Source organism: Psittacula echo, assembly GCF_963264785.1.
Source record: "Psittacula echo genome assembly, chromosome: 1".
Taxonomy (NCBI): Eukaryota; Metazoa; Chordata; class Aves; order Psittaciformes; family Psittacidae; genus Psittacula; species Psittacula echo.
In genome coordinates this window covers 48507159-48573440 of record NC_137735.1, presented here as the reverse complement: position 1 = coordinate 48573440, position 66282 = coordinate 48507159, and the positions used below count along the sequence as shown (strand labels likewise).

General features: G+C 40.7%; 1 protein-coding gene across 2 annotated transcripts; it reads right to left on the bottom strand.

Moving 5' to 3' along the window:
• Positions 1-7747: 7747 nt before the first annotated feature.
• Positions 7748-52124, bottom strand: GATB (glutamyl-tRNA amidotransferase subunit B; the record flags this gene model as incomplete). 2 transcript variants are annotated; one of them, XR_013958508.1, is made up of 14 exons in its annotated part: positions 7748-7877; positions 8254-8708; positions 11136-11270; positions 16735-16813; positions 17169-17302; positions 23758-23947; positions 25952-25996; positions 26342-26426; positions 27504-27617; positions 30815-30937; positions 31891-32089; positions 35228-35341; positions 49914-50064; positions 51988-52124. XR_013958508.1 is itself a non-coding variant. In XM_080634371.1 (13 exons), the coding sequence occupies 13 exons, from the start codon at positions 52122-52124 to the stop codon at positions 8580-8582; spliced, it is 1635 nt and encodes a 544-aa protein (XP_080490497.1). In that variant the 3' UTR covers positions 8221-8579. The 2 variants fall into 2 exon arrangements, 1 of the variants encoding a protein (XP_080490497.1); XM_080634371.1 differs by lacking the exon at positions 7748-7877 and having other exon boundaries at positions 8221-8708.
• Positions 52125-66282: the final 14158 nt, after the last annotated feature.

Below are 66282 nucleotides of genomic sequence, written 5' to 3'. Positions count from 1 at the left end.
CCAGGAGTGAGGAAATGCGTGTGTGTGACTAGAGCAGTCCCTCTTCAACACGTTGTCTCAGCATCAGTCAGAAGTGAGGTGTCTTGGCGTTGGCAGATCTATTCCAAAACCCGCAGGTGGTGGCTCAGTGATACCAAAGTTAATTTCCAATCTCCTGCTCGATGTTTCATACTGTGAATGCCACATTTCCAGTGATGTAGCCTTCAAGTGTGTTTTTAAGCTATTCTGGTGCAGCAACAAATCCTTCCAGCAATCTCAACCTGCTATTTTGGATTGTTTTGTTTTTCAGCCTGCCTAGAAAGGCAGCACTTTGTTTTCTAACAGTTGTAGCTGTTCGCTTTTACCTTTGACCATATTTGGATGACTTCTGGGTTAGTCTCAGCACACAGACACACATGGGTTTTGTTAATTGCGCTAACACACTAGGCAACTGTCATTCAAAACACCTTCTCCTTTGCATGTGCTGATCTTTGGACAGGTTCAGTCAGCTGCAATTCATGTGCTGGGTTCTTGGCCTTGCTTACTGCCTGTTTATGGTTGTATTCTGGGCATTTTCCTTACAGTTGATCTTTTCCATGTGTGCCCTGGAGAAAACTCTGGTATTTCAAATGAGATCAAGTTGTTGGTGTTGCAGTTTTGGATGTCCTGGTTTGGATGTCCTTTTCTGTCCTGGGAACCCCTCTGACCTTGGTTTGGAAGAGCATATAAGAGCTTCTCTTCTCAGCTGTATTCTGTGGAGATGAGAAAATTCCCAGCGGCAGGCACGGGCTGTCCCTCCACCAGTGCACCCAGGTACATACTTCAGAGCATCCAGTTCATAAATGATTTAATTCCTCTTTCATGGGGTATGTCACCTTTGTGAGAAGTCTGATGACTTCAGTGGTGGTGTGGTGCCATACGTACCGAGTGTGTTTGGTTTTCAGATGTGATTTGATCTTTTTAGGAAGGTGGGAGAAGACACAGTGTGATGGGAGTGGACCTTGCTATCATCAAGGGCTATGCTTTGCAGTGAGAACAGATTGCCTGAACAGCATTTCTGCCACCAGTGCCTCTCTAATTGCTCTTTGGCCTGGGCACAATGCCGAAGGGTCTGCTTACTCCTTCAGAGACAAACATTTGCAAACAAATGTACTGCATCCCGCAGAGCCCAAGGGTTTTGGTTCAAGAGGTTAAGTTCTATTTACCAAGAGAAGTGTACCATCTAGCACGGCGTGTACGCATTCACTACCCTTTTGTGCTGTCTGCTTAGGCCTCGCAGAAGGTTTCATGCTTCAGGAAGGGTTTTTAGCTCCTCTGAGCAGCTCTAAATCCTCAGGGTTGGGAAGAAATGGATGAGGGTCGTGCGATTTGGTGCAGTTAGATTATGTCCCTGTATCATTTGAATTTGTAGCCACAGCTCCTGTTTGAGGGCAGCTTGATTTAATAAGCAATTTACTGTGCTGTATTTACTGAAACGGCTCTGTCATGCCTCCAGTTTTTATGTTGGCTCCTATTATATTTGTATCATTTAAACTGCAGCTGTGGTTATGAGTAGGATACTGGGATTTTCTTCTTTCTCGTCTTTAAGCTCTGACTGTTGCTGCTGTGTCCAGACCCGATTTAGATAATTACAGTGTGTTCTTCCTTGCACCTTTTGAGCATTATCAGCAGGAACAGTGGGTACATGACATGGGCTGTGTATGGTAATGAGCAAACCAAAGGTAAAACACGGCAAATGAGCAGGGGGCACTTGCCTCTGTGTGAAACACAGTGAGAACTTAACACTGGTGGTGCTCTCATTTATTGGGGACCAGAAAGAATAAGCTCACAGGAATCTTGAAAAATGAGTATGGCAGTGCCCTGTGGTAGCTGTCCTGCTGGGCAGCACTGCTACGTCATGGCTCAGGCCAGACCTGTGCAAAGGAGGGTAAAAATTGCTCCTTGTCAGACTTGTATAAATAGGTGTTTGGCCAAAGGAAGGTGGTGCCAGCCGACTGGTCACAGGCAGCCTCATAGAGTGCAGTGCTGTATCAGTGATTTTGCTGGCGGTGAAAGCCCAGCTCTGACTAAATACACTTCATTTTTTTAAGGCCCCCCAGCTTTTCTAAACATGTTGTGGCCCAGCATCACTGTGCTCATTTGTTATGTGCTCAGTTGGAAGCCTCTTATTTATGAATAGGAACATTACTTGGATTCTCAAATATGTAGGTACTTAAAGTGGCACTTTGTTGCTGACTCTGCAAATCTGCTTTTTGTTCATTGATTATAATGGCTCTTGTGTGGCAGCTGGATTAAATTAAGACTGAAGTCTCTGGGCTAAAAGCCCTGAAGGAACTTTTGTGCAAAGGCTGCATTTCTCAACCAAATAACTTTCTCTGGTGCTTCGACAGACTGCCCGCATACTATTATGTATTGTGGACTAAATACCTGCAAACTTACTTACATTTCTGATGAAGCTAGTTCCACAGCAGCTGTATCTTATTGTAGCCTACTTCAAAAATAACTAGCTTGGATTGAGACCAAAAAATGATGTGGATGAGTCAAATCTGAGACAACTGAACCATGTCCAGCTCAGTGCTGCTGTGTCAGTTTGGCTAGAGCTCAGACGAAATGCCATCTTGTCCTCCAACGAGAGGGAGTGGCTCTGGGTCTCAGTATCCCTTGCTGCAGCTTGAGCCAACACCTCACTTCTATTGAGATGTCTCTCGGTGTCCAGCTGCAGCTTGGGGTTGGAAAATCTGACCAGTGCCTGCCACAAAACTTGAGTCGTAACATCGGGCTTTGAGCTTCAGTTTGAAAAACCTAGTGACCAGTCTGAAAAGGTGGCCATTCGAGCTTTCCAAGTGAGAAGGTGAAACATAACTCTGATGGTTATGCCTGCTTAGTGGGTGTAAATGTTTTACATAATTAAAGCTGTGGCTGACATGACTGTATGTCAGGAGAGCTTTTCCTTTGTGCTTACACGAAGTGCCCATGCTTGGAGGGAATGTTCCCTGCAGGGAAACGGTTGGCCTACAAGTGCTCCTGTTAGGATTAGCTCATGGTAGTACAACCTCTGCAGCTCTAAGTACTGAACCCACCCCTAGGCCTTTCTCCAAAGCTGCGACGACAAGGCAATGGATGTGGCATGGAATAATTGGTTGTTTGTGTATGTGCTGGGGTGAGCTTCGATCTGGCACAGCTGTCACCAGTCTTTTTTGGGGGCAGAGCCACTTGCAGAGTGAGAGTGAGCCATTTGCAGGGTCATGAGCTGGACCTGACACACAGATAAAGGGTTGGAACTGCAACGGTTGGGGTCCCTCCGTCCATGCGTGTCTGCAGTGCTGCTGCAAGTGCTGCAGACAATTGTGAAGCGCCTGTACACCCTATGGGAGGCCTTAAGGGTCCAGGACTAGGGTTGTCCTAGAGGGAACACTGCGTCCCAGTGCACTCTGGGACCACACACTTGGGTCACTTATGAAACTCCACCTTTTCCATCTCTGTTGCCTCATGGCAGCACCTGAGCATTTCTATAGGCTGGCTTTACTGCAGGTAAATTTAGGCTGTATGGCTTGACACGATGTGGATGCTGGAGCCCAGTCATACGAGAAGGAGCACTCCCAGTGGCTTTGTGCTCCCACTGCAGGTATCCCTAATTATGGATAGGCTTAGCCCAGGGGCTTTTCTAGTTGGAAGTTAACTTTGCCATTGCAATGGGCAGAAAAGAACTGGCAAATTACAGGTCATGGCAACAGGATTCTGTATTTCATTGCCTTCCTCAAACTGTTTAGCAACAGAATTCTGTCTGTGTGTACATTACCTGGAAGTTCACAGCTTCTGAAGGGACAGGGATGACTTGCATTCAACAACCAGCCCCGTGCAGATACACTTCTGAGCATCTGGGTCGATATATTTTGACATCCTGTCTGCTGTAACTTGGTTTTATATAGCTGTTATGGGAAGTAGCATCCAATGAACTTTGGAGCATTTGTAAACGGCGTTGCAAGGAAGATACAGGCAACAATGGCAAAAAGACCAGGAGCATGCTGTTGTGTCTTCTACCTTGCACAGCTGGAGTTGAGTGAAACCCAGTTTGCTTTTCTTTACATGAACAACCCAAACACTCTACATGGTGAGCATACACCCAAGGCCATAAATCACTTGGAAGATGCTGCTGAGGTCAGTGGCTGTGACAATGTGTAGGTAGGAGGGTGCTCGGAGCAGGCAGAACACGACAGTAGAGTGAGACCGTGTCACTGAGTGGAGTGGAAAGGGGCGGCAGTGAAATTGCAGCGTGAAGCTGTAAATTTTTTAGTTAAGGTTCCTATCATAGGCTTCTATTTTTAACACAGTTAAAATTTAACTCTGCAGCCAAGGCTGAGTGCTAGAAATTCTTTCTTCACGACTTGAGCATTGCCAGCATCTTTATAGACAACTTTCTTCTCCTCTTCTGCAACCTCGGATATAGGATACTTCAGCTACACAGGACACTATCATCTCTCCACCCTCAGGAGTGATCTAAGTGACTCCCAGCCACAAGTAGAGTAGAGGAGATAGATTGTCGTGACAGTGTCTGGTGTCAGCTTTGAATTTGTGAGCGTATTCCTTGGTTCGTGGATGGTTGCTGCTGAAAATGTGCACGAAACTGTCCTCACTTCACCCTGCCTACCGCTGGTGCACAGATGGCATCGGCAGTCAGCAGCTCAGGGAGCACTGCTGTAGCTAAATACAACTTGCAAGTTGGGGTCAAAGCCTCAGTCTTAATTCCTGGGTTCCCAGCCACGATAGCACCACACTTAAAGCAGCCTCCTGGTCTGCAAAATATTCTGACATTAAATGCTTCATGGTCAAGCGTTGCCTTTTGTCTTGCAGACCCACCTGTCCTGTGGGTGTGTTTTAATTTGTCTTTACAATAGCAGATAGATACTAAATTCCTTGTGGCTGCTGCTTCTGTCTTTTAACATGCTCTATCGACTGCTACAGAAATAGAAACAAAAGTGGTTTTTGCACAGTACTCCACAAGCAAACTCTGTATTTAGCATTTGCCTTTAGCTCCATTTAGGACATAGAGGAAGATGGTGGTTGTATTTTAGCTTCTTTATCAGGCTCTTGGCAGGCAAAAAAAGATCCGGTGTTCTGGCTGTAGGGGTTTGATCAAACTGGTATGAAGTGAGTGATGAGCCCCTTGATGCTGCTGCCATAGTGGGAGCTATGTTTGCTGGCCCTGCTGAGCCTTCCCAGCACTAGGCCCTACGCTGCCAGCTACCGCTGCTCTGGTAGCTCCACACATTAAGAAGATTCATTGTCTTGATCTCATTTGACTCCAACCACTTTTGTTTTTTTCTCTCAGAAAGAAATTTACATTTTGTGTGCATCTGCAAAAGATTTCTGTAAAAATTTCAGAAGTGTTTCATGACATAGTACAACACTGATAGACTACAGCTGCTCTTTCCCTTCCCTGGAACGGGAAGGATATTACAATTATCCCTTTTTAATGTTTCTTGTTATCCATTTTGTCTGACAGGTGGGGGGCAAAAATAAATTGAGATTTATAGTGAATCAGAGACACACAAAATGGTTTGGGTTGGAAGGGACCTTAAAGCTCATGCAGTTCCAAGCCCCTGCCATGGGCAGGGGCACCTTCCACTAGACAAAGTTGCTCTAAGCCCCATCCAGCCTGGCTTTGAACACTGCCACGGATGGGGCAGCTGCAGCTTCTCTGGGCAACCTGCGCCAGTGCCTCAGCACCCTCACAGTGAAGAATTTCTCTGAATATCTAATGTAAATCTCCCCTCTGTCAGTTTAAAGCCATTCCCCCTTGTCCTGTCACTTCATGCCCTTGTAAAAAGTTCCTCTCCAGATTTCTTGTACCAGTAACCTTTAGGTACTGGAAGCTGCTCTAAGGTCTCCCCAGAGCCTTCTCTTCTCCAGGCTGCACAACCTCTCAGCCTGTCGTCATAGGAAGACATCACACAGCTTGGTGTCATCGGCAAACTTGCTGGGGGCGCACTCAATCCCACTGTCCATGTCGCCGACAAAGATGTTAAACACGATCAGTCCCAATACTGACCCCTGAGGAACACCACTTGTCACTGGTCTCCAATTGGATATTGAGCTGTTGACCACAATTCTTCGAGTGTGACCACCCAGCAAATTCCTTATCCACTGAGTGGCTCATCTTTCAAATCCATGTCTCTCCAGTTTAGAGACAAGGATGTCATGTGGGACAGTGTCAAATGCTTTGCACAAGTCCAGGTGCGTGATATCGGTTGCTCTTCCTTTATCCATTCAGAGATCTAACATGCTCATATAGACTCTACTCGTAACATAGAACCTGGCTCATGATTTTTAACAGATTTTGTACCATAGTAGCAAAGTGTAATTACATAGGAAACAAGGCCTAAGAAGAGGGAGCCATTAAAAAAACCTTTACCAGCAGCAGCCATGCTACAGGAGTGGAGATCCCTCCTTGTTTTAAATTCAGCTTTGTTTACTACTCTTCCAAATCCATTATTGTTTTGCTTTCTCTTCTTTAAGAGGCAGCCACTACAGCAGAGGGGCAACAGCCCATCAGCAGCAAGGTGTGCAACACAAAGCATTAATCCTGGAGTACCACGTTTTGGAAACAGCTCCTGTTTTTCTCAGCTTGAGGGTGTACCTTGAGATTAAGAAAGCCCTAGTGCCTTTAGTTTTGTGGTTGCCATGGCAAGAGTTGAACACAATTCCACCATTTAAAAGTTTGCTGTATAATCTAAAGCTTTATTGATGGAACACTTAACTGAAAGCTCACACCACTGTAAGTAAAAAATGGTACTTTTTGCTCATGACATGAAAAGTGATAGTAAAAACCTTTGTGTGAAGGTCGGGTCAAATGAAAATCCTGGGGGAGGCTTGGTTTGGGGTTTTTTTAGGGAGTTTTGGATGTTTACGGGTTTCTTTTTGTTGTTGTTGAAGGGTCACAATTTTTGACTGAACCCATGTTACTGCTTTTTGTCACTTGTATGACATTTGAATTGTAAAGTTATTTTTATGTGAATCATGGGTATACATTTTAATTCATTAAATGTATCTGAAAACCACAGGGGCTTATTCCCTATAACAGGAGTCCACACTTGAACAGTGAGTCAGTTTACACAGAACTGTCCTCCTCAAGCCATACACTGGCACTACTACTCATGAGGATAAGCTGCTCATGAGGATGAGCAACCTAGTTACACCTAGTGTTGCAGGCACTGCATTTGCAAAAGGTGACTGTAGCCCAGGGCTGTATGTGCTGCACTCCTGTGACAATGTCTGCCCTGCAGGCAGAACCTGAAGGACTGTTCTGAGGGAGCACCTCTGAGGTCTGAGACAGATGTGATCTTTAAAATGTGCAGCTTAGCAGCCTCCAGAAGGGATTTAAGAACTTCAGACCCCTGGTACTAAATGGGATTTCTTTCCCTAACCACTGTAATTGTGATAGGCTGCCTCTAGTTGTGTTTCCTGTTAATAGCTTGAGCGCCTGAAGTGAGTTGGGGCTGGGAAGTTAACACTAGGACCCTGCCTTTCTGTGGCTGCATAAAGCTAGAGCTGAAAACTGGAAGGTATTAAAAAACCAGCATGAAACACTCCTCAAGATCAAATAGTGGAACAGACCCTGGACCCCAGCTGAACCCTGCTCGGTTTTGGTACACCAGCTGCATGTTCAATTCCCTCCACAAAGTGCTGCAGTTCCAGGTGAGAGCAGAAAGCCACGTGCCAGAGAAGGGAGCAGCTCCGGGCTTGGTGTGTTTATAGCACAGGGTCAAGTCTCACCAGCAGAGGGAAAATCAGACTGGCAGAAGCACATCTGCTGTGCTGAACCTCACAGGCCAAAATGGAACGGGAACCTCAGAAGGTCTCAGGCACACATCATTGGGCCCTCTTCAGAACTGAAAGAGCTGTGAGAAGGCAAAGCAGATGTTTGAGTACATCACAAGGTGAAGGTGAGCAAACGAACTGACACTGAGTCTTAGATGTAAGCACTTGCATCTGTTTGTGGCATAAGTCTTGAGCACTGAAGCACCAAGTGACTTCATTCTTCCCTCATCCCTCAGAAACCAGGAAGAATGACAGCAGTAGACATATTTACCCCTTCTGCTATGCACAGAGACACACATGATCTTAATACTGCTGTGGTTTTTAATCATTGTCACATCTGTGCTCACACTAACAGTGTGCACCACTGGATTTTGCATTCAAGATGGGTGAATGTCCCTCCTCTGAAAAAGGCAGCTAGGAAAGCCAAGTTGACACTTGATTTATTACGAAACTAACCAATACAGCTTCAGCTCCCTGCATACTCCCGGGCACTCTGGAAACTTGTTTCCATTAGCTGTGAGGAAATCACATCTCTGAAGGCCACACTGATGCTAGGGAGATGAAAATGACCGTATCGCCTCCTGCTGTTCTCTTTCTCATCTGCCTTTGGCTGTTGCACCCAGGGAAGACTGGGCCAGGCCAGGCCTTGCCACAGTGCTACTTGAAGTATAAGCAGCCATTCTGATGCTACAAGAGGAGGCACCGAAGTTCATTTGCAGGGAACCAGACAGAATGAAGTGCATGTCTTGTGTAGACACTGGCATGGGTTTTCCCTCTTGTGGCTACCCTAACAGCTTCTTCTCTAACAGTTGCTTCACCAGAACAGGATTGGATCGTCCTTGGGTTTTCCTTTGTACCAGGCCGATTAACTTGTTCAGAACTTTGTGATTTCCTGCCTTGATTGCCATAACCTTTAAAGAAAAAAAAAAACAAAGACAGACACCACTGTTACAGGAAAAGCAGCCAAGGTATGACTGTTCTTGTCCCTTGGACCATGGTGGTAAGTACTGTATTTTGGGCTAAGGTGTTATTTATAAAAACTGCCTTCAGCTTTGCAATCAGCTCCTGCTCTGCTCCCACGAGACAGCAGCAAGTCCCTGCGGAGCAGCAGGGCCTTATGACTAATAGAAAGATCTCCTCTTATTGAAAAAGTCAGAAAACACTTTTGGATTTTAACAGTGCCTGCAACTTGAACAGCGATTTCCTGGAAGAGAGCCAGAAAAACGAGATGGGCTTCTCTTGCTAATAGGATCTACCTTTTCACTCAATATCATGCTCAGTTGTAACAAGTAATTTGCATCAAATCTTACTCTGTTTGATAATATGTGAGGTCCTTCAAGCACACACGTAGGTGTTTCTGTAACTGCAAGTTATTTCCTTTAAGCAAGGAATCCTTTGCAACACAGCAATTAATTAACCGATCAGAAATATGACCTCCTAGCAGACAGCTAGTGTTTGATGCACAATCACCTACAAAATAGCAATGGCCATGTTTAAAAGCTAAGTAAAGACAGTGAAAAAAGCACTGGAAATTTCAGCTTTCTGGGCATTCTTAAAGGAGATGCTACTGCTGAAAGACAAGCACCTGGCCTTGTGGCAGGGAAAACATTCTCTGCATTGTCAATTACTGGGCAAAACGTGATAGCTTCAGTCCAACAGGAGGTCATATTTACAGATACTAAGGGAAGGATTGTGAACATATGAACCACCAACTGTGCCAGCCCCAAGCACAAATGCAAATATTGCTACTAGTCATGGTATACAAATTATTGGCAGACTAAAATCTTCTCTGAGCGAGAAGGACTCGTCACTCCCGAGCTATGAGAGATTACCTATATGGGGCAAAGGGCAGCACAATCCAGGCGCTGCATTTTCATGAGGTGCTCAGTGGTGGCTTGAGCAACTCTTTGTAAGTTAGCACATTTTAAAGGAAGTTACTATGAAAAACACAGTGCAGTTCCCTTCCTCCCCTCATCCCCTCCAAGTATGGAGCTAATGCTATTTTGTAAGGCAAGCTTTTGCAGCAATTTGAAGCAGTGTAGTACAGGCCTTCAAGGCAGCTTTTGCCTTGGTGGAAGAATCGCCTGGAAAAAGTTAGGGAAGCAAGGTCATTCTACTGCATTCAGCTTGACTAAAACAGTGGAAAACAGAGAGGAATTACGTTCTTGGAGAAAGCATTATTATTGAAATGGGAGTGCAGTTATGGACCTTCAGCTTCTGTACTTCCCAATCCATTCCAATGCTCTTTCTATCCAGGCTGAGAACACAGCAGCACTTTTATCAGGCTCTGCAAATGAGTCAGCCTGATGGAGGTCATGCCGACCTACTGCAGGCTCATTTTCTTTATCAAAAGCTCTTGCAGAGCTGTTAGCATCCCCTAGTGAGATCTGGGGTGGGTGGTATTGTTCTCAAAAGATGCTAATGGTTTTTTTTCCAAATGGCAAATGTAGCCAGACAATGTTTATATTACAAGGAAGCTATTCACTTCTGCTTTTACATTTTCAGTCCAGAGAACATACAAGTACTCATTTTCATTTTGCTTTTTATAAGGCGGATTTTAGACTCTGTCAGGATCCCTTCCTGCTCCTCCCCTTCACGATAAACAAGTTTGTTTTCCCTTTTTCCCAGCTCAGACTTTGTTAGACTGATAAGCGAAGCAGGCTGCTGCGTGTCCTTGCAAGGAGATGGGGAAGAGCCAAACCCTCATCTTCCCGTTTGCAGAGCAGAAGGGAAGCAGCTCTGGAGCCACCGCTGCCACAGGGTCCGGCTCTTTGCCACCCCACACTGTGAGAGCCAGCTGGACTCCTCTCTTTGGCAGTGAAGGGAGACAGGGACATGGGGAAGAGACAGATGCAAGAAAAATTTTTGCCTTGCCAGCCTCTAATTCCATAACTAATATATTCCTTGCTGGCAGGTAGTTTCAATCTCCAGCTTTGGAACAGTTTAACAGTGTTGTCCTAATATCACAAAGGATGACGTAAAAATCAGAGTGAGGTGGCCGGGTAGCAGGTCAGGTTAATGGTGGTACAGGGCCCTGCAGTTTTCCTTCCTGCATTAAGTTTTTATGGTGTCTCAGAATGACTTAGCGCATTAGCCAGACTGGTAATTTCTTCTGCTGATCATTTTGTGCAAGCTTCAATTTTTAAAAAAACACTTGGTAAAATAAGAAAGGAGAAGAAAAGGCTGATAATCGCTCAGCGGCAGCTTTACTGCTCCTATACTGGCTCTACAGCTCAAATGCCAATCAACAGGGGAAAAAAAAGAGAGACCATTTTACCCCCCTTTTTAGTGCCACATACTGCTGTAGAGCACAAGCTTCCCTCCACCATCATAATCACCTCATTTTCTTGTCCATCAATCACCGCCTGGCAGATCTGTTCAAGTGCTTCTTGATCCTGTATCAGTTCAAGTTTCTTTTCTTTAACAATTTCAAGAGGCGTCTTCCCTTCTCCTTTCCACAATTCCACAAGCACCTGAAGGCCACAGTGTGTAGCAGAGGTCAATGTGTGAGCAAGGTTGTTTACATGCAGTATTTCAATTACTGATCCAAGAAGCCAGGTTTTATTTAAAGCAACAGCAGATTGTCTAAATGTGAACAAACCCAAGATTTAGTTCTTGCTGAAAGGACTCTTGCATTCTCCCTCCCTTCCTGCTCCCTGAAATAAGACAAAGCTTTTTCACTTACTGCATGATCACAGCTTAATGGTTTGCAGCTGGTGCTCTGCAGCCTACCACAGCACCGGGGGCTGCCTGCTACCACCCAGTGCTGGTACCCTATCTCCTCACAGGTGTTTCCTGAGCACACCTCGCTGGGAGAGGGGGTCACCAGGGATGGGAGGACTGTCACCAACTGCAGGGCTGCTCCTCTGGCAGTACTCATGCTCATCTCACATGGTTCACAAGAACTGCCTGAGAGCACTTAGCAAATGCATTTTCATGAGCAATGTCTCTGCCCGGGAACTGGCCATTAGCTAACTGTTGTACCAAGTCCAATCCCAGGTAACTCACCCCATTACCAGTCCTCATCAGCAAGCTGTAATGAGGGTATGTATGACAAAACAGAAGAAAAATAGCACTGAGCAGAATGAATGCAGCAGCTCCAGCCCACCTATGCATCACCTCCAAGTACTGGCTGGCTGGGCGAACCCACGCCTCTGGAATAATCACCTGTGAATGCTAGTTGTTTGCCTATGCTGCAGCAGGGCTATCTCCCTGGAATAAACTGGAAAGAACAGAACATTCATAAAAAAACAATTTCCTTGGGCAGTCATTCTCTGTATTCACTTTGCTGTTATTTCAGAGCTGTGGGAGGAGAGAAAGAAAACCCTTATTAAAGCAGCTGCTTGTGCTCCATCCTGAGCTGAAGATGTAATTTTATGTTTGGGCCACTTCTTGGATACCAATATGGAAATGGATGTCATGGCAAAACTCAGCATTAAATACTCACTGTAGGACGAAGAGAAGCCTGGGATAGGAGACAAGAAGGGGCATTCAAACTGCATGTTAAACCATTAGCAGGGCAGCAAGACAAGAGAAAATGAAGCATGTGGGATGGTAGGGCAGGGGGGTTGGAACTAGACGATCTTAAGGTCCTTTCCAACCTTAACTATTCTACGATTCTATGGTATCTTAGCTTATCTTAGCTATCTCAGCAATTTTCTTCAGCACAGCAAATTTTCTGGTACAAAAGACCTTCAGTTAAAGAATTTCATAGCCACAACAGGTATTCAAGAACCATGCATTGACATAATTCCTCCAAGAGGAGATCTGTCTGCCAGCGGCACCCCAAAGCTTTTAATGGGATCTTATCATTCTGCTGGAGCCCTTGAGAGCAGGCATTGAAACGCAGCTGTACTGTGGCAGCTACATCTTGTTTTTTCCCTAGGAGGGTTAAAGGAACATCACAATATTAAATTTACTGATAAGCAGCCAGATTACATCTGCTATAAGTAAAGCTTTCAGATGTTTCTGTCTAAATAAATCAGTGCAGTATATGATGTCTTTTCCACTGGATCTTCCTTCTAATGCAGTACTTAAAAGCCGTCATGCCAGTGCTACCTGGAATACCTGTAGAAAGAAATACATCCAACAGAGATTCAGCCTTTCTGCAGGCTGGTTATTTTCATTACATTTCATTGCTGCCCCAGGCAGCCCCCTCTTGCTCCTTCCCTGAGGGACCTAGCAGGAAGTATTCTGTCCTCAAGGCCTCCCAGGGCATGGGGACTGCACATCACCCCTCAGAAAGAGCCCTGTCCTCTTTGCACAGCACAGCCCGTAGCAAAATGCCCTGGAGAACCTGAAGTGTTGCACAAATCATGGGCTGGACAATGAATAAGCCATAGCGCTCTCCTGGAAAAAGGCAGATGGGATTTTTAGGATGGGTATGTATTCAAGCAGGATGCCATGGGTTGCAGGAGGGGAAAATCAGCAACAAAATCTACACAGCCGACCATGGCAGAGTTACCCTGGAGCAACTCGTACATCAGGCTGGCTTAGATCAGGGGCAGGACGGCTTGACAGCCAGAGATCCAGCTCTGATTCCTTGCTATTCCTATGCCAAACACCTCTTGGCATGGAGAAAAGCTTGCCCATTAGAAACCTTGAAGGGACCAGATTTGCCCTGTGACATCTGCATTGTGTGTACTTTTCAATTTGGTTACAAGCATCTCCACTTGCTAGTAGAACAACAATGTTATCAAGGCCCTTGCTTGTTTACAGGTATATAGGAAAGCAGAAAGAGATGTGGCCAAGACCTGTCAAAGATGCACTTTTAAAAATGTGTTTCTCCACTTGGCAAGGAGTATGAATCTAAAGAAAGCAGTTTAAAAAATGATTTCAAGTCATTTACACAAACTGCCTGCACCAGAACAGGAGGAGCAAATGATGAAGTCTCCAGAGCCAAAATGAGAATCTCAGGCCTCATTTCCATTACTGAAATCTCAGTAGTTTCTACTATTGATTCCTACCTGAGTGTGATTAGAGTTTAATGATGTTCTGTGGTCTCTACATACACAGGCATAGCAAGCAAACCACTGGTCAAGATGAATTAATCAGGACTTATACGTCTGGCTGCCACGGGCATCATATCAAACATTTTGCAACCAGTGAATGTGCCAGCTGACTGCTGTTCCTGAGAATGCTCCAACTGGAAACCCTATCTGCAGTGATTTGCTGCCAAGGGTGGGAGGGAAGCAGCAGGCAGTACCACTTGAGTCAGTCCTGGGGGCATCTCTCTTTTCCAGGATGGAAATCTCAATGTCTGGCAGTTGTCCCTCAGCCTCTGACAAAAGTGAGGGGCAGGCTGGGTTCGGTCCTCCAGATGGTGGAGCCGTAATTGTCAAAGCAGATGGTTCTGTTTAGGTTTGTGTACTGTACTCATTTCCCTATTCTCTACTTTAAAGTAGGCGGTCCAAGGGTCTGTTGAAGTTACTCCTATGTGTGTGACCTATGCAACTGCAGACGTAAAGAAGACCTGTGGTCTACTCCGCTCCATACCTTGCTACAGATCCCCAGAGAACACACAAGGGTGTCCAAATGGAGTTGTTTCATCATATCTCTCAGCAGCAGGGGCAAGTTTCTGCTTCCCTGCTGCAGGACCCAGCCTCCTCCCACAGTGCCATAACTCAAAGGCAGGCCCCTTATACCAGTAACATACCCATTGCCAGCCCTGCAAACCAGGACTAGGGCCCTATATTGGGCATGGTCCCCACCACATCAGGCTGGTTTCAGCCCTGGTGAGCAGCATGGGCACCTCCCACTGTGAACTTCAGAACGCCTATACAAGTCTCCAAACCCAGGACACAATCACTCCATCACCCTACACACTGGCAGAGCTGAAGCTGTTCCCCTCTGCACAGGCATGCGAGTCTGGAGCTGCTTCAGAGACCTCTGGAGCAGGATGCTATATTTGATGGCAAGTTGGGCGTGAGCTCTGTAATTACCTAAGTGGTAATTATCTAAGCACACAGTGCCCTTTCCTTGACATATGCATCCTACCATACAGTGTTCTGTGTCTATAATCAGTGTTCACAGCTTTCATCTGCCTGTGTTTTAGTGCCTTATACAACAGAGGCAGAACACAAAACCTCTTAAAAAATTTAAACTGTTAATAGCTTCCTGCAGCGAGCATGTATGTGTCTGCATGTCTGTGCACTCACCCCATGGAACCCTTCCATCCTTTCTCGTTGGATCTGTCTCTACCGCTGCAGTTTGTTCCCCACCCCAAGTGCTGCAATTCATCTGCCAGTGTGTATATATAGCCCTCTCTGCCCTCAGGCCATCCCCTATCTCTGCCTACTGCTGAGAATTGTTATAAACATTTGTTATTCTTCTGATATCCAGGCAACCAAAATACTTTTCTAAATGTGGCAAGGTTTCTGCAGTTTGATGGGATCACTCAGTGATGGCTAACAGTATTGTTATTTCTATGTCCGACTTCAGAACACTGAGCACAATGTGCTCATTGCAAGGATTTGGTAATTAAACAAGAAAAGCATCTCTGAAATTCCTGACATTTCATAATCTGTCAGAAGCGCTGGCACACAAATATATCACAAGGCAAAAAACTCCCGTAGAAGAGCATCAGTCCCTGTCTCTACCTTCACAAGGAAGCCCAGAGTTAAGGCTGGAGTTCTGAAGCTTCTCTTCCAAATGCAGACACCAAACTGATGGGTGTGCCATAACCCCGCAGGCACAGAACTGCTCTGCATGCCAATGCTTTTCCTATTAATACTTTATCTCCTTTTTGAAGCTTTTACTTTTCCAAAATTTCCAAATGCACATGCCTGAAGTCAGGCACTTAAATCCTTATTTATGACACCTGTCATATGCAGCTGGCTATTCACAGAAGCAGACCAACAAGACCAACCTCAGTAAGAACCACAAGCATCTCCAAAAAAGAAAACAACAAACCAGGGAGTTCAGATGTCTCCAACTAGGGCAAAGAGCTACATTTGCAACAGTTACACTCGGTTATAATCATACTAAAAGCCTGAACCGACTTCAATGCTATCAAGTTGTACTTTGATTAAATCAGTATGTGCTAAAAAGATGGAAACCTGCCCTGTGTATTCCAGTGCTAAATGTTTGAAAGCAGACAAGGCAAGTTAAGTATCTTCATTAAAATTTTCACTGATAAAACACCTGAGAAGAAACACTCACCTAATGTATTCATCTACAGGATACTAATTCATTTGAAAAGACAATGCATTCCACATAAATGAGCTGGCAACAACTGAAGGTGAACAACAGATTACTCCCTATCACAAAAACCCTTCAGATTTTGTTTGTAGGCACACCATACCCATCATAAGCAGTTCACAATTTTAGATACAAATCATCAAGCTGCTTTTTCAGACCGTCCTAAGCAAGATGACATTTTAAAGGATGGAGAAACTAGCTTTCCCATTCGCACTTGCTTGAGAGGTCCATGACAGCCCTTGCTCAAAGAAGCAGGAATAAAAGAAAGGCCAGACCTCTTCACTTCTGACTCAATGGTACACCAATAGCAGAACTCTTTCTGTGACTATACTCTAGCCTTTTCCACATGCTAATGCTTAGGAACATAGACCTTACTCTCCCCTTAGTACCTAGTAACTGACAAGTCTTAGCTTAACTGACTCTAACTGTGAAACTGAGATCTAGTGTCCAGTCTGTTCAGGAACAAGATTACTTAACTGACTTCAGTTTACATTGCTTAGATCTACTATTTGGTTTGTACCTCCTTCTAACACTGGATATGCAGATGTATCTGTAAGATTATATACACGAGGCATTTCCATCTATATAGTATACATACAAAATTTACCGTTTATCAACACTCAGAAGATTTCCTTTAAAAGCAACTGATGCACTGTCACACACTGATCACAAGATTGCTACATGAATGGAGTAAGCAGCCACAGATTCAAGGTACAGTAAAATCAGGAAGGTACTTACCTGCTTGGCTGCTGTAGAAGATATGTCCTTTTTTTCTAGAAGGTTCAGAAGGTCAGCCAGGGTAGAAGAACTGACTGGGCTAGGGAAAAAGGGGACAGAAGTTACTTCACAGAGTAAGGCTAAAGATCACACAGTTTAGTAGACACACTCTACCCAGCTTTAGGATTGATAGCCTGACTATTTCTTACCATTGCCATATTCCAAAGAAGGAAGACTGATTACTGCTCTTAACTACATGGTCCTCTTCTCTGCAAGATAGTTGGTTAACTTCATTCAGCATGACAGTGTCAAGACCTACACAGTACTGCACCTAGCACAATGAACTTTATAGGTAACTAAAGCACAAGTGAGCAACGGAGTGACACTATACTATCCATGACACATGAGGAAAGGATCACTTTTGTTTCACAGCTGTAGTAATCAAGAAGCCTGACCTTTCCTTTACTGTAAGGGAATGTTGGTTCAAATAACTGAGCAGGTCATTTAGAATCCAGCCGACCACTTTCTTTGGCTTCATCTGGGTATGTTTTACCACATTTTCAAAGAATTCTGTTAATCCATCTTCATTCTGTTTAAGGAAAGTTAAATGCAGCAAAAAGTTACCAAGTGCAAACATCATTAACTATACAATTACATTTGAAGAATAAATACTCAATCCTATAGTAAACTTGGTTTTGTGAATCCACTGCAAAGTCAAAAGACTTTGGAGGAATTTTATTAGTGTAACAGCAAACAAACTATGTTATGCCTAGAACAGGTACACACAGCTTACCTGCCCGCCTGCCTGTTTCAATGGTGCTACCAACAAATGAGTGTGATCTTCCTCTTAACTCCTCCCTGAAATTAGCATCTCGGGATAAGCTTTCTCATCTTCTCATGTGTTTTCAGTAAGTATAATGCTAGCAAATATAATGCTGCCAATCTAACAGGCTGCCACGCTACCTTTTACCAAGAAGAGACTTTTCCTGAAACTGTCTACAGATATTTCACTCAGTCTTGCAATCACTTCTATTTATTTTGGATTGAAGGAATAAGTTTAGCTTGCGTTCACCCTTCAATGATATGGAAAGGTGATAATGTAAGAAGCAGAGTTCGATTTTTTTTTTTTTCCTTCAGAGAAGCTATGTAGGCTTTCCCACAGCACCCTAAATGCTCAGAAGATATGACAGTAGGGGATTCAATTTATAGCCCAAGTGAAATCTGAGATTGTTTTTAGAAGAACAGATACTGCACAGTCTGTTGAATGCTGTGGTGTTTGTCATCAAGGCAGTGATGGATCTCTAACTGTAGCACAGAACTCATTAGGTCTACAGAAGGTTGAAGAGATAGTAAGTGGCACCTCCTACCTTTTCAAGGAGGAATCCAAATCCAGCATGCCACTGAACTTCTGCAGTGCGTGGCATAAAAACACAGGGGGACAAGCCAGCTCTCAGAAGTTGAGAGGTAACAGTTCAGAGACAGCCAAGGAGCTATTCTAAGTATACTGTCATCGCAAGAAAAACGTTTCCCAACCACATACTGACTGCAGGCAGATCTCTGAACAATTCTGAGCAAAAAGAGTTTAGGTACACACTATACCAAAGCCTGACCTTTCCCCTCAAACACCTCACTACCAAAACAGTCTAATTTGCCTTGGGTTTCAAAGGCAATTTATCACCATTGCAATACAGAGTTCTAGACTTTCCTCCTCAAAACTTTTACAACACAAACTTCCAACAGCTCTAGACAGCACATTGTGATGACATACAGCTTTTGAGAAGACTGCAGACTACTGTCCTCTGTTCTGTGAAACAGAACAAAATGTACTTAGAGTAATGGCTGACATGCTGTAAAGCTGGTGTGTCAAAAATCAGACCCCTCCCCTTTACCTTGAGACCATCAGCAAAGAAATCGAGTTCTCATCCTAGGAAAGCCACTGAGGTCTTCTGTGAACCAAGGTAAACCTTGTAAATCATGTATCTCCTCCTCGTTATCCATCTAATACGCACAGACACAATTCCCTTCTTTTTCCAGTGTTCTTATAAATTTAACTAGCAGTTACTTTGTAATCAAATTATGTGAAATTTGATTGTGAAATTAAGGCTAAACAGACTAGAGCAACAAACCTGGCTAAAAAAAAAGCCAGGCACTGTACCAAAGTACAGTAAACTCGATTAAAAACTCTGTGTGTGTCTGTGTGTTAAGTGGTATAGCTAAAATGATGCATTCCTAAGTACTGTACTCTAAGTCACCTCAGGATTCAATAGCGCAAACACACAATGATTATTTAAACAGTGGGTTCCCTTCCACAAAACCACCTGTCTAATTTATGTAGGAAAATGAGCAAATATAAATGCTGGTTTCTTTGCACGTGCTGCAGAAGGTTTTACAAACACTCCACACAGAGTAGGTCTAGCTACAACATTGAAATGCACACAAAAACAATATCTGCAGCTGCCACGTGGCTGAACACAGGCTATGCAACTCTGACACAGCATGTCCACACTTCCATCATGTGTAGGCTAAAGAGCCTATCTCTAGCAGTGGGCACATGAAGATCTCTGCATATCAACAGCCTGGCTGGAGCTATGGCTCTGACCCTGCTGCAAGACCTTTCCAAGTCAAGGACAACATACTCAGCATTAACATTTTAATCACATGATTTCCAGGCAGCAAGAGCAAAAAAGCCCATAAATACTCAGACTTACACATGCTGCCAGGTTCCGAACCCCATACTCGCTACTTGGGCACATAAAAACATACTCCTCAAGATTCCTTTGCATTTTAGGTTTTTAAAGGGACTGTCATTTTCTGTAGCCAAAGAGTAGGAAAACCCAGTGCTTGACTGAAATGAGTGAGGCAGAATATCAAAACACCAAAATGACTGACAGGAATGAAACATTTTTCTTATTTTCTTGTCATAGTAGGAAAAAACATAGGCATAACTTCATTATCTTCCATTTCTACACACTGCACTAAAACTTGATTTTAGTTTGTTCTGCGTTTTGGTCAACTTCCTTCATGCCAAGTTGACTTCAACCACCAACACACACCCTCCTATCCCTTGTGACAGACCTGAACTGTAAACCACTGCACGCTCCAACATGCTGGTTTAAAGGAATACTAAACTTGACTGTTCTTCCTAGTTCTGAATAATGTATTTTAATCTTCAGAGCAGGAAAACCAGAAATCTGGATCGCAGCTCTGTGTTTGTGATCCAGACCCACTTGGTGCTCCCATTACACACCAAATAGGCTGCAACTTTCTCACTGGCATGAAACCTGACATACCAATATTTCAACCAGATGCAAATTTCTTTTTTAGACGTGGTTTAAAATTATCATTTAATAGTCCTGAAATGTCAAAAAACTGCTGGAGGAGTGATTTCAGATGTTTTTTTAAACAAGTTTAAAGCAATACATAATCTTACAGAATACCCCAGGTACAATCTTTAGGGGCTCTGTATCTGCAATGCAAGCTTATGCTTTTAAACACCAATAATGTTTCCCAAAGAACTGAAGGAGAAAACTACATCAATGTTCACAAATAAAATGTCATTTTCTGCTTTCTTATTCCCATTTGCACCATCACGGTTCCCACAATAACCAACTGTGAGATAACAACTGCTGCAAAAATGTGAGAGATTGTTGGGGAAAAGAGCCCAGAAAATCTAGCCTAATAAAGCAGAGAAGCGGAGAAATTAAAGTTCAAACGTTTTCCTACAGGTTCTTGTAAGTTCTTTAAATTCTAAAAATAAGCTTAACTTCACCTGCACGCCAACATGTACAAGGACAGCATGTCATAAACAAAATGGTCAAAATCATCTTTTACAGCATCCCACTTTTGCCTGTTCAAAGGATCCACCAACATAACTGTTCCACCACAGCAGGAAGCCAAAGCCCAAGTGGAATGGCCACTTTCTAAGTAAGCAGAGGAACAGTAAATGCATTGGAAGGCCTGGAATTCAAATGAGAAAGGAATTCAGATTCAAATCAGACTGTTTTTTTCCCAATGCTTTACTGTAACAATTGATCTACTTTTTGGTTGGACCTCCTCAGATCTCAGCATGCTTTTTGAAAACAAACCATAGACATTCATGTTTATGCCAATGCATCTCACTTTTTGACTCAATAGGAAGCAAGACAAAAATATAGTAATATCATCACTGGCAAAGTTGTCCAAGATCCTTCTTGACTGAAGTATTTGCCAGCCTACCAGTTTACACAGCAAAGTAGGAATTGCATGCAGAAATCGAGTACTCAAATACTCTGTAGACTGCACAGCTCAAAGAATTGTTTATTTACAAATAAGAAATCAGACTCAGAAGCTTCATTTATTTTCACAATTTATATAAAACTGTCAAAAAATAGCAGTTTACACTTAAGAAATTTCAGCCATAAAGATATGAATAGGTAATGCTCCCCTCCCATTTCAGTACTTTCTGTACTGCAAAGCAGGAGGTCTCAGATTCTCAGTACTGCAGTACCAATAGGCAGCTACTGTATGAGAATAAATCTCATGAAGCAAGCTCAGAAACTAACCTGCATGCTGAAGTATGGTATTGTTTCATTACAACTTTGAAGTGTAATCCTTTCTCTAACAAGTTGGCACAGCACAGAGATTTTATATTTTAAGAGTTGTCCCTCTATCACTGCCATTTATTTAATGAGCACTCCTGGGCGCTCTAACCTGAAAGAAAACTCATTAGATTTGTGCATCTGGCCCTATCAGCAATCTCCTGCAACTTCTGATGTAAGCTTAACACAGCAACAGACATACCGTTTTCAGATGAATTAAGGTTAAGTAGTCTCCCAGTGAACAAGCAAGCAACTTTTATGGAAAATATACATGCTGACATTCTAATGCACAATAAAAGAAGACCCACAATAAAGAATGTGTTCACTTCATGCATTCAAATGGATGCATTATCCTACTACAAGCTGAATCCTACATTTCAGTTTGGAGCTCATTAGTTGTCTTATGTGTTTCAAAAAGGGAAAAAAGGAAGCTAAAAGGAAAAAGCAAAGGCAATAGTGGATTTCAGACATCTGGAAAGAAAGGGCAGTTGATGAGGCAAATATATAGGTGTAGGTGATAACTTCTTCTGACTCAGCAGAAGTCATCAATACTAGCAAAATTGAAATGGGCCAAGAAGTGTGTTTGATGCCAAGTGAAAGGAGTAGGTGTACTGGGTCTGGCTGGGATGGAGTTTATTTTCTGAAGAGGGTGCTGTGTTTTGGATTTGTGACTAAAGCAGTGCTGACAACACACTGGTGCTTTGGCTGCTGCTGAGCAGTACTTGCTCTTTCTCCCCCTCTGCACACCACAGTGAGAAGGCTGCAGGTGGGCACAAAGCAGGGTGGTGACACAACCTCGACAGCTAACTCAAACTGACCAAGGGTATATTCCATGCCATATAATGCCCTGCTCAACCAGGAAAACTAAAGGAAGGGGATTTTTGGGGAAGTAGTCACTATCACGGGTAGGAGACTGGTTGTGCATCACTCTACTTGTGGAAGGCGGTGAGCGATGGCATTCACATCACTTTCAGGTTCTTCCCTTCTTCTTTCCTTCATTTATTTATTTGTCTTCATCTCAAACTACAAGTCTTCTTGCTTTTGCTCTTCCTATTCTCTTCCCCATCCCACCAGCAGGGAGATGAGCAAGCAACTGTGGTGCTTAGCAGCTGGCCAGGGTCAACCCACCACAGAGGGGGAGAAGAAGGAAAAAAAGTCAGAAAAACAGGTTCAGGACTCATCTACCCTTCAGAGCTCTGTTTATTTTTATACGTGAGAAATATGTTGATGTGAAAAAAACCCACATGCATGGACAGGAGTACTGGCTGCAAAATCACATTTTGAAATAGAATGGTAAGAACTACTGACACCTCTCAATGCTATCTCCGCAGCCTCACAACTTTAAGAGACTTCTGACTCACCTGCCCACCTAACACTGAAATATCTGCAACTCACTAAAATAGCACACAACCACAGAAGCAGTTTTCCTAACAGCTTTCTTCAGAAGAAAGAATCATTTTTTTTCTGTAGAATCAGCTTCTGTACAAGTGTATTAAATAACAGACACACAAAGGAGGGATATTATGTAGTTATGTGCACTGCTGTCCCCACATTTCTAGTCAAAGGAAAGGAACTCCTCCAGAGGGCAATTTAAAAGTACTTACAGTTCCACTCTGAATCTTACTCTAAAGAAGTCCTTCTCCTGCATCCACTCATTAAAGAGGTAACCAAAGCAGTACACTGTTCTAGCTTAGCTGGCTATATGAAATGTCTAATCTTGGGTGAGTATGCTAAACTCCCCACAAGAATTACCACTGGCAAACAGAGGTGACCCAGTTTGTATTTAAGAAGTTGAAAGTCCTTCAGAATAATTTTGGAAGTTATGACATTTTGCTGTCACCTCCTTATTTACCTGTATTTGCCACATCCTTTGCTTTCTTCATCCCCTCTTCTGAACCTATCCCCAGTAAACTGCATTGTGAGGTTGAAGATGTACAGCCACTCAGTGTATTTACCTAAGGATAAGTCTGTGTTTTTTCAAAACAATGTGTAAGCCAGATCAACAGGCACATGAAGCTGAAAGACTGAAACATTGGGGTTTGCTCCTGTAGTCAGGAAAACACATCTACCAGTCTGTTAAATACTGACAAGGTGCCCAGCTTTGCTCCACACCCAAAGGCAAGAGAAGCAGGCACCTGCAGACGAGGGTTTTTCAGCAGGAAGTTGTATGTTTGCTGTAGTCAGTCACGGGTGCATCCATGTGTAGACAGAGAAGATCAATATTAAATAATAGTTATTTGACTGCACCTTGCATGAGAAACACTTCTAGGTGCACCGTGTATGGTTTCTTTTCCTCACCATTCATGTATATAGCTTCAAGATACATTCAGTGTGTGATTTGTATCTCCCAAATAAAAGCATCCATAAGAGCTGACAGCTGGTTTATATGACAGTTGTTAATCTTTTCAAAAACCATGCAACTTTTGAAGTTTCTAGGCTTCTTTTAGCACTTGATCAATAGACCTACCAATAAGGTGAAGCTGTGTTCAGGAAGAATCCCATACTGTTCAACAAGCTTTGCTCTCTTCACACTGGGGAGGTCAGGAAGTTTCTCATGAATCCAGTCAATATTTACCACTTGCTGATGGTTCATATTAGCTGGCAAAGATTTTGTATCGTACAGAATCAATGGAGGAAGGTTTGGCTCTGGCATGAAGCTAGTAAAAATGAAAACATCCGTTATAGTTATTTTCAGTCAGAAGCTAAACAACAAGGAATAAAATGTATGTCACAAGTTCAGATTTACCTGGAAGTTGTATTACTTCTTCAACTAAACAAAATATTAAAAATTCATGACTTGCTATATCGCTGTTAAGTAGTGAGAGAACAGCCTCTGCAAAAGCCTCTGTTTTCTTTGATTACTGAAGAGCTGATGATGGAAAAGGGGTAATTAAAACACTTCTGCACCCAAAATAATAATAAAAAATGCCAATAAACCCCGGAAGAATAGATATGGGAACAACTCACTCCTACTGCCAGCAACCATGAATTGTGGATCTGAACAAAACCAGGAGTGGACTGGCAGGGAAAAACCCAGATTGACAGCCAGTGGCCAGGATTGATCTGGGCAGGTTGTAACCTTTTTCAAGACTAACTTCAAAAGTCTTTCTGAAATCCCATGATGTGCTAAAAGCAAAGTCACTGTGCTCAGTAGGGTGCTGCCACAGAACAAAAGGCTCCCTTAAAAAGAAGGGCCAATTCAAACCACTCAAATAACTGCGATTGAAGCAGAAACCTCACTCTTACACGATCAAATGAGGGGTTCAAAAGTATCAGAATAAAGCACATGGGGCACCCTCTACATTAACTATAATAATTTCTATTTCAAATCTGCCTAAACATAGATCTTAAGTTCAAAATACCATGTGCAGCACTAAGTCAGGAAAAAAAAAAATTAAATCTCAACCCCCCCCACAGTTTAATACTGATAATAATCTTAGTACTAGTAATAACCTTTCTGATCTTTATTTGAAATATCTCAAACTCCCCAGTTTTGCCTAGGTGTTAATGAATCTTCTTTTGTATTTGTTTGAGTAAGTCTTGTCAAATAAGCCTCATGCCAGCGCTTACCATAATAAGGGATTCACAGAATTATCACTGACTTTTCTGATGCATTTCTACAATCAGTAATTTAAAAAGTAGATTTTAAGTTTGTGGGATGTTTTCAAATCCTTGCTCTGCTCTAGTAAGATCAGTGGTAGAATATACGTAGATTTAACAGGAACACAGATACAGCAAAGCTGAGAGGCTCTGAAAGTTCTCCTACAGAACTATAATTCTCCAGCTGGGAAGTGAACTCAGGGACGGGAAGACTGTCTCTGGGATGAACAGCTAGGGAACTACTGGGAGGAACAGCACTAAAATGATTCTAAGCATGGGAGGGGGCAGGCATGCACAGAGCAGGAGAAAGAGTGCCCAGAGAGGTGAACTATGTCACTCTTCCCCTCCAGACACCACTGTGACTGCCTCCCATGCTAGGGCACCAAGCAGCTGTGCTGCTACTTTGCAATACTTCGCCAGCAGCTTGTTCCCAGCGAACCTTGTCTCCTCACCCTCTGGCTAAATCCTTCTTGGGTGGCTGTTTATGATTTGATAGCTATCACCTCACACTGGTGAAAGGCAAGAAGTACTTAGCAAGGTTAACATCTTCATTAGGTCTACAAAGACCTTAAGGCAGAAACCTGCCTATGAATGCTGACACACTTCAATAGTAGTTAGGATTTTCAAAGAGCGACTGTGATCTATGATCACAGAATTTAAGCACAGAGAGGCAGGGCCTGCTATCTGAAAACCATTTCCCTTGGTATTTACTTAAAGAGGGAGCAATGCTTAACTCCAAATATTCTTATGTTTTATGTCAGGCTTTCTTAAGAATACTCTTGTACTGGCCACAAAGTAAACCTTCAACTTACCCACTCTGAGCTACACACTTAGGTTGGGAAAGGTCTATGGGTTTAGCAGACATGAGACACAGTTCTAGATCTGAACTGCTCCAACTAGCACTAATTTTGATGGGTCTCTTCCCCTTCCAGTGGAAGGTAAATTTCCAATATATACTCACTGTGCTATCTTTACATGCTCATTAAACTGACTACACTTAAAGAATGATCCCCTAAATTATCAGTTCTTGAAATGTTAACTTTATTTGACAAAAAAATTACCGGTAATCCTGTTTTCCTTCTTTGTCTCTCATTGGTACAGTGCACCTAAAATAAAGCCAAAACAAGTAAGATGTGGTAAGAGGTACACCACAGAATTAGTTTTATGGCAAAAACTTGCCTCATGAAGATCAGAAAAACTTCTCAAAGCCACTTCAAAGAATGTGCATAAGTAAGAGGACAGTTATTTTCCTGCTTGACGTTAACAGTCTGCTGTGAAAACATCTTAACTTTAAGAAGAGATTACTATCTGTGAGAAGACTATGCTTGTGAACATTAGCTTTAGAAGAGAGAAGTTGAGCAATACCACATTACCTCTCCTGATCATGTCACTAGGTATCCATGGCACTCTAAAGCTGCTATTTCTGATGTTCCTTCAAAATAAAAACTCACCCAAGCTTGGAATCAAAGGCTCTTGTTTCATTCAGAATTGTTCCTCCATTTTCAAGTTCTTCAATTTGCCTTTGTATTTCATAGTCTGACAGAAACAAAAGAAAAAGGAGTAAGCTTATTATACTGCATTATTAGCTTTTGCACACTCCAGTATTTCATTTTTCACTGCTATGCAGTAACAGAATAAGTTTGTTGTTTTAACCTTAATGAAATCAACCACAGTAGTTACAGGCAGAATTATCAGTCCCTGTCTCTCTCTCCAGAACTGTTTTCTTCTTTGCAAGTTTTCCTCATCGTCTTTCATTCCCTTTAAATAGAAAACATTTTCTTCCAGGCACTGCAGCCAAGCCATACATTCCTAGTGACCTTCCAAATCACCCAGATGAGTTTTCTTTTGGAGATGCAATAATCATCTCATCTTGCTCATACCCAACCTCCATCTGAACTTCATACACACCACCTACCATACTCAGTGGAAAGCAATCCTCTACACTGGAGGATACAAAGCTACTGCTAACATATTTCAATAATAAACATGCTAGGTATGAATCATCTGCTTTATTCTTTTTGCAGGCAGAGGGTTACCTCTGTAACAAAACTGCAAACTAATATGGCTGCTATCCCCAGAGTACCCCATACTAAGATTTATTCTGTCAGGAAGCAGCAAGAGCAGGGCTGCTCCACAAGGAGGGATAAGCCAGGAGCCGAGGGTGACCACAGCACAGGCAGAGCCGTTGATATCTGGGTGCAGTCCCACTAATCTGAACAGCATGGGCAGGGGCATGTGCTACTAACAGGGTTCACTGACAGTCTCAGTCAAGGTGAAGGAATGAGCTGGGTCTCGGCTCCATCCACAGAGTGCAGTCAGAAGCAGAAGGAGGTAAATCCAGAGACAGCATTGCGAACAAGACTACAGAAAGTTCTACCTGGAGACAGGGCTGAAACCTGGCACATATGTGACGTAGCTTAGACCAAGTCTGAAGGCCCCAGCCTGAGCTTAAATGGAACTCCTGGACTCACAGTCAAGGTGCATAGAAGTGAGACCCAGGTAAAGCGGGTCAGGGCATGTGAGACCAATTTCTGTGCTCTAAGGCTGACATATTTCATGTCAGACCACATAAAGTGTCTACAATACTCTTTTAATGAAGCAACCATCATTTACCTACTGCTTTTGCCAGGAATCGTATGCTATTGATATTCTTCACTTCAGTCCTCACTCCATAAGGCTCTCCAGGGTGATGCACAGAAACATTGGCATCCACTCTCAGCTGACCCTCTGTAAAAGGAAATTTGATCAACAGAATAGCCTGTCCTGTAAACTAGAGTAAAAACTTTGGCATGCATTAATAAACTGCATGTTATGTGCAGAGCATTAATAGCTTCTGTATGTGCAGAAAGGAGTACCAACCACCTCATCAGAGCTTTCTCTTTGTGATTCCACCTCAAGCCACTGCCTCTAAGAATTCAACATTTTCCTAGAATAATGTTTTGGTTTTAATTACTGCTTATAATTCCTCTCGGAGAAAACTGGTGCAGTTGCAGTGGTGCAGTGCAGCACAGATCCTCTAAGCCTTACAGTGAAAAGAAGCTTCTGATTCACATCTCTTGAATAAAGGGAAGAATTAGACAAGCAAGTGGTGGATTGTGAGCTTCCATTCCTCTAAAACCAGCAAACCCCCACACTTTTGGAATTACCATTTGATGGGTACATATTGCCCTAGCACGGAACACAAGAACTTACAGTTATGTTGAACAGATTTACTAAGGTGTTCTTGGAAATTTACAGCTCAGGGACAAACAGTAGTAGCAGATTTTTTTGTAATTTTCTCCCTCTCCTCCAAGAAACTGCAGTTCCACCCCCACCCCCAATTCCCCTGGTTGCCAAAACCTGAAACTGAATACAAAGTTTTACATAAAAGCATCCTGCACTTTTAGTCCAAAATGGACTAATGTGAAATCTCTAAACTTGGAGATCTTTAATGACTCAACCAGAAGTAACTCATAATTGTATCTTTCCCAGTTTTGTCCCTCTAAAGACATCCCTTCTGAAAAGAAAAAGCTTGCCACAGTATATCAACTAGCAGGAATAAACAAACAGGAGAGGTTGTATTAAAAAGAATCATTATTTTTCCCATACTGCACAGTGAACATGTGTAGCCTTCCTCTTTTCTAACTTTATTTCAAATACAGATAAAAAGAAACAAAACACTTCCTGTTTAGATGCAGCAGCACTATTAAAGAGAGGGTGAAATAGCTCAGAGCTAAACCTGTGAAGATGGCTACAGCTTCAGAATCCTTTCCAGTCAATAGATGTAAATTGACTAGAGGGGTCTTGGTACACTTTGCAAAAGCAGGCTGGATGATAGCACACTAATTTCCTCTCATAGAGTCTTGCCAAACATGCAAATGAAGGACAAAGGTGCTGGAATAACCCAACATCTCTTTCAAGAGAAGTGTTTTGCATGTGCTCCCTTTTTGGGGTGAAATGAGTACTTGTTCCAAAAAAGGAATAGACTTGTCCTGCCCTTGCTTCATTTTGAGACATGACCTCCTTCTACTTGGATGTAGGTGTCAGTGTGACAAGACAATAAAGTTAATCAGGCATAAGAAAGGAAAGCCAGGCCCCAAATATTCTTAAAAAAGCTTTTTTTCCTTTAAGCCCACTTTAAGCCCAGCTTCTTTCACTTTGCAATGAAATAATCTTTTCATCTGTTAGTTGTAATGAAATAACACCTGATAAAACTGGGCACTGAACACACAAGCAAAATTAAGGTAAAAATATAAAACCTTTATCTGAAATAAAGTAATTATGATGAGGTAAGACTACAGTAGAAAGCCCCTAAAAACACCACCTTAAAACCAAAACCAATCAAAACCAAACCAAACAAAATTCCAATTAGTTTTAAAAGCCAGCTATACTGGAGGAAAAATATTTCCTGAACTGGAATTGTCCCCTGAAGTCAGAAATCTCACTGTGATAAAAGATATGATAGTGCAATTCCAATGGCAATCTTAGGGCCAAATTCAATAGCAATAAAGGAGAGTATGCATCTCCATGAAGGCCTTTGAAGCAGCATGCAAACTGGCTGCTTAATATTAACAGCTGTGCCCCATTAGACATGTGTAACACTAGTATTAGAAAAGATGCAGACACATAATGTCTAGCAATTATTATTTCCCCCCATATTAAATTAGATTTGCATCGCTAGCAACATTTATTGGATCCCATTTATTAGGTGATACATAGACCACTCTGACTCGTTTCTCACTGTGGACTGAATTTGTTGCCAGAACAGTGAGGCCAACTGTCACAGGCAAAAATACAGTTTACATTGTAAACACTAATAGGCAGCTGATAATTGGGTGTATGTGTGAAGGGGATGAATACCCAAAGCTGTTCTTTTAAACTCTCAAGCAGAAGCCTACTATTTGCTAGCTGTAATCATGGGCTGGTTGCAAATTTTGGTAACATTAGGACTGAGCAGAAGTGGTATGACCTGAATCCTCCAATTAATAGAAGAGGAATATGAGACAGAGTTACCAGTTAGGAGGCTGATCACATTCTGTGCCTCTGCACATCACTTATTGCAAAAATTGGGGCCTTAAGGTTCCAAAAAGAAGAGCTGATGGCAAAAGCAGGGGTTCCCACAAGAGGAAGTGGCTCAGAAAGATAGTAGCAATCTTGGCTAAAGCAATCCTGAAGGTGGGGAAGGATCTCAAAGATCTGAGAGATGTGTGGAGACAAATGCCTGTGGATGCCGAGTGACACTGGCCTCTTAACACCTGATGCTGGTATCTGCAAACCTGCTGCACAGCATGAACACAATTTTCTGGCCTATCTCCCCAGACCAGCAGTGATCTCCCTAGTAGTAGTACAAGTTGAGACCTAGTGAACATAATGTTGGAGGGGAGGAAAAGATAGTGTGAAATGATCAAGTAGGGTAAAAGCTGCAGTCTTGTTGGTTCTTAAATTAACCCCAGCACCCATGTTCACTATGTACTGTCATTTACTCCCTCTCACCCATGACACCAGCACAAGTTTATTGCCTACATCACCCTATGACTAGCTGAGACCTGCCACAACTTACAAGATGATCGATGCTCCCACTATATTGTCCCATCCTGTAACTTCAATATTCTACAACTAATCCTTAATACAGATCTTCTGTGCAACAGTGCTACAGCAAGCAAGTTGAGGACAGACAGGGAAAAACACAATCCTTACTGCTTAGGCTTATCCTGTAAAAATATTGTGTGAGGCAATATAAAATCTAGCACTGCAAAGCTCTGCAGACAAAAGCAGGCCCATACGGACACCTGAAGCATGGCAGACATTAGGACAGGCCCTAAGGATTGTAAAAACAACAGACAGAATAGCAAAAGATAGAAAGCAAAATAACCAGAAGCTGCAAAACTCCTGGAAATGCAGAGAATTATTGGTGACAAGGGAAGATGCCCTTCCCCCTTCAGTACCTGCCATGACTGCATGGCTGCTCCCAAGCGTTTGAAGAATGAGCTGAAGCTCTCTGACTGCTGCAGCTGCTTCTTCCCCACAGCACATATCAGGCTCCATGACAACCTCCATGAGGCCGACTCCTAACAGGGAAAGAGACAGGAGAGTTTCAACAACAGCTTTTGATCTTGGCATATTAGAGTGCAACTGGCTAAACACATGAAAGCACTTGGGCTTTTTCTGAGCTAAAAAAGCAAAAAAATAAAAAAAAAAGCCCCAATGCATTATTCAGTAACTCTCACTATGGGCCTAGCTGCAGATTGCTATAAAACTTTTCCTTCTATTTTTTAAAGGAAACCACAAACAACCTTCCACCCTTTGATGACATGTAGATCAGAAGGACACAATCCTCTCCTGCCTTTCTCTAGAAGAACTCTCATTTAAGGCCAATCCAATTCCAGATTCAAATTCATTTATCTTGAACTAATTCTGGAACAGACAGAACTGTAAACAGATGTAGTCTAGCTTTTAGCTTCAGTATCCAGCTTTCAAAGAACATGAGCAGCCACAGCCCTTAACTTCAATGGACACTGGAGCCAGTTAGGCTAGGCCATCTAGGCTGCGACCCACGTTGTGTGCTAATTTAGTTCATTTTGTTTAGAATTTCAAAGTTTAAAGAGAAAATCTACATTTCTTCAAAGCTAATCATTACAAGAAATGCCTGACTCATGCACTGACAAACTCTAACAGCTGCTCCTTCCAGACACAAGCTTGATTCATTACATCTTTGATTTATTTATTTATTAATAACTGCATACAAAGAGCTAAAATAGCTGAGTGTCTTTATGTGACTGATGCACAGTTTTCAGCAAGCTGCAGCCAACTGATTTCTAACTTGCTACTGGCAATTGACATCAACCAATAGCAATGAGAAGGCCAAGTATTCCCCTGCTTCGAGTGTAATGGTCATTTTGATGAATTTTTATTGTCAAGGACATCAGAGTTATTATTTTTCACCTGTTCCCTGCCACCCATTCACCTTTCATGACTCATCTTACACAGAAAGGAGAAAACCAGAAAAATAATGCAAGCCTACCAGCCCTATTCAAGTCAACAAGAGTCTGGCTCCTTGTGTCATCATGAAGACTCTTCCCACTGTCTTGCTCCAACTGAATTTGTTTAATCCTCACAGTTTTGGTTACCATCTGGCTCATTTTGTTGTCTGTGCAGAGACTGTATGACAAAGTTCCATTCACCGCAATAGGAACTCTTTGCTGAGTGATCTGATAGCCAGCCTGTCAACAAAATTAGATTTATAATCATATAAAACACTTTCTGGAAAGCAGCAGCATAGCCAACTGCAAATATTATAGACTAAGAACAAAACTGAAAATGCAACAACTTCCACAGTGACCTATGTAAAAGAATAGAACATGAGCACATGCAAATTCAGGAGTTAATTTGCTTAGCTGGAAAGGAAGCAAGGTAGAAGATAGGTATAGAATTCAACATAAGTGTGAGAATTTAGAAGTCTAGAAAAAAATAAAAGCACTTCTCCATACAGGCAATGCAGAAATAATCAATAATCAACTGCACAACTACTTGCCAAGCATTACATAAATTTCACTGACGCTGCCTGGGGACAGGAAATGGACTGGAAGAGGTTCTTCCATGCCTGTGGTTCTGTGATCATGTTAAATCTTGTCTGAAGCCAGTTACTGTACCTTCATCCCCAAACTGGGACTATCACTTATGCTCCCACCAGAATGAACATCCCTCTCTACCTGTCCAGAGCTATATTCATCAGAGGGGAGCAGAGGGAAGCGTGGGGGGTGGCTAATGTGTGTGGAATCAAGAAAATGAGAAAAACCAATTTCATTAATGTAGCAGTTTAAAAGATAGAGACCACAATCCCACATAAGGCACAGGCTGATAAATGCCACCTCATGCCTGGCACTCCAAAGGGGGAACTACTATCCAGAAAAGGGGTTGCCAGTGGCAAGGTATTGGAATGCTTGCAATGATGTGAAAATATAGAAGTGAAATCAATTACTCCGCTGAGATAGGGACCCCATTCCTTCCTCCTTCCTAGCCTGCTCATGCCCTCACTGGTGAGAATTAAACAAAAAGCCTGCCAGATTTTAATGAATTGGAACGAACTTTTGCATGTTTTGCAGGGACGATGAGCTTACTCTAAAATGTAGATAGCGACAATACATTAGGATGGAGAACAATGGTCTGCTCCTGTGAACAGCTCTATTTATATATGCAATGAAGTGCATGACCTTCTAGCCATTATCACTATAAAGAAAACTACAAGAAAAATACAGTAACTGATTCTCTGCAACCTATGCTAATTGCACAGCTCTTCCCTTCTCCTAAAATATCTCATTAAAATTATATTTTTTAAGAACCTTAAATTGTGAGTGACAATAAATAACAAGAATCCCATTTTCCATCCAGAGCCCCATTTTCAGGAGTAACAATAATCCCATTGTCAAATGACTCTAAGAGCCAGATTTATTTTATTTGTTCTATATAGCTCATTAGCCTAAACTCTGCATCTTATTATAGGGTTCCTGACTCGACTGTTTCACAATGAAATTCAGGTTGGGCAGTTAATTGTCAGTGCTTAAACTGCAGAAGTCAGCCAGTAGAAAGCCAGAATTACATGTTTCAAGCTAGTAAAATGTGTCAGCACCTCACTGACCAAATTTCCATGCTTATCTGACCAAACGATCCTCTACTTCATGTATGCAGACAATGAGAGCCCACTTGGTGCTGTACACACCTTATTCCACCTCCCTTTCTCCTCTAAATACATGGATGTGGTTTCTTTCCTATGACAACATCCTTATATATAGCTTCTATGCTGCAAATTGTTAGCAATAGACAGTACAGGAATATGCGAGATAGCTTTCAGTTTAACAGCTGAAGCACCAAAGGTGCTTTGAAAACATCTCTGTGATGTTTTTGGTGTTTCTTTATGATGTGTAAAAGAATTCTGAAAGTAATGTTTATTTCCTGCTATTTCACTTTTTTCTCCTTCAGGTCTGGAAATGAACTTTAAGATAGTTTTACATGGAAAAAAAACCCAAAACAAACAAGAAAACCCAACATACTGGCAATTCAAACTAGTAAGTCTGCATTAAACATTCCCAGAATTCTATGATTCTGGTTCACTACAGAGCCCCCAGCAAAAGGGCCTCTTAATGGCTTACAAATATTAGGAAAGTTACCCCCAGAAACTAAACCAGTTAATTACATCAACTTCACAGAACAGCCACAAGCTCCTAACCTAGAATAAAACAGAGCAGAAATCTCTTTCAAGATCCAGGTCTCCAGTGCACAAGTATGATGTAATTCTCTTTCTAATGCAGGAAGCAATTGTATTTGAACTTGTTTTGTGCAACTTCAGAATATCTGCCACAAAACAGTGGAAGAGAAAGTAATTCTGTTAGTAATACAGCACCTCTACATGTTAATTTGGGACCTGAGAAATCTCCCACTCTGCTTCTCAGGATGTCAGGGACACCTCACCTAAAGAGAGGATAAGCTAAAACACCTGATCTTTCTCAGATAAAACAGAAATAGGTTTTTTCCTTTGATGTACTCATCAGCTCTTCACCCCAAAATCAGGGGAAGTAAAACTAGTGTGGTCCCTTTGACAGATTAGGGTTCAAATGAACCTTCAGTACAAATAATCTGACAAGGAAAAAAAAAAGAAGTTTAACATTAGAGTTTTCATTTCATTAAAATAGAAAAAAAGGCTCGAACTGCTGCATCCTGCTGCAATGACAGAAGTCAGGTTCTTAAATTATTTCAATATTTTTACATCCATATCAAGTGTGTCAAAATGCACTTGACTTCCAATGACACTTTCTACGCAACATGAAAACTACCAACGAACCACACTGCAAATACTCAGTTTCTCAGGTGTGGGTTTTTCTCTTTTTTGTTAATTTCGTGGAACTACTGAGAAAAATTTAAAGGGAAATTAAATATTTCTATGTCCTAAGCACACACAGAAAGACACTGTTATGTTTATACCACTGGAACCTGTGTTTGTTATACATTCACTTTAAATGAAGGACTATTATCAGGCTGCTTTTACCCTAACAGACAATTAGTACTAAACACCAGGAATGGAGAACTTAAGGGGCAAAGCAGCTCCAGCTCCCAATTCAATTACATTAGCTCCTGGAATCGTGCAGCTAAGCAAGGAGTTAGCAATCAGAGCAATCATATTCAATCAGTGAGCACCAGGGTGCAGCTGCCTATTCATCAGGGCACAGTGCAGCATCCCGTTGGGGTGAGCAGCACACTGACTGAAAACAGAAAAAGCATCTCTTTACTCATCCCCTATTGCCATCTATGCTCCCAACCTGTCCTTTCCTACAGTCGTAAAGGGACCAGATATACTGCATACTTACAGGCAGATCTGCATAGAAATAGTGTTTTCTGTCAAACAAGGACCTCTTGTTTATGCTGCAATTGAGCGCCAGGCCCGTCATCACTGCTGCTTCTACGCATCTTCTGTTGATAACCTAAGGAAACATGACACATGGCTTTGCTCAGATACTCAGTATGTAACGAATTTATATCCCACACACTGCCTTATTTGGAGCACATACTCAATTTTGCTTCCCTTCAGCCACCATTAGATCTCCTTCCTTGAGTGGGTAGTTCTTATTCATCATTAAAGTTGTGATAGCTACAAATCTGCAAAGCTTTAAGAGGAATAAACAAGCCATTCGATCGTTTTGTCATGCCACATAAGGAAGTGTGCACTGTTCTTTCTTGCTACTTTTGCAAACATTCCAGTACTTCTGAATCTTCAGGAGTGCAAGAGACAAGTCATAGCAAACAATAATTGAGTCATAACCAGCTGTCAGCTCATCCTAGGAACTGGAAACACTAGAGATTTGCATTAGGGACTGCAGTACCATTTCTGTAAAAACCTTAGAATCCCTGTAACCACAGAACCACAGTGAATTCATGAGTATCTACATATAGATTTCAATGCTTTGATTAACCATGATGAAATTAAACACACTTTCATGCTTTGCTAAAACAGAATTAGAGACATACTGATTGCTCCTATGCTTACAAGTATACATGCATTTCCAGTACCCAGGTAAACCATAGGATTAAGGTTCCTGCAGTATGCCACATGATCTGGAGACCCAGCAAGACCTTCATGAAGAAATAAAAGAGTTAAATGCAGTTTCTCATCATGGATTCATGACTGTCAGTGCCCCAGCAGCGTCAGGATCCAAAGGAGAAATAAAATGCCTCTCCAAAAAGTACTAACAAGCAATGTTTCAAATTTATGTGGTGGTTCTTTTTTCCAAATATGCTCTCTTTAACAGTTGGTTTAACTAACATCAAATGGATAAAACTGAAGACTGAATTTTTCTTAGTACAGTATTTTGAAATAAGAACAGAACTTTATTCATCTTATTCTGCACTGTACAGCTGCCAAGAAGTCAATTTCCACCATTAAAAGGACACATTATGTAAAAGGATCTAGATGACTTCATCAGCATTGACCAGAACATAAAAGGCTTAAATAATGTTTTCTTCAGGGTTTCTGATGGTATTTACTTTTTATATTCTCCAGCCTGATTTCTGAAAACAGATTTCTGATTCCTGAAAACAGATTAAGCAGCTGTACATTTCCCATGATCCCATGTCTTCAGCTGGAAAAGGAATCTCTTTGCTTTACTCATCTAATACTTTAAAAATCAAAATAATAAGAGAAGATATGAGAAAATCTTAATGAAGAAGAAGAAACTTAAAAATTGCTTATACATATAAGGAATTAAATATTTAAGACATTTAACGAGGGAACTTCCAGATCTTTAGTGTGGCTATATATGGCTAAAAGAGAACATCATCTGTTTGGCATATTTTAACAAAAATTTAAAAGATACATAAAGCAAATTTTTAATGAGAAACAAAACAAACAAACAAAAAAGATCGATTTCTCACTGCAATACTGAGCCACAGCAAAATGAACACAGTTAGTCCTGACCGCAATTTAAAGCAAAATTGGGAATTAAGAAATCTTAATTTATTTCAGTATCATGGCTGCAGTTCATTATTTTGTAGATGCTCCTGTTTTCAACAATGCTTCCAGGCAGTACAGACACATATTTTTTTAATGTTTAAGGAAGCTTGTAACAGTCAAATTGTTCAATGTTTAAAATACTGTAATATTTCTAAATACATGAGCAAAATTTCCTCCTACTAAAGTCTCCTGACATGATCCCGTTTAGCTTTACAAATTACAGAGGACCATGCCAGTCAGCTTTTTAACAGCTAGTTACCAGAAACACAGTAAGTCTCCATAAGGACTGGCAGACTCAGAACACCAGTGCATCAAGCAGTGAGCTGCTGTCTTGTTACGTTTCCTGATGGTGCAGGGGTTGTGACTGACTGTAATCAGAGAACAAGACAAAAACCCAACTCCCGAGTCACAGTCAGAGCCTCATAGCACATTCTTCAAACACAGATGGAGTTTAGTTAATGATTACACTACAGCTACTGCCCCTGACCACTTGCTCTTCGATTTTTGATTCAAGCAAGGCAGAGTGTATCTTATGCATGGCCCTAAGGGATACTACTGTTTTGAGGGGAAGGAAATAATTCCCACACATGTATAACTTATACCAGTGGAGAAGCTTTTGCACTACTGCTGCTGAACCATTTTAGTGCCTCTGGGGAAAAAGTGGCATAAAAATGTGAAGTACTGACTATTTTCTATGTAGTATTACTAATCATTTAGATGACTAATGAGTATGTGTCCCTAGTGTACTGGGTCATACTAGCCAAATCACTGTATATGCAGCATTACTCATTCAGCAGTACTACTTTCTGTGCTTCTTTATCGACCTCTGTGGTGACAGAAGGCATTGCAAAACAGATCTTTCCCACTATAGCATGAGATGTCTACCATGCCCAACCTGCTTCCTCTGCCCTGTTTGACCAAAAAAACCCCAAACAAACTCAAAAGTTGTTTAATATTGCTCCATTTCTGAAGTAACTTCTACTACCCATTCCAGTGATCAAGGCTGTGCGCATAAAGCACAATTGTTTAAGCAAACGACTACTTTTCCTTCAAATAAGCCTAGCTTTTCAAATAATGTGCAGTGATAAACATCAATTCAGCATGTGAAACTTCCCATGCTAATGACCTAGAGTAAGTCCTCCAAGCTTGTTTATGCAGTAAGCTGTTATTAAGTCGACAGCTTTGACTAGCACCAAAGATTTAAATTACTAGCTTGAACTGACAAGCTGCCAGTCTGGTATGTTAGCAAAGTGCTGGCCTTGAAAGCAAGCTATATAGTTCCTGCAACAGCTATGGACAAAACACAAGAGCCTATGAAGCCTTCTTAAATATTTCTGGTTTTCTAAAATGGAAGCATCTCTTCTAGGCATTCAAAGGAAATGCTAGAGAGCTATCCCAACAGGCAATGTAAATTGTTTGTATTGGAAACTCACGAAAAACCTTAACAATGGCATCACACCACCAGCACCATTCCCATTGTAACTACACTATCCTGCTAGAGCACCATGGTAACTGAAAGACAAATGAAAGAACAATCCAACCAAGATGTTTCTTTTTCTGATACTACCTATTCTTTACATCTAGCTCACAAGTGGGAAGACTCCTTTTAAAAATTTATCAGCTTTATTTGCAAGGTCAGTTTAGTCAAGACCTTCATTTTAAATACAAGACTATTCAATAGCTATACAAAACTACACACAATAACTTCAATGACACAAATTCCCACCAAAAGCAAATTTTAACAGCAGGTTTACTTCTTATATTAACACATTAAAGAAAGCTGCCCCCCTTTTGAGGTGAGGATATATGTTCCTATATATAGTAAATGATCGTTTTTACATTTTAAAGAGAGTAGGTATGCAGCTTCTTCATTTGCTAATGTGTACTCTATAGGGTAACTGAGCAGAGTGGAAGAAGAAACATCTGGATTTCTCTCCTGGAAAAAGTTCATTTCTGCTACCTTTTTTTAAAAATAAACCAAAACAACAAAAACAACACAGTAACAAAAACAACACAGTAACAAAAACAACACAGTAATCTTTGCCGTAACAATGGCACCCAAGAAACCTTACTGGTGGAACAAAGTACGCCTTGCACTGAAAACTAAAATCAAAATAATTCCCCAGAAATTTTAAGGTTTTGATTCTAGGTCACACTCATACTAATTGGCCATCCTAAGACTTTCATTCCTAATTATAATCATGAGGAAATCAGCATTAATCAGATTAACTACAGGATTGTTTATCTAAGAAATACATAATTTTAGCTCCTTTTCATTCTAAATAACAGCTAGAAGAAGGAAGCAGTGCAATGTACTTAACCACCTCTCTGTAGCCCAGGCAGTAATCTTTAGAAACCTCAACAGATATATCTAATCATACTTTCCAGTACTCCCCTTTCATATTGCTCTGATTTTTATTTGCTTTCACTAATAGATCTATTCAGTCTTACTATTCTTGCTGTGTTAAAGTAGCAACTTGCTCCAGTATATGGTTCTTTGAAGTGCAATCATAAGTTAAACTTCAAAATAAACTACTCTTACATCTACTCAGTCCAAATGTAATCGTGACTGTTCAGTCTGACACTGCAGATGAGTACTTCAATGCAGCATTCTTCCTTGGCATTCTCCCACACAGAAAGAAGGGCGTAACTGCCTTGTAGCTATGCATGTACATAATGTACATTACAATAAACGAAGAGCTAGCCATTTCCCAAATGACCCATTTATTTCAATAGGTATACAATCAGACTCCCATCCTTCTAAGCATACAGCAAAAATGTAAAAGAACAAGCCAACCTAAGACTTATCATTTGTTTGGTCCACAAATTGCTCACATCTTTCAGAAACTGAGGTCTCTAACTGCAGGGGAAAGTCCCAAAGGCAGCCAGCTTCAGTATTCCAGTGTTCTCAGTGTCTTCTGCATTACAGTCCAGCCCCCACTTCTCAGCATATTTCTTGCCCTAACATGAGTGTTATACTCTTATCCCTAAGGAAAGGCGCAAGACAATAGGGGAGGAAGCACCAGACATTTTAAATTAAGATCTTAGATTAATAGAAAGAGATTCCAGTTTAAGAAAAGAGAACAAAATGACAACTGAGAAGCTGAAGCAGCAAAGGAAGATTAGCTCAGAAGGCATTAAATATACCTCAATATATTTTGTAACTTTATCTTTCTACAGTCTGGTACCAAAGATGTATGCTGGTACACAAAACATATTACTATTCCTGACCTTGTCCGTTGGCAGAGTGGTGATGCAGGACACTCATTTAACTCAGATCTTAAAACCAGGCAACTCTAACAAAAAGTACTCAGTTCCCAAACATGTTACTTTAGGTGTACTCAAACTTTAAGAGGACACACTCTTTTGAAGCTCAAGATCTAGTCTGTGAGCTCATATCACAAGACTTAGAATTGGAAGAAGCATCTTCCAGTGTCAGTGATGACCAGGAAAATTCAGCAGCAGTAGGAAGAAATGCTGACCCTTGGGAGTAAGAAAAACTGTAAGGTATCACCAGATATAAAGCTGTTCATATACTGAATGATTTCTAGGTTTCTCAGCCCTTTGAGACAGTGGTTCCAAAAAAAAAAAAAAACCAAAAACACAACAAAAAAACCCAACCAAACAACAACAAACAAACAAAAAACAAACCCAAACCCAAACCACAGAAGGAAAAAGCCATTCAGACTGCATGGGCAATGTGCTCAACCATCTCCACTGAATAAGTCTATTTTTTTGGGTGGTAGGAAAGCAGCTAATCCAGTGGTATTGCCGCAAACCACCGGTTTTCGTGTCTCAGATCACATCATCAGTGGCTAAAAACAAATAAACTTCTACCATGCATGCAGAACTGGTTCCAAGCAGGAGAACCCATAGGGAAGACAGAACAATGCAATAGTGATAGTCCATGATATCCATAACCAAACACTGTGTGTTTCTATGCTGTTCCCATCAAAAAGTTCAGTATCTCTCTAACATCCATGGCCTCCATGCTAACAGCAGTTTTCTGCGTCTGCCACGTGGCTTTTTTTTCACCTGTCGTAAGGATGCTCCCTCTCTTACGCCAGTTGAAATTTAAACCACTGCTAATGCCATCTGATCCAGGACAAGTTAAATACAAGAAGATCCAGTTACAACCCTTCACTGTTTCTTGAGGTAGGGGACTGAGCAATGGCCAAAACCTAAGTTACAAAATGTGATCAAATCCAAAGTCAACCAGAGCTTTGAGGTGGACCGTCTCAGACCTTTTTTCCTACACTAAGCTCCACAAAAAAAGGCTTAAAAAGGCTTTTAAACAACACCTGTCTTCTTCAACATAATCTTGATTGTTTAACTTGTTAAATAGAGAAAATTCGGAGCACTTGAACAAAACAGAGTTTATAGACCAACTCCTGCCCTCTTGATCCTTGCAGATGGGCCTTTGCTTATAGCCTTGGCGAGGGCCAGCTCTGTGCTTTTCTGAGTTGTAACGAATTCTGACCATCTGACCACATACCAGTGTGTATCTTTGATACACACTGACCTTCATTTTCTATCACAGAATCACAAAATCACATAATACTTTGGATCGGATTTCTAAGTCTTGGCTACCTGCCCTCTCTTTCTTCTTGGAGTCTTTGGGTGTCTGAAAGCCTACACTAAACACTAAACTCTTCCACCCCTTGCTCTGACTCCCTCATTCATTCTCTCTCATTCTATTTGCCATCTTCTGAAACACCATTATTAGTTTCCCAGAGAGGCAGCCATCTTTCCATCGCTGACCCAGATCTCTTAAGAGAGCACAACATACAAATTGAGAGTAAACAAGAAGTACTCGATCAAACATAGAGACAAGAATATATTAATTCAGGAAAAGAACAGGAGACATAACGCAACAAGTCTTGCAAAAATCTATTAAGAAAGCAAGCCAAAATTATCTGCTTTTTAACAAAGCTGTTCTGGAACAGCAGAACTAATAAAGACTGGTTTCCCATAAACAGTTGCTTTAGTTTGCTTTACTTAAGCAGTAACCTCAACACTCTCTCCTCCACGATTCCCTCAACTTCTCCCCATTCACCAAACATCTCAAATAGAGTATAAGAAGTGTCACAGGTACCCGAACAGCAATGTCCAAATAAAGCTGAGATCAGTGGAGAGACTCAACTGCCAATTGCCTCTTCATGTGCTTGCTAATATATTCCCAAAAAACCCTACAAATCTGATTTTTTGAGATTTGGCTGAACTTGGCAGAACTAGAGTTTCTGCACAGAAAACAATGGTTGCAGTGGCAAAATCTACATATGTAATTAAGAAACACCAGTTGCAGAAGGCTACATAATCCTCACAAAATCATATATAGTCATATTTAAAGTGGCTGATAATCAGAGAGAAGACAAAGAAATAAATTCATTTTACCCCAGGAACCAATTACAGCCTAATTACATCAAGATAAGTTTCAAACAAAATACATAAACCTGGCAGATATGCAACATTACACACAAGACAGCTAACCATGAAGGGAACAAAGACTCAGTCTACAATTATCTGTCACTACTGTTGGACAATGTTTCCCTAAATACCTTTCAATGAAAAAACTCTGCAAAGAAAAAAAATTGTTAAGAAAAACAAAGAAGTAAGATGTCAGTTCACTAAGGTAAAATGCCAAGAAATTGGTAAAACCATGATTGTTACATAAACTTCTGCTTAACAGAGTGCTGCTTTCATACACATATATACAATATACTACCTTGGATTTCCACAGAGGAAGTCACCTGAAACCAGACTGTTTTTCTACAGGCTGACAGAAGATACTTAGAATCATAGAATAGCTAGGGCTAGAAAGAACCTCAAGATCATCTAGTTCCAGCCCCCCTGCCATGGGCAGGGACACCTTACTCTAGACCATGTCGCCCAAGGCTCTGTCCAACCTGGCCATGAACGCTGCCAGAAATGAAGCATTCACAACTTCCCTGGGAAACCTGTTCCAGTGCCTCACCAGCCTCACAGTAAAGAACTTCTCCCTTATATCTAACCTGAACTTCCCCTGGTTTACTTTGAACCCATTACCCCTTGTCCTATCATTACAGTGCCTGATGAAATGAATTCAATCAAACATTAAGGATGACAGAGCATATATAGTGATTGATAACAGAAGTAATAAAAATTTGCCCCAGAAAATCAACTGATGGTTCAAATTTTAAATAAAGAAATTCTCAGTCCACTAAGAAAAACTATGGAAAAATAAGCTAGTATGCCCATTGGCAGCCATTTCAGACTGAATCCAGAAAGAGGGGACACTGATCTATCTAGTTTTCATGTAATGGTTGTGCTGTCCAGAAGTATCAACGATGGCACAGTAACTTCAGTAACAGAACTGTGTGAAATAAAGGAGATACTGCAAACTCCTGCTCCCCACTAAGAAGCAGAAAAATATCTGATAGAGCAAAAGATAAAGCAATAAAAACAAAACCAAAAGGAGATAAGAGAAAATACATCGCTAATATTGCTGTTGCATTGAAGAATATACTAAAATAGGTGATAGCAAGATGTTTTATCAACTCAATGCCATTCTAGGTGGCAAGTTTACATCATCTAGAGGGACCTGTTAAGGATGAACAGGAAAACCAACAAGAACAACAAAGAGTGCTCAATAGTTACTGAGGTGCTAAGGAGACAAAGCCCTACAGGAATTGTTAGCCTTGACAAAAAGATTAAAACACTCAGAATGAGTGTCAGAACTTCTCACAAATAAACAACACATAGCAAAAAGCAAGAGAAAATCTTACAGGGTACTCCTTCAAAGCTTGAGAGAAGAGCAACAAATGTCACCAAACACATCAAAGCACAAAAGCAGAGGCATCTCTAGAAAAATGGCATTTACAGTTAACTATGAAATAAAGTTGGGCTGAGCAACTGCAGTAACTGAGGAATTAGAACACTTCTCAGACCCCAGTGAAAAGGTCGAGGTCCAGAGGTAACCCTGGGACTGTGAATGATCCTATGAATGAGAAAGAAATTCAAGGAGGAACAACCTGTGCTGTAACACAGCCCTGAATGTCACCTACCTCATCTTACAAGGACCTCTCCTGAACAGTACAACAGCATTGACCTGATTAATAGCTTGAAATTATGCAGGTAGGCTTTAATCCATCAAACACTCAGAAATGTAAGGGTCTATGAACTGCAAAGGCATTCTCAGAGAGCAATGGTTCGAAAGCCTACTTTCCTCCTGTAAGTTTTGGTTTGTTTTTCTGTTTGGGTTGTTTTTTTTCCTCTAAATTATGTGGAATTTGCTTTTCAGAGGCTTGCTGGGACTGTGTGAGCAACAAAAACTGTTAACCACTGATGATACAATGTATGTTGCAAACCAAAATATTACCAGGAAAGAAAAGGACTGCAACAGAAAGGTAGCACTGATTTCTAAGCAAGTATCTCCTTTTTCACCCCTAAATACAATCACTACAGTTTTACTGACAGAAGTAACAGGCAGTTAAAGTGAACCCAGACATAAGTAAACGGTTTAAAATAATCAGGAACTCACTTTTTCCTTCGGGCACTGCCACTAATTTATTTTTAGAGGAGAGCTCATGGATATAACAAGCAAGACATCACATGGTCTCAAAGAAGAGAAGAAAATGTATGTAATGGAAGCTAAACCAACATGCATATGAAGATAAGAAGACTGTCCAGTTCCCTAAGAAACGTGTGTGCAACTGAAAATGTAGTTATCAAAAGTCATGCTAAGAAGCAGGATTTTTGCAAATTTAAGCAGTACAAGAACAGAGTAAATTCATATGCATGCCAGCAGGAATGCCAAAACAAAACTGAAATCACAAGTTAGTAAGGCAGCTGTTGCAATCACCAGATTTAACAGACATAGGATGCAAAAAAAAAATCTAGTTTAAAACTGTATATATTCTGGTCTCAAATGCTGTTTCTATTCCAGTATGTATAGCTGACAGACAGATCCAGCAAAATCTCACACAAACCTCTCAGTGCCTTCAAAAGCAAAGGCATCAGGTAAATTCTGTATATTAATCACACTTAAAATTAATCATGAAATTTGATAATCTATCACACAAGACATCTGGAAAAACACCAGGTATCTGCCACTGCCAAGGACAGATGTGTCCATATAAGAAAGGGACCTTCTAAAGCACCCTCTACACACCAAAGCTGGATATTATTACCCTTGTAATGTTCCTGGGCAGCTATCTCAACAGCACAGCATTGAAAAGTGGTGAAGGCAACAGCACAATACACGTGCTCTCTGTTGCTGTGCAGTGTTGCAGTGACATTCATCAACTTTGGAAGAAGCCAGAGTTTGGAGTTCAAGTTGCCAGTTGGTGCAGTACCAGAAGGAACAAGGGTGAATAGCTATTCTAGCCCTGCTTTCTTCCACGAAAAGGCATATCTGGTTGCTCAATTGCCATTATACAGGTGAGAGAAGATACAGTAGGACCAAAATGCTTCCTTCTACACTATTTACAGAGAGAAAACCAAAGAAATTTAAAACAATAGGATATGAAAATCTCAGTACAGGACAGCAGCAATGAGTTAGCTGACAAGCCCTCAAGAATGTCCAGTGGAACAGGAAAATATTATGTATTAATATAAAATCATGCATCTCATGAGATTCTACAGCAATGTTCCACAAAGATTTTACTCTGTTTCTTCTGAGGTCAGAAGTTATTTACCTTTTCCTCATTAGAAACAGCCTGATCATTACCAAGTCTTTCAAAAATTCTACCTTAAAAAAAAACCAAAAAAACCCAAAAAAAAGAAACAACAAAAAACCTCCATGCTATTCACACTGAAATTCAAATGCATGAGAAGGTATCAGAATTTTCAAAATACTTAAGACTGTAGGGCTGACATTCAATTCAAATCTTATTAATTTAAACCTTGGTTATGTAAATCCTAGATTATTTCTTTGTACGCTTGCCTACAAAGGATTGCCTACAATAGGATGAGGCTTTCACTTTAGTCATGCAGGAGACAAACGTAAAACGTGCATCTTTTGGTGTGATTAGCCACAAAGGCTAAGCACAGACAAGAAGGTTTCAGACTTTAGCTAATAAATCTACCATCTTATTTCAGTGGCTGAGCTATAATTAACCTCGATCATGAGAATAGATAATCATGGATTCTCCTTCTGTGAGCCCAATCTTATCTTTATAGCCTTTATGAAGATTCACAGAATTTTCAAAGAGGATAAATCAGACTGGGAATTCAACCACCTTTAGGGATCCTCAGAAGAGTGTTAGATAAACCTTCATGCATGATGCACACGTGTGGCTAAAATTTCCTTTATAACAGGTCCCCTGAAGACAGCAAGCTAAGATCATTGCCAAGTCCATTTACCAAGTAAAAAACCCCAGGCCTTTGCACACTTCATTACACAAATTGTAATGTTTGTAGTCCAAAGTAATCTGAGTAAGATGCTATCTGGTCTAGTGGTGAGAGGCTCCATCACCACAGGCCACAAAAAAGTGTGCAGAGCAGCACAGGATGAGTCTCACTACTTCAAAATCTATTTTCATAATCAAAGCTTTGCCATATATTTTTTTTTTGTGTCTCATGCAAAACAGCAGTGCACCTGCATAGCTATTTTTGCCAGTAGCTGTCTCTCAGAGGCACAACAGAAGCATAGTGAAACGGCCATGACACTGACAGTGTGATGGTCCTTCTAAGGCCTACTTGCAGCAGAAGCATAAAATAAGCTGTATTACAGCACTGGAAGAAAATACAAAGAGGAAAGAAAGGACTAAATACATTCATCTAGTTTTCTCTCTCCTGTGCAAAGGCTCACGCCCACACTCATTAATGAACCAGAAATGTATAGCAACCACAATAGCTCCCTTTAGCACCATTCTTTCTGGTCCCATTGTGAGTCAGCAAATTCTAGCATGGCTGTCTATCACAACCATCTCATAGCCTCACAGTAAATTTAAGTCCCTATGACAGTGAAAACTGTCCCTATAGTTCTCTGTTCCTAACAGCAGTTACTCTGTGCTACAGACAGCACAACTACTGTACTAAAATTTTGCTCCTATTTTTTTTTTCCATTTCTCAAAAGAAGAGTCAAAAAGAAAGGCCAAATATTCACCTAAAGAGACTTATAAGGCAATAATCTTAATATTTGTTAAAATGTTTTTGCCTTTTTTTTTTTTTTACAAATACTTGGAAATTTTTTAAAATTATCATCTTTCAAAATCCACCAAAATCCAATTCTATTTCAGATACTATTGCCACGTACAAATACATAGAGTTATTTCAAGAAAACAAGCCAAACTGATTGATTCTAGAACAAACACTGGTTTCTAACATTCACTCCTGTGCAGAAAGAACAAGGGGAAAATAAAATTATGATTATTGAGTGGATTTCGTATCACATTCCAACAGGCTAGAACATGTATTTTGTAACATTTGCTTTCAATTCTATTTTCACTGGTGCTACAGTGAGAAAAATCTTTCTTCTCTTTGTATAAAATAAAGTAGCTGGGAGAAGCTAACTTAGCATCACTACTTTAAAATTAACCTAGCCATTCTGCTTTTTGCTTCTTACACGCAGTTATATACTCTGCCAAAGCCCACATGTGCTGGGCTTTTCTTACAAAGGTCATACCAAGCCCCATTTGTAAAGCAGTTTAACAGAGGAAAAGGCCAAATAAAAATACTCCCAGATAAATAGTTTTGTACATAAGAATGAAACTCTATATAAACACTCATTTCTGTTCCATGAAGAACAGTTTTTCTACTTGACTGAAGACAAGCAATTCACAAGGATTTTTGTGCATTAACAGAACATTAAGTAGAAGATCTAAAACTAAAATCTTAAACCCTTTTAAATGTTGTGACTATTGACTCCCTAACCTAGTCCTGTCCTCAAATGAAAGAATCTCATTTTCCATGCTTAAGTCTAACTAGACTCTTCTAAAACCAAACAATTGCGTAAGATTCCCATTCCCTCTGGAAAATTTTCACATAGTTAGATCTGAAACTCAGCCCTAAATTGCTACTGAGACCAGAGTGAAGCCCAGCATCTAAACTTCACTTAGATTTCAAAACTTTGCAAACACAGAATGAATATCATAACTAATTTCTCTTTTTAAGGATCATATGTCATACATATATCAAGACTTTAGAAAACCAGCCATAAGTTAATTCTCAATTCCAGAATATTATTTAAGGCTGTATTATGGTGATGAAAAACTTCCAATACATTAAAGAGTTAATATATACCTGCAACTGGAATTCAAACCTCCAATCTCAGTGAAACACTTTTGCATTAAATAATTTGACCCCACTATCATCTCTGCATGCTTGTTGGATGAGGTAATGCTAAGTCTATTCAATATCTATTTTCACTGTACAGTAAAAGCTTATACTTTTAAAACTATTATTTTTATATTAAACTTGTTAGATTCCCAGAAAATTCTACAGCAGCACTGCCATAGCCATCACAGTTATAATTCGGCTATGACTTCAAAAATCTACTATGCTGTGACTAAGAAATCTCATTGCTAAGTGTCAGCTAGCTATTCTGAGTTATTAGTCCACAATATCTCACAGAGATAAGATTTTGTTTTGTTAATAATTGTTTTGCTCTGGAAATAGGAATGGTTGACACTTTGTTCAACATCTTTGTCGGTGACATGGACAGTGGGATTGAGTGCGCCCTCAGCAAGTTTGCCCATGACACCAAGCTGTGTGGTTCGGTTGGTACGCCGGAGGGAAGGGATGCCATCCAGAGGGACCTTGACATGCTTGTGAGGTGGGCTGATGCCAACCTTATGAAGTTTAACCATGCCAAGTGCAAGGTCCTACACCTGAGTCAGAGCAATCCCAGGCACAGCTACAGGTTGGGCAGAGAAGAGATTCAGAGCAGCCCTGTGGAGAAGGACTTGGGGGTGTTGGTCGATGAAAAAATGAACATGAGCCAGCAGTGTGTGCTCGCAGCCCAGAAAGCCAACCGTATCCTGGGCTGCATCAAAAGGAGCGTGACCAGCAGGTCGAAGGAGGTGATCCTGCCCCTCTACTCTGCTCTCATGAGACCTCACTTGCAGTATTGTGTGCAGTTCTGGTGTCCTCAGCATAAAAAGGACATGGAACTGTTGGAACAAGTCCAGAGGAGGGCCACGAGGATGGTCAGGGGACTGGAGCACCTTCCGTATGGAGACAGGCTGAGAAAGTTGGGGCTGTTCAGCTTGGAGGAGAGAAGGCTGCGTGGAGACCTCATAGCAGCCTTCCAGTATCTGAAAGGGGGCTTACAAGGATGTTGGGGAGGGGCTATTCATCAGGGACTGTAGTGACAGGACAAGGGGTAATGGGTTCAAACTTAAACAGGGGAAGTTTAGATTGGATATAAGGAAGAAATTCTTTACTGAGAGGGTGGTGAGGCACTGGAATGGGTTGCCCAGGGAGGTTGTGAATGCTCCATCCTTGGCGGTGTTCAAGGCGAGGTTGGATGAGGCCTTGGGTGGCATGGTTTAGTGTGGGGTGTCCCTGCCCATGGCAGGGGGGCTGGAACTAGATGATCTCAAGGTCCTTTCCAACCCTAACTATTCTATGATTCTATGATTCCCTAAATCGCAGACTTGCTACTTAGGAAGCAAAGTACCTCCATAGCAAGACATTCCAAATGGCAAATGACAGCTACATAAACAAACATGTGACAAAGTAACATCAAATGGCCACTTCGAAATCTAAGATGTTCTTCTCTCATAGGATTTTAAGTATCTCTCATATTTAAGGAATTTCCTGTATGGCATACTAACCAAATTTCTCTGGCCTCGAAGAAATACCGCAATTCATTCAATATTTTGAAGTGACACTCATTTTTTTTTCCTTTGCAGAGTATATCAAGTATCTGTAGTGATAACTGGGGAATGAGTAAACTGAAAAGAAACAGTATTAGGAACCTTATGTTATCAAACAACCAGAAAATAGAAAAATATGTCAAAGTAGTTCTATAGTTAAATCTTGGGAAGAACAAAACATCGGAAATATACTCAGAAGTTGTCTGACATCAATCCTACTGTAAATTAAGTTGAAGCATAACTTACAGGTAAAGTTCCTGGTAAAGAAGCATCAAAGAAAGATACCACAGAGTTAGGAGGTGCTGCAAACTGGACTTGGGACCCAGAGAAGAGTTTTGAGTTGGAACTGATCTGTGCATGAATTTCCAGACCAACAACTGGTACCCATGGAGCAAGACTGAAAAGGAAAGAGAAGAGAAATAAAATTTATATAAAGATGACATTAATCACCATAAACATCTAAAAATACAAGAATTTAAAACTTTTAATTTATTCTTTTAATAAAAATTAAATTGTAATTGTAAAAAAATGTAAATGATGTTGCAAATACATCTAATTTATGGCAATGGCAGCAGTTGCGCCGCAATACTCGAGAACTGAGAAACTGAGACTGACAATATATAGAGAGAACTGTACAGCAAAGTGTCTTCCTTATATACAGAAAAAAATGCCATAAAAAAGAAACATAATGGTCTGAAACTTTTAACTTTCACTTACATGAGAAATCTTAAGAGAAATTAATGAGGCAAACTTGCATGCTGGATGAACCCTAATTTGGTATCTCGTGAAAATCACAAAATCATCATAAACATGTATTACTTCTTAGGTAGTTTGATAAGTCTCCAAAAATCATTAGCATAGTAAATTATGTATTCTTTGTCAGCTAGCTGCATGCTAGGAAAGGTGGCTCTGCAGAGCAGTGTTAGTAGCATATTAGCATAAACATTAGTAATCTGGTAATAGAGAAATCATAATTTCAGCTAGAGAGCTACAGTTCTCTGAACATATTCCACAGAATAAAGCTTCTCCATATCATCTGAAAAGTAATTGCCGTTCTCACATCCATAACCTTTATATGGACAAGAGAAAAAGGTCACCTTCACAGTATGAATTGCCTGACAGTTTCTGTAAGTAATTATATGGCCTTGTACAAATAAAGTGGCACAAATAATATTTCAGTGATGAAATCACATTTCTATGGCAGACTACTTCAGCAGTACAAGTACCCAGACAGCTATAGGAGATAAGCAAGCTATTGAAAAACATCAAACAAATACATCAAGTAGAGCATTCCCTTCAAAGGTGAACATTCATTGCCAAGATTTTACTTCTCTGTCTGCCCTCCAACAGCTGAGGACATCCCCATAAACACCAAACTACTGATGCCACTTAGATCACTGCTTTACGAAGAAAAATATTATCATAAAGGATTATGGTTCAGATGTTTTAAGGATTTAATGTATTTTCTTTTACTGAAACACAGTATTTTCTTTGGTGTTTTCAACTACTCATAAAATTGCCTCAAGGCTTAGGAAAAAAGTTGGCGGGGGGGGTTGTTTGTTTTTAAAATTTTGGAGGCAGATTTATTTCATTGTTTCCTGCATTCTTGAGAAATTCATCCCCATCACATCACAGCATTAAATTACATTTTTCGCTTAATCAGCATGTTGGGTTACACTCTGATAAAAGACTTGTGCATCAGTCCTTGAGTCCTATTAACAACACTCATGCGAAACCTGGAGTTCCTTGCCTTGTTTGCTCAAGGTTTATGTTTATTTGTGTCTCTAAAGAATCAGCAGCATACTTCTGCCCCTTTCCACACAACTTCATTAGATGATCAGCTGCGCAGACAAACCTGAATCTCACCAGAGAACATGAAAGCTTGTACAGGCCATAACTTAAAGCTGTGGGAGAAACAAAATGCTCTATTCCAGGCACACTGTCAAGGTTTCACAATTCTCCACTGGAAGAGAAAGCTTCTTTGGACCAGAATAACCCTTCAAAAAAATACTTATGCAGACTGATGCATGGTGATTATGCTCCAAACACATGAATGCCAACGCTTCCCAATTCGCTTGCATCGCGTCTGGCTCTTACCACATGTCAAAGGAACACAGGACTACCGCTAAGACAAACACTATCTGGAGGGCGTTCAGGAAGAAGGTAACATAAACGCGTGCTGAGAAGCCCCTGACATCCTGCTCTCGTACCCAAACCCGGAGGTCCGAAACCGCCTGCAGCTACACCCTGAGGAGAGCGGGATGCCCCAGCTGAGAGCCACCTCCACTGGCCCCTGTCCCGCGCCGTCCCGACACCATACCCGCTCTTCCCCGCCGGCACGGCCGCGCCTCTCGCGCTACCGGCAACAGCGCGCTGCCCGCTGGGGGAAAAACCTCCAGCTCCACGCTGCCACACCTGACACCAAACCCCACCGCACCCCCGGACCGCCGCAGCCATTTTCCTTTCTCCCTTCCGAGGGTCTTTCGCAGCGACCTCTGGGAAGTGTAGTCCTGCGCGCCGACAGGCTGCGCAGAAGGGGTCGTGCCAGTGGACTACAACTCCCGACAAGCCCTGCTCCCGGCTTCTTCGCGGGCGGGGCGGGGCGTGTCCCCATGCACCGCCTGAGCAGGGCCGTCGAAGCATGGAGGGCGGGTGGGGGCTGGGCGTTCTGACGATGTAGACGGTGTGTGAAAGGTGCTGCTGCTGTTTTAGGGTAGAGGTGGGAGTTAGGTGCTTCCACACACTTCGTCGCCTTTACTAGGTGCTGTGTGAAGACTGACTCCACGCGGGTTGTAGTGAACGTGTGACTTTTGTCCCTCACCTTTGCTGTGGAAGGGCCTTCCCTGCATTTGCTGCTGAGTGTAATGGCAACTTGTTACCAGGCAAGTGTAAGTCCTCCTCATGCACAGCTCTCTGCTTACCTTCTGCTGGAGATGTGTTGCCCCCAGCACCTGAAAACGCATTAGTGTGGGACACAACAGCACTACAATCTGAGGAGTTGATACTTGGTCTGCAGGTATTCTGCCTATCTTGAGAAAATCAACACCTGTCCTAGAAATGCTGGAGCAAGAGACAGTAATTGCATTTGTGTCTTCCTTTTAGCTGTTCAAAATGTTTTATGCTCAGGTCCTCAAAAGAGATGTGTGTGATTTTCCTATGGGTTCACACTGATAAGAAACCAGCTGCTGTTTTAAGAAGGTGTTTTTGCAAATCTTTGAAGTGGAATGATACAGTACCATGCAGCTGAAATCTTGGCTCTTGGTTCTTAGCTCTGTGCATGTAGAGCAGCAAGGTCCAGTCTCTGCAGGGCCTGGGGGTGTTAGTGCTGTACAAATACATGGTAATAAAGAGAGCTGTCCAGGGCATATGCAAACATCTTAAATGCTGTTTACGCAGCTACATTAAACAGACAATAGAAATAGCAACCTTCTGTTCTAAGCCACAGGCCTGTGGAGCTTAAATGGGAATGTACATTAGCTGATGGTTATGTCATCCTTGCTCTATGTCAGCTACTGCTAATAGAAGCTAATCAGTTACAAACATATGAGTAAGACTGATTTTTTTTCCAGCAGAGGACGGAGGTGCATATAAGTGTTTGACAGTATCTTGCAACCTTTATACCCTCTTGTCTTCCCAAGCTCAAATATATTTGAGATGCTGAGTTGTTCGAGGTCATGTAGAAGATAATTTATCCAACTAAGAAAATGTTTTATAATGGTTTTTACATAGCACTAATTTTTTAATATATTTATAATTTAAATTAGTTAAATTAATGCAAAGTTCTTTATAAGAAGAGCTAGATGAAAGGTAACTTCAGCAGACACTGATCTACAGTTACTTGTACAATATAGCTTAGTTTAATTAGCTTGTCATATTCCTTTTCTTGGGGAGTATCACTGCCTTGTACTTCAAAGTGTGACCAAGACAAAATTCCTTTCCAGTAAAGAACTAGCCACAGGTCATCTTGGACATGTTGAGAAAAATGAACATTGGAGTGACCCTTTTCTTTCTCTTCTGTTATGGACCTTGTCACATATGAGGCAACCTGATGTAAAGCTTGTATAGCAGTCTTCAAGCCAATGGAATAGGTAGGAGTTTCTGAAAATTCTGGTATGAAGAAACCCCCATTGTCTTCTGGATTTACTGGGGGCCCATGCAGTGGATTGTAACGAAGAATGTGTTTCAGGCTGAAGCTTTAGTTTATGATTGTTATTTTGGCAACAATTTTATTCCTTTAACAGTTGTACTCCATGAACCTTGAATTTAATTATGATTTGATACTTTGTAGGGATTGATAGATCATTTCAACCCAGCTATGAGGATAGGCTCAGAATATAGCACTAAAATGTTTTTACTGGTATAAAAATGATAAGTTTCCAGTGTCTGAAGGGGGGCTATAAGGATGCTGGGGAGGGACTCCTCATTAGGGACTGTAGTGATAGGACAAGGGGTAACGGGTTAAAACTTAAACAGGGGAAGTTTAGATTGGATGCAAGGAGGAAGTTCTTTACTGTTAGAGTGGTGTTCTCATGATGGGTTGCTCAGGGAAGTTGTGAATGCTCCATCAATGGCGGAGTTCAAGGCCAGGTTGGATGAGGCCTTGGGTGACATGGTTTAGTGTGAGGTGTCCCTGCCCATGGCAGGGGAGTTGGAACTAGATGATCTTAAGGTCCTTTCCAACTCTAACTATTCTATGATTCTATTATTTTAGTTTAAGTCCATTCTCCTGATATAATAGAAGATTTCACAAATAATCACTAAGAAGTTAAAACCTCATGAATATTAAAATCATGTCACTTAAAGCCTTACTCTGCCTTGATTACACAGACTTCTGCCCTTTGTGCATATTATTTAGAAAGGAGTAGACAACACAGTGGGTTTGAAATCTACTTTCAGCATCCCAAACTGAAACATCTTTTAGCTTTGTGGGTGTTGTTTTGCATAGAAAGGAGGATTGGAAAGTGCCATTGTTCATGATTTAAATTGTCTCAATGCTATTTTAATTCCTTTCCCAGAAAAAAAAAGAAACAACTATTAGAAAGACCTTTGTCTTTGCAGCCCTATGCCAGTAACCAAGTAGGTAATAAATGAAAGCTCATGCATCCATATACAGGAAGCTGATCAATCACAGACAAGCAGAGAATAATTGCCTTTCCCAGCAACTTACTCTGAAGTAGGAAAGGCTACATATTTGTTCCTTATATACCCTGGGCAGCGCCCTCTACTTTGCAGTGTGTTTATACGTCATGCTGTGGCCTGGAATGGGAAAATATCTCCAGCACTGCATAAAGATTTGTGTGATGATAGTTAAGTACTATGTAGATTTCTGTCTTAGAGAGGGTAGACCCAGGGGGCAGTTTGCAGAGTCTGAGTTTCTTGTTACTGCAGGAATTTAACCAATGCCTGAGAGGAAATTGGAATTTGATAGAAGACAAAAACCAAACAGCATATCATTTAAGCCGTAAACATGCACTCTGACCCATTTATTTGAAAGAAGGTCTCCTTGAATTTCAGTTTATAGGGTCTGAGTTCTAAACTCTGCTTTCTTGCAAGCATGTTTAGCACACATGCTTAGTCCTTTTGTGGACTGTGAGATCTCCTTTTGGTATAGCAGGGAATGGGGTATTCAGACTGGGGTGTTAGATACCTCACAGGTTGCCTGCAGTGTCTTATTTCAGCATGGGAAATAAGGAACAAGAGAGAACCTCTGTTAGATTTTGAAGCAAAGGGTGTGGCTTTTAGAAGAGTAAATTTGTAGTCTACCAAATAATCAGACATTGTCCTACAGGGAAGAGTAATGAAGGGGATTGTTAAGTTTGGAAGCAAACTATGGTAAGGGATGTTTTCAAACTTTCAGGCCCCTAAGATCACCGGTGTACTTTGAAATACTTTTTTTTTCTCTACAGGTATAAAGTAAATTTTCTTCTTTTTCTGCAACTTTCAAATAATAAGGACAATGATTTTCAGCCTGGACTACTGATTCAATTTGACTATCTACCAGTAGTAAGAGATGGCAAATACAAAAAAAGTGTATCTGATCTTGCAGTTTGGAAAAGGGTATTTCTCTTGACCACAGGAGACAGTAGCGAGCTGATAGAGCTGCCTTGTATGAGCTGCTGTGCATGTGTGCATGCAGTGATAGATTGGGTGATATGGAGGGCCTCATGGTTTGAGAGGTTTGTATTAAAGTGTGTTAATGTACAAAATGGCATTAATGTCTACTGACAGGCAGGTAGTGTGATTTTATTTCATAAAAGTGCTATTACTCAAGAATCAAAGATAAATGCTAGACTTGCCTAGAAAGAACTACCACAATAAATATGCGTGCACAAGCAATTTCTGTAAACACTAATGGAAATATAAAAGTAACACATAGATACTAATATTGCTGTAGAAGGTGAATTCACTGTTCCTTGGAGGCTGTGTTGTGAGGAGAGAACCTGTATCTTTGGTTCAGCCGTGAGAAACCCTTCTACTATGGGTCTTGTGTTCTGGTTTTCACACGGCATGGCTTGCCTGGGGGTGCTGCAGTGAGCAAGTGACTGCACCTGTGATTTGAATCAGGTGTTGGCCATCTTGAAAACTAGCACCTGGGTACGCTGAACCTCCTTGTGTTTCAGGACACTGAGTTAGTTGGCAGCAAAGTAGTTACTGGAATTACTGTAGTTGGGAAGTCTTACAGCCCATTCCCTAAAGACAAGAGTAGTCTTAGTCTGAGGGAGTTCAGCACCACTAACTTTGTCTTATGGTGAGTACTACTTATAATCCTTATTAAAGTCTTAATTTTTCAGTGTGAAGTTCTGCTGTTATAGGCATAAGCGGTTTTCCTAGTGCATCACTGTCATCTTGGTGGTGTATCTTGACTAAATTAGTAGAAAATTGATATTATGAGCCTATGCTACCTTTGGTACGATTTCCAGCCACCTAGGGATTAATTTCTTTTAGTTGGAAATCAGTATGACTTTCTTCTCGGGTGGTCACTCCTTTTGGTTTGGACCTGTTATACAATGTTTTCTAAATGCTTGAGTTGTAATTCAAAATTAGGTTTATATTTCGATACAGTTCAGTTTTTTTGGAACATGTTTTGGTGGTGGTTCTTATAGTTTGTTATTCAAGCAATGGGAACTGCATTTGGAAACAGCAGAGACTAGGCAGGAGAGTCTATATTGGAGAAATGTCTATAAACTTACTGTATGAATCTCATGTGTACTGTCTGTGAGGGAGAATGCTGAAGAAGGTGATTGATAATATTTCAGCTGATCTGAGATTTACTAGTAATTATGTCCAATTGTCTTGGTATCTGCAAGAAAGCCTTTAAAATGTCTCTCTGGCCTTTGGTTTTCACTTTACTCCATAGAGTGAAGAACAAGGAAGGATAGAGAAAGTGGGTAGAAGTGAGACTGATTTGTTCCTGTGTTTTATTACTTTTTGCATTGCATTTTCATGTGTTCTCATTCTTCTGTTTACAATTTTCAATTGAAATTTCAAAGAGCTGAGGCTTGTTACTTCCAAAATTGAGTCACAACTCTTGTTGCAGGCTATCTATGACTTACGTAAAGTCAAGGATATAAAATTTCAGCAGCATATGGTTTCACATAACCAGTACTCTAACAAGAACTTTCTCTCTTGACCCCAGGACGAGGGAAGAAACTAAATGCTGTTGTACAAAGTACAAAACTAAATCCTAATCTTTTGCTTCTGAAGGTAGCCTGTCATAGTCTTGATGCTTGTCCAAGTGTCTAATTTTAGGCAAGCTATACCTCCCAAAGTGCACTTGAGGTATATATTGTCTGTATCCTTTCAAATTGTTTATGGCTTCAGTTTTATAAACCCATTTGTAAAATTCCAGCTGACAGCCGAACGCCAGGGAAAAAATAGACACAAAGATCTGTGCTCAGCTTTTTAAAGAAGAAAAAGTTCAGTTGAATAGTCAAATCGGGAGCACGCATCAAAGTGTTTTCCTTGACTAAGAGATGGTATTAATGATCAGCAAAACCTTCAATTATTATTGACTTCTCTGTCACGAATAAAGTGAAGGAATTGTTTGAAAGAGTTGTCAGTGACATAAATGCTTGGAGGTAACCAGTTCTAATAATGACGTTAGTTTAGTCTATAATTAATTTTTTAATCAAAACCAATCTAAAGATAGTCTCAAGTGTTATATCCTGTCAAGGTGCTGCTTGTCAGAGACAGATTTCTTAAAAATGTGAGATTACTTGTGGGTTGAAGCCAGTTCTAAGAGGTTATATTTAAAAGTGCTTCAAGGGGCTGCTTTTATTGTTCTTGGCAGTAAAGGCTGTTTTTAATTGTCTGAAGCAATAAGGATGTGAACTAAAACTGTTGACCAGATGGAACTTTGTGATTAATTAGTACACTAAAAGCACAGCAGAAATGTAAATGAAGGAAAATACTGCAGATAAATGCTCCAGGTTTCAGATTTTGAAGTGAGACAGCCCTGTCTCCCCTTTTTTTCTATGCAACAACACGGACTTACATTTTGCTTGTTTAGGATTGATTTATAAGGGCTTATTTATTTTCAAGGCTTTTTGTATATTCCTTGCCTTCAAATATATCCACCTATACGTTGCATTATATGTCACTCACGTGAGCTTGAAGAACACAGTTGAAACCATTATCTATCCTGCTGGGTATTATGTCTTTGGGATGGTTTTTTTTTTTACTTACATAGTTGCACTGCTGAGCTCATCTTCCCACAGTGCCTGGGGCATTTGAAGCAAAACCTGGTTTATGTTCTGCTTTTGTTAAATAAGTGATAAAATGTTTGTGGTGTGTGGGTATTTGGTTGGTATCATCATCATGTGTTGTGTGTTCCCCCTCTTACCCTCATACTGTATTTATGCCATATCTATGTGTTTGGTTACTTTTCTTATGGTGAAATAAAACAGTAAACGTTGCTTCCTCCTGAGAATGAAAAGATGACGGCAGTGCCCTTGAAATTATTCATCCATCTTGCGGTTTAAGTAATACTTATTCCTTTATGAACACCAGTCACATACTGAAGTGATGAATAAAATGAAGAAGAAAGTAAGCACTGCTGTTTAGTAGATTAGATGGACGGGTGCTGTTGGGTTGGTTTGGGTTTTCTACCCCTGTAGACTCAGAACGACTTACTGCTTTGCAATCCTGGTTATGATTTTTCCATGGACCTGGTAAAGATAGTGTGTTAGTGACAGGCGTTAACTGAGAGCTTGTGAACAGAGCCATATTGTAATAACCTGGAAAAATGAGTGCTTTTGGGTACAAAACAGGCAGAACACAGAGAAGCAGCACAAAACGTATTTCCTGGTTTGCTACTTGTGTAGCTAGTCTCCTAATGGAGAGGACTGCTAACAAAGTTGAATTATTTCATCTTGTGTCATTTATTCTGTCCTAGGGCTTTCTGTGGCACCATCAGTTCATGTTGACTGGTATGAACTGCTGCCCGCCAGTAACAGCGGTTTATGTCACATAGGCTGCTGATTAACCAGAATCTTTTTTTCTTTTGTTTTGAATTTGTGACCTAGTTGCTCATGGGATAATGTTGCCTCATTGAAGACTCTTAGGGTGGTGTTTTGTTCATATTATATCACAGAGCTTCTATTTCATGGAATTATAGAATGGTTAGGGTTTTTCCAGCCATTGGTATTTTCCAATTTATTATTTGGAAAAAGTATGAATAATTGTGCGATCTTATGGTGAATAGCTGTATTAAAGCCATATGCCAGTGTATAAAATACATTGATAACAGAATACCTCTCTTACTATTATTTTAAAGGTAAGGAGAAGAATTAAGTGCTGTGTTTTGGGGGGAGTTGTGTTCTTTGTGGGTTTTTTTGTGTAGGGTTTTTTTTGTGTTTTTTTAACATCATCTCAGATTAGATAGAGTTCTTCCATTGTGGAAGTGAAATCTCTCTGTAGAAACTTTTATTAACCAATCAATCAGTAACTGCTTTGGGACTGATGTGCTTCAGCTTCAGTAACTGATTACATCATCTCAGATTAGGTGGAATGCTTCCATTATGGAGCTGAAATTCTCTCTGTAGAAACTTTTATTAACTGATCAGTCAGTAGCTGCTTTGGGACTGAGGTGCTTCAGTAACTGATTAGTAAATTGCAGTCTGAAGCCAGAATGCAAGAGGAGGTGTGTGCTTTGCACATATTGGGGCAGTGGCTCATTAAGTTTTAATAAATTGGGTAATCTTTGAAGTTTATGTTTCCTCTTTGCCTTGTCCAGTATAGTAACACGTGCAAGGAATTCACTACAAGCCAGCAGCAGCACAATATGTTTTGACTGCATCAAAATGCTGCTTCTATGGGCCTTGCTCGAACAAAAGTCTCTGGAGACTTCAGTAAGAGTTTGGGATTGATCCCAAAACTGCTGCTAAAGCAAAACTGAACAAAGTAGCATGTGTTAGGTAACTGCAATAATGCCTTTGCCTAAGGGACTTTAGAGGCACACCTTTCTAGCTTTGCCATATACCCTTCCCTTTCCTCTCTAAGTATTAGCATTAATAATATGGTAGCACAGCTTTCTGTCTGCTCTAGTAGTATTTTCTCTCTCCTGGTGCTTAATGTAGTGGCCTAAGTAGTTATAATGGCATAAGAATGCACTGCTGGCTTCTGTTCTAACAATCTTTTTATCTCTCTTCTTTTTCTGCTACTGTATAGATTAATGAATATATAAGTGATTGCTTTTTTTAATCAGGGTAGTGTTGGTATGAGAAGTGATACTCTACCAAGTCACTAGACAATTTGTATGTTTTTAATGAATGCACAGAAGAACCTTTCTGCTAGGCCAGGTATGCAGAGGTCACTGTGTATTGGAAGGCTCTGTGATGTACCTGGCCTCAATGGTGTGCTTTGAATTACCGCTGCCTGTGTTACTGAGATGGAAATACAGTGAGACACTATTTTGAGTAGATATACAGCTGCCTTATGCATGGCTGAGAGAAATACACCTGTGTATCAAGAGATTTTATTTTTCCAATTACTATCTGCTATCTCATGGCACTAGATAGGAACTAATTCCAGGAGCATTTTATTACTGCTATATGAGTTGTGCAAAGCTTACTATTTCTTTTAGGTCCTGAAAGGGAGAAACTTCCTCTTTGAGTCCTCTTCCCCAAAGCATATCTGTTCTTTTCGTAGAATGTTCCGAAATGTGGAATTAAGCATTAATTGGAAAAAAACGCTGCACAAAACAAATGGACAGAAATGAAAATAAATATCACTACTGGCACTCTTGCAGTGATTGGAAAACACAAAGGACAAGAGCGGTACAATAAGCTGTGTTCTGAAAGGTGTAAATATGGACATACTGTATTGTAAGTATGTGTATGTAGTGTTTGGTAATGCAAAGTAGCTTCTACTCTCAATGAAAAGGGGTAAACCACCTTCCATGGTAGTTTCTTTGCAAATTCTGATCTCTTGTAATTACACAGTCTTGTTTGTGGTCATGTTTACTTGGTCTTTTCCCTCCTAGTATCTAGATGTTTCATTTTAAAATCCATTTTTATTGTTATACACAGAAAGCAAAGACATATGTTTAGTCAGGGTGATTTTACTCTAACTTAAGAAGAAAGAATGAGAAAATTTCCATGAAAAATAGAGTCTGTGTATATGCTAACCTCTTCAGAACTGAACACAAAAATGAATCTGTTGTCTCCTTGTACCAAAGAATGCTTCAAAGATTTGAAAATGTGTGGTAGTAACATGGTAAATAAGCAGCACATTGTGAATTTATCTTTCAAAGGCCAAGGAATAGCTTAAATATTCTTTTAAATTCTGGTTGATATAAAACATATCCAGTTGGATCATGTATAGGGTAATTACTTTTGACAAGTTAATTTTGCAAGTGTCCAAGTAAGCTATTCATTCATAGCTTATCTTTTCACAGTGTGGCTGTATTCACTTGGATGTTCAGGCTTAAATTTCTATTATGTACGTAAGTATGAATCCAAATCCATGTGATGTGAATTCATTGAGTTCAGAGCCTGAACCCCCCAATCCAGATCACTAGACTGGCTTAAATTAAGAGGGGGGTGAGGTTTTCTGAATTTTTTTTTTTTTTTAATTTTTTTTTTAAGTGGGAGTAAATATTTCTTAATTACCTGGCTTCTATTTTTTTTTTTTTTTTTTTTTTTTTAAGCTGTAAAGATTCATTTTCTCAGTTTCTCTTTAAATTCACTTAATCTAAAATCAAGTTTAGGGGGTAGCTTCTCATGAAGCCATCAGACTTCCAAAGCTGGGACTTTAGATGGAATACCAAATATCGAAATGTACCTTTGAGTTAGAAGATACAGAACTACCATCTCTTATAAATGTTATAAAGTAAATATGAAGCAAATATGGAATATGGCATCTTTGAGATCACTGGTTTGCACTGGGTATTTTCGCCTGATAATGGAAGCTGTTGATTCACTATGGTTGGTTGAAATGGAAGTAAACCAAGTCAGGAGCATACTGTGATTATTCAAGGTTCAAGGGCATCTGTAGCCTGCTTCAATCAGTCTGGTGTTTGTTTAGGAATGAACTAATATTGTGCATTAAGGATGGACTTTGGCCTCTAGAAGCTCTTTAAAAAAGAACTTTAAAAAATTAGTATCCAGTGCATATCCTCTGAGTGAGCAGAGCAGGATTAGGGAACTGCTGCACCATTAATCAACCCAGTGATTATACCAAACTGAAAACTCAAGGGACCAAACTTACTAGGCTCTAGGCAGGTAATTTACATGATCTGCCCTGGTATTAGTGAGGCAAATTCAACACGATATATAATAGTGATGGTAGCTAGTGTTTCCTCGCTGTCATCTGTTCTGTTTTTTCCCTTGCAGAGAAATGTCTGTAGTGGAAATGGGACCACATCAAGAGCATTAGCTGAACCTTCGTGATTCTTGGCTGCTGGCAGAGAAGTTTGTAAATTGCAGTTCTAAATCCCTTCTCTGAGGGGAGAGATTGAAAGAAAGAGAGAGAAGCATATTCATCACAGACATGACAGAAAATCTAGACTAATGCTTTCTCTTCCCCCCCCAGATTGAGGCAGACATTGATTTAGGTGCACATACACCCCCATTTTCTGATTAAATTCAGATGAGCACTCACACACAGACTTGGGTACCTACATGGCTCTTTCCAGTCAGGACTATAGTATTTCTGAGTTCGTTCCTCTGTCTGTTTTGAAAACTTAAGCTATAAATGGATCTTGACAGCAGGTTTTGCTGCTCAAGATTTGCTGGGATCAAGATATCGGGCTGTATCATTCCCTACACATATCTATTCTGCAACTCTGACATTGATGACTGTTTGAACACAATGAAAGCCTAGCTTTCCCTTGCATGGCTGAAAGTCACTAGCGTGAGAGGAGGGGCAGGCCAGGCTAGAACAGCATATGTAGGGAAAGAAAACTGGAAGTTTTGAACATGACTTGAATTTCCAGGGCTGACAGGTGAGCCCAGCAGATTGATTACCAAGTTTCATCAGTGCCACCCAGCAATATCTGTAAGCAGCAGTGATTCTTCTTCCCAGACTCTTCAAGTTTGACTTTCTCAGAGTCTTTGCACTCTGTAGAGGACCCTCCACTATAATTTACCAAGTAGCTCAGGATGCCAAGAAACCCCATTTCCCCTAGGACTTCAGAGTTTATGTCCATCCCATGCGCTGCTATTTAAGTACCTCTGACCTAGGCTTCCTAAGCATGGCTTGTCTAATACTATATATCTACCTACTTATTAAACCAAACAAAAAAATCTGACCTTCAGTATTTGTCCACTGGGCTATTTCTATGAGATTAATTTTGTAAGAGATAGCTGAAAATCACTTTATATATTGGCTTTCATATCCAACTGTGAAATATCTAGGGGATAATAGCAATATAAATCTTCCACACAGATCTTACAGCACTGTCTCTCCTCTTTTTTCAGCACAGTTACAATAGGTCTGGGTTCAGGTTCACATTGTTCCCTCTTGCATCATTGCTTGTACGTGAGAAAATAACTGCAAAAAGCAGTCTTCCAGGGTATGCCTCTGTTGACCGCTGTTTTGGTGCAGATAATGTGGTAACTGCTGACCAATAATACAACACGTACCAGTTTTAGTGTAAATACCCTTAGCTGAGGCAAGAAAGCTTCCCTAAACTTCATTCTGATGACAGCAAAGCAGCAAACAAACTCCTGTGCCCTGAATTTTAATGTTGATAGCATTAATGATGTAAAGTAGAATGTTTTGGAGGGCCTTCGAAAGAACTTTAAACCCATGAGGATTTTCCAGGTAAGAAGCATGTTCAGACAGCACAGTTGTGAGCAGATTGTCCCAAAGTTGGTGTGAGAAAGCTGAAGAGGTGGTTAAGATTTTGGATAAAGAAATAAAGGAGCATTCCTCTGAGTGTTGGCAATGCAGGATTTCAGAAAAACTGGTTAAGTACCATTTCATTAAGATGTAATTTAAAACCAACCTGATGCTCTTCTAAGTTATAATGGAAGTTAAATTGCTTCTCAGCAGTCCTGTATGTTAGCAAAGTGCAGACGTGGCTGAATATTTTCTTCCCGTAATCAGAGGCCGCAAACAGAATTGTGGTGTAGTTGAAGCTTGGTTTTTGTCAATGCTAGTTTAAATCAAACCTTGGTGGAATGAGGAGGATGTCATTACAGCCATATGAAATGATTGTAGTCTAGGCTGGTATCCAGTCCGGAAGGTCTGTTCATTGGGCAGAGGATTTTCTGAATGGGCTGCACCTGCTCTGCTGCCTGGTAGTAACCGGGTGAATGGGGTACCTGATGTCCTATGGCTTGGGCTGCTTCCTGCTTGGACTACTGATTTGCCACAGCAATTATTACAGCTGTAATACAGTAGTTGTGTATTGCATGATTTTGATGTCTAGATTCAAAGATGTTTTAACCTTCAGTTTCAGAGTTTGTTCATGTATTTCGTAAATATATTAGTAAAATTTAGTATTCTTATTTTCTATCTTATGTCCTTGCACTAGTTTTTAATCTTAATTTCATTAGTTATATATTCATTAGTATAAGCAAACACTGAAGCTGGATTCATTATCCATGTAATGGATGGTGAAATGAAAAGTGCAGGAAAAAATGCTCTCTAGAGTATTTAAGCGAGGGGATAGTCTAGTTTGCATATTGGGACAATTCAGGCTAGCCAAACACTGACTGGCAACCCATTCCACTAGTTTGGAATGGAGATGGGGAGGGGCAAATACAGTCAGCAGAGAAAATGTGGTTTATTGAAATGTGTGTGTATGTGTATATATATATGCACATTATATATATTGTATATTTTATATATATATTAGATAATGTATATTTTATATATATATATTATATAATATATATTATATATCTTATCTATTATATGTATAGGCCTTTAGGAAAATTCCTTAGGAAAAGGGAAATGAGTGACATACCTGTTCCTCCCTTCTTATGCAAGATGGAAGTAAATGGCCTTTTAGAGTCTGACCCAGTCTGAATATAGTCACCATGTGAGTGTCTACTAGGGTGACAGAGGCATTGTCACCTCTATTATCAGGTCTTGGTGTAGGCAACTTTTACTATATCTGCTGTTTTCTCCACCTGTATGCCAGATGTAAACACTATTTCTCTTGCAGAGGATGAGACATGTCCCTGCATTGATGTATTGGCATAAACCATAATAAGAGTGTAGGGTTGTGCTGATGTGTGGGACTGTGGGGAGGGCTGGCTGAGATATGGTCATGGTTTTGCCATCCTGTCTAGGATTCCAGTTGTGCTGCTTGTACATTTGCTCCAGCAGTAGAACAAACTGTTCATCTGTTTTGTGCTTCGACATAGGCATGTGAAACTAATGGCACACTCATGCTTTCAGTTCAGTGAGATTGAGGTGTAAATTACTACTCATGGATATGTTGTTTCACTCTGTCCTTTGCAAAAGTAGATGAAGTTCCAGATGTTGATAGTAGTTTTTGTGTTGAATTGTTACCTCATTCCATAATTAATCTCAAGGTTGGAGGAACAAATATTTTGGGTCAAAACCTTCAGTCTTCACTAACCTTGATAATTCCTCAATTCCACGAATAGTCCCATACAATTCATGCTTACAGAGACTATTTACTCAAATGGACACATACATCTTAAGCGCCTTTTTTTTTTTTTTTAATATATTTCAATGCAGTAAGGTTTAAAGATGAAATAAGCATAAGGTAGCAATCCAGCTATAATATTGATTAACTTGTCATGTTTGTCTGCATAATTGCATGAGATTTTACAGTGTTCATCCTACTGGAGCCTGTAGGCATCCTGTTTGTTGTTGGTTCTTACTGGAAGATAAAATTACAAAGCTAAGAGGTTAATCACTGCAGTGGTGAACAGCTATTTTTATAAAAAGAGAGACCCCCAGAGACTTCTTGCTAGTGCGCTACGCTTCAAATAAAATTATTATTTGTACTCTCTTTCCCATCTGCCCCCATGCTTTATTAATACTGCTGTGTTACCCATTAATATATCTTTTCATTCTCTCCCTCTTCTCTGCCACCTCCTCCTTCAGCAAATAAATATTATATTTGCTAAATTATGTCTAAGGGAGGAAAAAATTTATAAACGTTTTGAGAAGGGAATCAGGTTATGTTTGG